The sequence below is a fragment of the Myotis lucifugus genome, unplaced genomic scaffold (genome assembly GCF_000147115.1).
Source record: "Myotis lucifugus unplaced genomic scaffold, Myoluc2.0 scaffold_81, whole genome shotgun sequence".
Classification (NCBI taxonomy): domain Eukaryota; kingdom Metazoa; phylum Chordata; class Mammalia; order Chiroptera; family Vespertilionidae; genus Myotis; species Myotis lucifugus.
In genome coordinates, this window is record NW_005871129.1 from 3,236,914 (window position 1) to 3,309,002 (window position 72,089).

Below are 72,089 nucleotides of genomic sequence, written 5' to 3' on the forward strand. Positions count from 1 at the left end.
CCCCTTACACAAAAGAAGAGTGAGAAGGTAGCAGTGAAAGTTTCCAGAGAAAAGAAGCATGAAAACTAAGACCTAAGCTGAGTCAGAGTTAAGTTTTCAGGCACGCAAAACAAAGAAACAAAAACACAGAAAAAAAAAAAAAATCCAGGAGGAGAAATAGAGCTTGGAGAGTTTTAAAAATTAAAGCAAAGCAAAACAAAACAAACAACAAGGTTAGATTATAGGGTTGTGTGTGGGAGAATGGGGCCTTTCTGTAGATGGATTTGAAAAACAACAGTTCAAAATGGGTCTTATATGTTTTGACATCTGTGATAGCTTAGATTTTTATTCTTCTATCTTTTATTTGTTTTCTATTTTTCTGGATTTTTTTTATGATGAAATTCTAGAAATAATCATAGTTGTTTCTTATTATTTAACTTAAAAATTTTAAGTTATTCTATTCTATCTTTTGGAAGATTTGGAGAAGTTTTGTCTCATTTTCTATTCCATAATAGTATCATGTTTTTATTTTCAAGAATCCTATTTTATTCCCCATATGTTTATTTTTTATTAAACTTGCTACAAATTTTTATATATCTTATTTTACTTTTATCAAGTAACATAAATATAGTTTTCTAAATAAACATAAACAAAAAATTTTTAAAAAAAACCTAGGGATCCTGTGATGACCTCTTTATACCATTCTTTAACCCCCACATTATCTGGAATATTGACTCAGAATTTTGGTTATTTCCCTGTTTCCATATATAAATGATATGCATGTACTCCTGTCTTTTGATTCATTAATTTTTTTAAAAATTATTCATTTGCTGTAATTATAGATGAGTGTTTAGATAATTGGCAGTGCTTTTCTTTTTCTTTTATTCCCTACTATCCAACAGTGATTATATTAAGTTAATATTGAATGCTTATGTTATTATGCCTTTGCAAATATTATTCATAGCTAAACATTTTAGTGTGATGTGATAATGATTTTTATAACTTTCTTATTGGTTTAGCTAATAATTGTGGTTTTTTATTTATTCTTTTTTTGTGTACTTAGTTAACATTTTACATAACTTCCAACAGCTTCTTAGTATAATTTTCCGACATGGTCTATTCCAATCATGTAGCTGATGGAGGCATTAGTTTCCTAGGATTGACATCCATAACAAATTATCACAAACTGCATGGTTTAACATGGCAGAAATGTGCTGCCTGGAGTCTAGAAGTTTGGTGTTTAGAAATCAAGGTGTCAGCAGGCCCTGGTCCCTCTGAAACCTACAGGGAGAATCTTCTTGCCTCTTCCCAGCTTCTGGCAGTTGGCAGCGATGCTGGATTCTCGCCTTGCAGTAGAAGCACTTCAATCTCTGCCTCTGTCCTCACATGACAGTCTCCTACTCAACTCCCCACCTCCTGTCTTTCTGTCTTCTCTTCTTAGAACGGCACGTGTCATATTGCATTAACCACCCATCCTACCTTGGTGTGACCACATTTTAACTGACTGCATCTGCAACCAGTCTTTCCAAATTAGGTCACATTCTGAGGTAGTGGGGGAGAGGACTTTAACATAATTTTTGTTTGGAGAGGGAGGTGTCACAATTCAACCCATAACAATGAATCCCTTTTCCTCCCTTGAAAACATTCCCTTTGGGAATCCCAATTTTCTTTTATCTGAATTATTTTGTTTTAGGTCTATAATACAGTTATTTTCCTGGGAATATTTTCTGCTGCCTTCCTGGGAGATTTTCCTTTTCCTGAGTTGAATTATCTGGAATTTTGTCCTTCTCCTAAATTAGATTATGGGGATGGCATGACTGTGTCCAGTGGCATCATCAGGTTTGTCTCATGATGTAATGAAATATATTGTCAAAGTGATGAATAAAACTAACTTTAAGTATATACCCACCATACCTTTCAAGTGTGAGGTCAAAATAAGAAAATTTTAGAGATTAAAATTATTGTAATATTTATATGTTAGAGACTTATTCTGAAAGCATTACTAGAGGAGAAGATAAATGCTAGTAAATAGTCATTGAAGTATTAAATATCAAAATGAATACAAGAGCAATAAGTGGAATCAAGTAACTAATAATAAAGTTATTAAATTCAATGAAATACAATGTATTGATTATAAAAATGTAATACTATTTTAAATATGGAGCCTAGATAATATCAGCATTAAAAGTAGAGAAAGAAAATAGCGCAAGGATAATTGAATGAATGTTAAAATTTTGTCTAGTTATGAACTCCAGTAATGTTAAAAATGTTAAGGACAACCAATAGGAGAACATAGATTAACTATAAAATATCCAAAATTTAAGAAAGAAAAGAAATAAAATATGTTATTCATGACAAATACAAGAAGGCACAAGAATATGAAAAGAAAAGAAAAAGCATTTTGAATAGAAAATAGTAAAATGGCAATGTGTATCCAAATATATCTTGATACACATAAATAGCTTTAACTCACCCATTAAATATAAACAACCCCCAGCAGTTTAATAAAATGCCAACAGACAACAAAAAAATAAAATGTAAGGGTCCTATAAAAATTAATCAAAATTGGATAGGTACATGTAAAAAAAATGAAACTAGACCACCAACTTACACCATACACAACAATAAACTCAAATTAGATAAAATATATAAATGTAAGTCCCCAAACCATAAAAACCCCAGAATAAACATAGGCAGTAAGATCTCAGACATCTCATAGAGCAATATTTTTGCTGATTTATCATCCTAGGATAAGGAAAACAAACTAAAAAACAAAAACAAACGAGACTACATCAAACTAAAAAGCTTCTGCACAACAAAAGAAACCATCAACAAAATAAAAAGAGAGCCCACTGTATGGGAGAACATATTTGCCATTGATAAATCTGATAAGGGGTTAATTTCCAAAATATATAAAAAACTTATACAACTCAACACCAGGGAGACAAACAATGCAATTAAGCAAAGGACCTGAATAGATTATTTTTTCAAAGAGGACATACAGACGGAATAGACATATTAAAAAAATGTTCAATGTCACTAATCATCAGACATCAGACAGATGCAAATTAAAACACCTGCCAGATTGGTTATAATCGATAAATCAACAAACAAGTGATGATGGTAAAGAGGTGGAGTAAAAGGAACCCTCATGTACTGTTGGTGGGAATGCAGCCACTGGTGCAGCCACTGTGGTAAATAGTATGGAGCCTCCTCAAAAAATTAAAAATGAAGCTGCCCTTTGACCCAGTAATCCCACTTCTGGAAATATTAGAAGCGCAGTGCGCACGAAATCGTGGGCAAATAGCTCCCTCCGCTTGCCTCAGCTGGCCGCCCCACCCATCGCTGCTTGTAGCTCACGCCCCGCCCCACCCGCCCCGAGAGCCACTGCTTGTTTGGTCATGATCCAGGCCTTTTATGATATAGAAGAAGATATCCTAAGAATTCCAAAATACAAATCAAAAAAGACATATGCATACTTATATCCATAACAGCATTATTTGAAAGAGAATTCATGGCAAAATACTAAATGGAGTGATAAGAGATAAAACAAACAAACAAACAAAGAAAAAACCCCAAACTTTTATGTACCTAACACAAAGTGATGGGAGATATAAGAGGAAAACTGTTTAAATTAGAAGGAAAATTAATTAAAAAACCAAGTAGAAGAATTTAATATATCTCCCTCAGAAATTGAGAGAACAAATGATAAAAAGGTAATTTGTGGAGAAAAGGAGTAACATTAATAAAATTGATCTGTCAGTAGATATGAAATTCTATGCCCCAAAACAGAGAATTCACATTTTTTAAAAGTCCCATAAAATATTTATAAAAAATGGTTATGTATTATATTAGATCACAAAGTTAACATCAATAAATACCAATATTACATAGGACATGTAATATTAGAATTAAAGTTTTAATATTTAACATCTATTGTTCTATTAGAAAATTTAAAAATTGCTAATTTAAATATTTGAGTATTTTTGTTGTCTGTAAATATTGTATTTGTTTTCAAAAAGTATATTTTGATCATATTTCAGTATCTATTAATGTATTTATTTTACTGTAATGTTTCAAAAATATGGCTCTATCATTTTTGTTTGCTATGCAATAGTCAATATTGTTTCATTGTTATTTTAATTCACATATTATATGGTTAGTTCCATTTATCATTCAAAAAGTTTCTTTGCCTGGCCAGCGTTGTTCAGTGGTTGAGCATCAACCCATGAAACAAGAGGTCTCTGGTTCGATTCCCCTTCAGGGTACATGCTCGGTTGCAGGATCAATTCCCCCAATTCCCAGTGGGGGGGGCATGCAGGAGGCAGTGTTCTCTCTCATTGATGTTTCTCTCTCTCTATCCCTCTCCTCTCCTTTCTCTCTAAAATAAGTAAATAAGTAAGCAAGTAAGTAAATAAAAAGCTTATTTTTCATTTTATCAATTGTCTTTGTTTTATATCACTTTACATAGATATTATTTAATATTCTTTTTTATTTAATATTCTTATCACATTTACTCAGTGTAACAAAGTATTTAATATATATTTTTATCCTAGTATATATTATTTTTGTGGTCAAAGTTATTATATTTTACCTTTCTAATTTATTTTATTCTTCCTAAGATTACAACTTACTCCTTCATATTTATTGACTTTTCAACCCAGTTTACCTCAATTTTTTTCTTGTGGCTTAATTTATTTTTATTTTATTTTTTAAATTAATTTTTAGTGTTGAGATTATTACAGGTATCCCTCTTTTTTCTTCCCATAGCTCCCCTCCACCTGATTCCCACCCCACCCCAGGTCCTCACCACCCTATTGTCTGTGTCTATTCATACTACATACATGCATATAGGATATTTGTCTAATATCTTCCTGCACCCCCCCACACACTCCCTTCCCTCTGAGACTTGTCAGTCTGTCCCATTTCCATGCCCCTGATTCTATTCCATTCACCAGTTTATTCTGTTCATTAGATTTTTTATTCATTTGATTTTTAGATTTACTTGTTGATAGATATGTATTTGTTGTTACTTTTATGTTCATATTTTTTTATCTTTACATTTTTCTTCTTCTTTCTCTTCTTAAAGAATACCCTTCAGCATTTCATATAATACTGGTTTGGTGGTGATGAACTCCTTTAGCTCTTCTTCAACTCTTCTAAGGTTTCCATTTGATCAATAGGGAATAAAATTGCATATCCTAAGTAGGTAAATAAAAAGAACATTCAAAAATTAAATTTCCACACACATTAATTTAATAGTTTCCTCCTTAGAAATCCTCATATATGCATTATTCTCCGTCTTCATTTTTCATATTCTTTATTTCATTAGCATTTGGCAGATTTGTATTTTATTTTATTATTTTATTTTATTTTTTTAAAATATATTTTATTGATTTTTTACAGAGAGGAAGGGAGAGAGATAGAGAGTTAGAAACATCGATGAGAGAGAAACATCGATCAGCTGCCTCCTGCACACCTCCTACTGGGGATGTGCCCGCAACCCAGGTACATGCCCTTGACCGGAATTGAACCTGGGACCTTTCAGTCCGCAGGCTGACGCTCTACCCACTGAGCCAAACCGGTTTCGGTGGCAGATTTGTATTTTATTTAAAGTTTGTTTGTTATTTACATATCCTATATAATAAAAGCCCAGTGACTGAATGGCGGAACGACCAGTCGACCAGTGGCTATGACATGCACTGACCACCAGGGTGCAGATGCTCAACACAGGAGCTGCCCTCTGGTGGTCAGTGTGCTACCACAGTGGGAGCACCACTCAGCTGACTGGGATGAGCGGCTGCTCCTGCTGCAAACCCCAGGCTGATGGGCAGGAACCCGGGCTGTGATCATCACCTCTTCGCCCTAGGCTCCTCCTCCTCACTCCCTGCTGCCTCCTCAGGATGCCTGCAGTCCGTGCAGCACTGCCGCTCGGCTCACAGAGCTGACCCCACAGGCTGGGAGGTGGGTTCATGGCTACCATGAGACTGAGGCCTACTCTTCTGCCTCTCAGAGCTATTGTCCCTGGGCCCGGCCCTGACCTGGTCCCCTGGAGAGACGAGTGCTCCGGCTCCACTGAAGATGCCGGACCAGGGTGCAGCCGCTCAGAGGGCGGGTCCACAGCTGCTCAGCTGACTGGGATGAGTGGCACTCTCACAGCGGGCAGATCCCCACAGGCCATGCCCCCCACCAGTGCACGAATCCCATGCACCAGGCCTCTAATATGGTTGCATTGATCATTTTTATTGCTTATTGCCAAAATATTATTTCTTTTGATTGATCAATTTTTGTACAGCAATTATAGACTCATTATTATTACAGATTTATGATTTTTTAGAATACTGAAGGATTTATGAGTCTTAGTGATTTAGGAAGGTAGATTGATTGAGTATAACCATATTTCTCCTTTCCTTTAGGTGTATTCACACATTAAAATGTATAACTTTGATTTTGAGTGAGAATTAATCTTATTATAAACAGAAGTCTTAGTACTCTTGAAACCTCATTTTACAATAGTTTTTTTAGCCAATATTTAGGAATGGAAATTCTTTCTTTTTTAATTTAAATTCTTTATTGTTGAAAGTATTACATATGTCTCCTTTTTCCCCCCATTGTCCTTCCCCAGCCGCTCCCAACCCCAGCACATGCCCTCCCCCTCCCCCCCTTACTGTCTGTATCCATTGGTTATGTACCAGGGCTGACCAGCAGACCCTGAGTGATGGATGAATGGATTACTCCGACACAACATTTGCTGTGAAAGAGAGAGCAAAGGGACTGCCTGGCTAAAGGAACCAGACAGCCTGATTGACTGCCTCGTTAGGCTTTTATTATAACAACAGTTTGAAATAAAGTTTATCTTTTAGATACAATAAGTAGGTTAAGTAATAGTGGGAGGACACATGTGTCTACAATGTCCTTTAAGCAAGGACACCACAGATTAAGTATAAGGATTCCAGTAAACACCTGGGGGTCTGCACTGCATAGACTTGTTTGGAAAGGTCAAGGAATAATTAGGGGTGCTGCCTTTGGCAGTCCCCTAAGTCAGAGTTCCAATAAACAGGATGGGCAGCCTTTCTTGGAATGTCCTCCTTACAAACTTTCCAACCAAGTCTCGTGTGCTCCCCAACAGTTATGCTTACATGCAGGCATACAAGTCCTTTGGTTGATCTCTTAACATCCTCCTCCCACCCCGCCTGCCTTCCCTCTGAGATTTGATATTCTGTTCGATGTTTCTATGTCTAAATCTATTTTTGTTCATCAGTTTACATTGTACATTATATCCCACAAATGAGTGAGATCATGTGATATTTATCCTTCTTTGATAGGCTTATTTTGCTTAGCATAATGCTCTCCAGGTCCATCCATGCTATGTTGAATGGTAAGATTACTTTCTTTTTTACAGTAGCATGGCATTACATTGTGTAGATGTACCACGTTTTTTAATCCACTCATCTGCTGATGGGCACTTAGGCTGTTTCCAAATCGTAGCTAATGTAAATTGTGCTGCTATGAACATAGGGCTGCATATATTTTTTCTGATGGGTGGTTGCAGGGTCCTGGGAAGTGTACAAGGCCAGTCTGAGTGGTAGTGAGGCTGGGCTCCTAGTGGAAGCTGCTCTCCCCTTCAAGATGGCGTGGGCTTCATGCTTGAGCCTTGCAGCCCAGGAAGAGCCCGCAGTGATGGCCTGGGCTTCCCATCCAGAAGAGCCTGGTCTGCTAGACCCCATTACTCTTGCAAGATCTAACTATCTCTCGCTCACACACCATACATGTCCACACACACCCTTTTTCACTCACTCACTCATACCCTCACCCTCAATGCTGTCCTGCCAGCCAACATCTTGATCTCGCCTCTTATATTCTATATATTCTTTTGATTGGTGTTTCTGATTTCTTGGGATATATTCCTAGAAGTGGAATTACTGGGTCAAATGGGAGTTGCATTTTTGATTTTTTGAGGATACTGCATACTGTTTTCCACAATGCTGCACTAGTCTGTATTCCCACCAGCAGTGCACAAGGGTTCCTTTTTCTCCACATCCTTGCCAGCACTTGTTGTTTATTGATTTATTGATAATAACCATTCTGACAGGTGTGAGATGGCACCTCATTGTTATTTTGATTTGCATGTGTCGGATGATTAGTGACTTTGAGCATGTTTTCATATGTCTCTTGGCCTTCTGTATGTCCACTTTTGAGAAGTGTTTACTTAGGTCTTTTGCCCATTTTTTTGATTGGATTGTTTATCTTACTTTTGCTAAGTTATGTGGTTTGAGTTCCCTATAAATTATAAGGATTAAACCCTTATAAGATATCACATTGGCAAATATGTTCTCCCATGCAGTGGGTTTTCTTATTTGTTGATGGTTTCTTTTGCTGTCAAGATATACCATGTTCATGGATTGGTATAATTAACATCATTAAAATGTCCATACTACCCAAAGCAATCAATAGATTCAATGCAATACCCATTAAAATACCAATGGCATATTTCACAGACCAAGAACACACTCTCCAAAAATTTATATTGAATAAAAAAAAACCCACGAAAACAAATAGCCACAGCAATCTTGAGAAAGAAGAGCAAAGTTGAAGGGGTCACAATACCAGATATCAAGCTATATTACAAAGCCACTGTTCACAAAATAGCCTGGTACTAGCACAAGAACAGACACTTAGACCAATGGAACAGAACAGTGACCCCATAAATCAACCCAAGCCATTATGCTCAATTAATATTTGACAAAGGAGGCAAGAGCAATCAATGGAGTCAAGACAGTCTCTTCAATAAATGGTGTTGGGGAAATGGGTCAGATACAGGCAAAAAATGAAACTAGACCACCAAGTTACACCATACACAAAAATAAACTCAAAATGGATAAAAGAACTAAATGTAAGACAGGAAACCATAAAAATCTTAGAAGACTCCATAGGCAGCAAAATATCAGACATATCTCAGAACAGTATGTTTACCGACACATCTCCTAGGACAATAGAAACTTAGGAGAAAAATAACAAATGGGACTACATCAGAATGGAAATTCTTAACTTTCAAATAATGTAGTTCAATATTTCACAAATTTTGTCACATAAGAATTTCAATTATAATCTCTTTATACTCAGCTTAACACTGCAAGTAATATTTGAAGATGACATTTGTATACTAGCCTAGATAGAATCTTTATTATGGGAATTAGAATGTCTTTTTAAAAACACGTTAAAAACTTTCTTGATTCCTTATCCTCATTCATTTAATATCAATTCCCCTTCCTTTAGAGCAAAAAAAAAATTTAGGGAGTTATGCATAAACACATTTTAAAGAACCTCTATCTCTATGATCATTTTTAACCTATTCTATTCTCTAGTAAAGCTTCTTTCTCCTTCACTGAGGAATACAAACTCAAAAAACTCCTATGTGACTAAATGCAATGGCTACTTTTTATAAGGATTTACTCAGTGATTAAGGAACATTTTACATATTTGTTCAGTCCTCCATGATTGAAATACTTTCTTCTAGTTTCTGGAACACTCCTCACTCCAATATTCCTTCTAGATTACCAACAGCAAAGATTCTGATATATGAATCAGCTTCAGTCTCATTTGTAGGCTCTCTTTTTCTAGGTGGGACCATCCACTCCAATGTCTTTAAGTGGCAATTATATGCTAAATTATTTCAGCAATGTTTTTAGCCTTGATGACTCCCTCAAATTGTACAATTGCCTGCTTAAACTCTCAGAAACATTTTAAACTCAATGTATCAGATTGAAACTCATGAGTCTCCTTTCCCTCACCGCCAAACATAAAATTTCCCCAATAATCCATAGCTCAATTAATGGAATCATCTGCTTGTAGTTATGAAATACAGAAACAAGGGTGATTCTTTACATACATTTAAAAATTCTAACAATTTTTTCAGTCCTCATTGACACCACCCAACTGCAAGTAACCATTATCTCTCACCAGGAATATTTTGTTTACTTGTATTCACTCTTCTCCTCCCCATCTCCCACTACTATTATTCTCCATTCATTTGTCTGAGTATATGAATAAGATTATGACATATGAATCATCTTAATCTCATTCAACTCTTTATTATTCAGAACAAATTCTAAACTCCCTGCCATGCCTTATACTGATTTACATAATCTGAAGATCCTGTACTTTTCTGACTGGATCAGTTACCATTATCCCATTTACGTTAAATATTTTGTTGATTCCCAGGAATGTATTAAACTCTTTAATATATTACTCCATTTGTCTCAATGATGGGTTTATTCTCATTTTCCAAATTTTGTTTAATATTTACTTCTGTGTAGAAACCTCAAATAACTACATATCCCTAGCATTCTAAGTGATGGCCTAATTAGGTCTTCAGTCATCAGCTCATCAATCTCTCTCTCTCTCCTCTTTATTCTCTCTCTCTCTCTCTCTCTCTCTCTTTCTCTCTCTCATCTCTCTATCTCTATCTATCTTATCTCTATCTATCATCTCTATATCTATCTCTATCATCTCTCTCTATCATCTCTCTCAATTCTATCTCTACTTATAACTATTTATATATTTATATCTTTAAAAATCTATGAACACACAAAATATCTCAAATATTATTCTCTTTTGAAAGCTTATTCCAACTATTTACCAATATGCTTTAAATATAGTTCAAACAGTAACATGCAATTTAGTACAGTATGTGCAATGAAAAACATTTGGTCCTTTAAAAATATATGAAACATCTCTTTAGCCTTAAATAATAATACATATTTTGGTATAGTTGGTCATTTTTTGCCTTTCTAATAATGTGAAATATAATTCGTTTTGGCTTTCATTTTACATTGGCTAATAAAATTCAGAACTGAAGCTGTTTTTATACATCTAGATTATGTATCTATATAATTACTTTACCTTGCTTCTTTAACACATCCTATGTAATTAAATAAAGTCTAGTGGGATGATAACATATAATTTTAATCTACATTGGTTTGCTAATATATATTTTGTATTTCAGCATAATATAACATTACATATATCTTTATTATTGCAGTGAAAAATTTTTCCTTTTGGCTTTTTATGATTTTTCCATGTAGTTATTATCATTAGCAATGTTTTATAAAATGAAAAGTCATATGTAGTTGAGCACTTATCTCTTCTTCAAAAGCACTTAGGCTATATTTTAATTGCTTATTTCCTTGAATTGACTTTTTACAATTATAATATATCCAAACATTATAATACTATCAATCTATACTTATTTACATGGAGGAATTTTTAAAAAATTAAATGTATTGGGGTGACATTGGTTAATAAAATTATATAGGTTTCAAGTGTACCATTTGTGATACATCATTTGTATATTGCATTGTTGCCCGACTCCCAAAGTAAAATCTTCTTCCTTCACCATATATTTGACCCCTTTACTTTTTATTACCTCCTCACCCTCTCCATTCCTCTGGTAACCATACAGACACACGACTAACGGAGCTCATTTCCTTTTTATGTATTTACTGCAACATTTGAAGAAAGAGGTTATATTGGTTTTGGCAAATGTTATGTCCCCAATATATATTAGCTGGTAGTTACTAAATGATCAATATTTATTTAATGAAAGGTCAATTGGTAAGGTTTTTTTGCTTTTGTTTTTACTTTAAAGCAATTATGGGACAAATATAAAACCAATAAAGCCTATTGTTACACATATACCTTAGATGCCATCCTTTGTTAAACTGCTGTCAAGATTTAAATCTTTAAACAGTTTTCACTTCAAAAAATATATGCTGAAAAGCTGAGGCAATGACAAAAGAAAAACAGTGCTTGAACACACCATAGCTAATGTCATATTTAATGCTGAGAGGGTGGGTGCCTTTCCTCAAAGATCAAGCACAAGGCCAACACATCCTATTTGATCACTCCTATTAAACACATTATTAGAAGTCTTAGCTAGTGCAGACAGATAAGAAAAATAATTAAAAGGTGTGCAGATTAGAAAGGGAGAAATTAAACTGCCTTTATGCATTGTCTGTCTAGAAATATCACAGTATGTACAAAAATCCTGGAATTAATAAGTATAGCAAGTTGAAGGGGATAAAGATAATAAACAAAAGTCAATTGTCTTCCTGTATAACAGCACTGATAAGTATAATTTGAAATTAAATTTTAAAATTACATTATTTATAATAACACTAAAAAATGAAATACTAAGGTGTAAATATAAAAAATGTACAAAACTTGAACATGAAAAACTAAAAAATACTGATAAAAAAATAAAAAAGACTTCCTTGAAAATTGGGGAAAGGAAAGTCTTTTCAACAGATGGTGCTAAACAACTGAACATCCATTTGCAAAAATTGAACCTAGAACCATAAAACTAACAGAAGGTGACCTTGAGTTTGATGATGATATTTTGGATACAATACCAAATACATGGTTCATGAAATAAAAAAATAAAAATGGCAGGTTGGACTTTATTAAAATTACAAACATGTGCCCTGAAAGACACTGCGAAGAGAACGATAAAACAAAACACGGACTTTGAGAAAACACCTGCAGAACACATATCTGATGAAGGACTTATGTCCAAAATATATGAAGAGCTCTTAAAACTCAAAAATAGGAAATCAATTAATCCAATTAAAAACAGGCAAAGAAGTTGTCTACCTCACCAAAGACATATACATGTAGCAAAGAAGCATAGGAAAGGATGCTTAACATAATCTGAAATTAGGGAAATGAAAATTAAAACAATGAGATCTCACTAAGCATCTACGAGAAAGAGTAACATCCCCCAAATTGACAAAATCATTCTTCCTAAGGATACAAAGCAATAGAAACTCTTATTCATTGCTGGTAGGAATGAATGCAAACTGGTACAGCCACTCTGGAAGACAGTGGCAGTTTCTTACAAAGCTAAATATAGTCGTATCACGCAATCCAGCCATCATGTTTCTAGCAGTTTTATCTAATGAATCGGAGAATGTATGTTCATCCAAAAACCTACATAGGATGGCAGGGATGGGGGGTGGGAAGAGATCAACTAATGAACTTATATGCATATATACGTAACTCGTGGATACAGACAATAGGATAGTGAGGGCCTGGTGGGGTCACGTGGTGGGGAGAACGGGAGCGTGCTGAAAGAGGTTTATGGGGGGAAAAGGAGGACCTATGTAATACTTTCAACAATAAAGATTAAAACAATATTTGTAGAGACTTTATTCATAATTACCAAAAATTAGACACAAACAATATATTCTTCAATGGATGGATAAACACAATTTTATACATCTGTACTGTAATACAAATTACATTATATATAATACAAATCTGTAGTATGTATTTACAGTACAAATATATAAATGTGTGTTACATAATAATGTAATATTATTTAATGGTTAATAAAAGAGTGAGCTAGCCCTGGCTGATGTGGCTCAATTGCTTGGGCATCATCCCATGCACCAAAAAGGTTGCTGGTTTGATTCTCAGTCAGGGCACATGACCAGGTTGTGGGCTTGATCCTTGGTAGGGGCTGTGCAGGAGGCAGCCAATTGATGTGCTGCTTTCACAGTGATGTTTCTCTTTCTCTCCCTTTCTTCCCCCCACTCTCTAAAATAATCAATTAAAAATATTTAAAAAAAGAAGAGTGAGCCATATTATGGCATGCAAAATCATGGATAAAATGAAATGCATATTTTAGTAAGAAGCCCATCTGAAAGAGCTAAATACTCAATAATTCCACTTCTGTGACATCCTGTAAGAGACATAATTATAGAGACATAAGAGATCTGATGTTGCCTGGGGTTTAGTGTGTGTGTGTGTGTGTGTGTGTGTGTGTGTGTTGGAGAAGAATGGGAGAAAAAGGTTAAATATGTGAGGCAGAGGGCAGTAACACCTTATAGTCAAGGGAAATATCAGAGATAGTAGATATTAAATTTCTTAGCATTCTGGAAATTCCAACTCTTTATAATTGGAAATTAATTTGACGTAAGAAGCAAATAAAATAACATAAAATTTGTGTTCATTTACTACACGTGTATATCCAAATGCCTAGTAGATATATGTATTTAGGAATGTCTCAAGAATACCCCTAACTCAACACTTTTTAAATTGAACTTATGACCTTTCTTCTAATTTTATTCTCTTCCAGCATTCCCCATTTAAGGTAATATTTCTACCACCCATCCAATTATTCAAGTCATAAGGATAGTAGTCTGTCTTGAGCACCTTCCAACACCACATATTTGCAAAGTTGGGTCAATTTTGTCTCATAAGTATATTTTGAATTGATCCTTTCTCTCCATTTCCATTAACCCCTTTCTATTAGTCCCAGGTCTGCCTAAATTAATTTTTAGAAAGCCAATTTGTATTTTATCAATTTTTATCTCTACACTATGGCCAATGTGATCTTTTCAAATTCAAATATGTTTATGTCACCTCCCTGCATAAAAATGCTCAATGATTTTCTATTAATATTAAGTCCTATACATAGTATATGAGTAAGGTGGTTATACATAGTAGGTTGTACAAGGCAGTCTCAGTTTCTATCTGTTATCTTTTTAGCATAATTGTCCATAGCATCCCTTTTCACTCACAGGTGCATAGTTGGAATGATAAATTATATACTGAGCCTAACTATAAGGCTTTTTATTATAGGGCTTTTATCTATGTCTTAAGCCTCATCCTGAAATTTGCCCCTTCTCACTGTCATAGCCCTAGCTTTCCTTTTTGTTGCTCTGTACTGCCACATGCTTTCCTACTGCAGGATATTTGCATCTGCTGTTTCCTATGTCTGGGAATCCATTTCTCTCACCCTCCTCTTTTTTGCCTTGTTATTTTCTACTTATTCTTTAGATCACAACCCAATTGCCAAATTCCCAAATTAAGAGGTCCCTGGCCTCCTAAAATATTCAAATCCACTTATTATATGATTTCATAGGAACATGCACCTTTCCTTTGTAGTACGTATCACAGAGTAATCCTACATCTTTTGTTTGATTATTTTTATTAATGTCTGCTTCTCCTATTGAAAACTTACTAGTTTATAAGCACCTGGCAGTGCCCAAATAAATAAAATTGTTAAACTTAATAATTGCTATAAAAGCTGAGCAAAAATAGAATTGTCCCCATCATTATGTACAATTTAGATTCCATGGGTCATCATTATAACCGCTTCCTTGCACAATCGTTGAAACTACTCATCCTTTTTTAATTTGGTATGTTTGCAGCAAACTTGCAACCTTTGAGGAAGCCAAATACTAATTATCCATGGACCTTTAGTGCCACCAGATAATATTAATACCATATTTTCTCATCCTTTTGGAAAACTTTCATATCTTCTCCTCTCTTTGCAAATCTTTCACAATTCTCCCCCATTGTTATTCACAGGTGATAATTTGTCTTCCTGTTTCAACAAGAAAGGAACTTGCAAAGTTCCCTCAATATACAGGTTGGAGACAAAGGAGGCTTAGAATTCTAAGTAGGTGAAACAGAATTGATTCTTATCTTATTATTTATTAATTATTGTATTCTTTTCCACACAAATAACTGTAAACCTACTTTTGCCCACCCTGTGTTAACGCATATCACACTCATACCTATGGTCATGCTCTTTTGCTCTGCCTTTCCTCTTGTTTATGTGGATGTTTCCATGTTTCCACCTAATAGCAATACTTCCACTAGTTCACTAGCCCACAGCTCCTTCTCATGTACTGAAAGGCAATTATTTCCTCTGGTCTGCACATCATTAATTTCCCTCCCTGTGAAAGCAGTTTTATTAGCGATTAAATATGGTTCAGTTTTTAAAGGAAAAAAAAAACCCTCTTAACCCCCCACATTTCCTTCAGCTATTGACCTATTTTATCTACCACTTTACAGCAAAAATGACTCCAAATTGTTACCTATACTTCCTTTCTCATAAATTATTTAAATCAGGCCTTTTTAACCACCACTCCTTGGAAAAAAAAAATTTTTTTTCAGAATCATGAATGACTTCCATGTTGTTAAATTCAATGGTGATTCTAATCTTTATCTTACTTGACCTATTAGGCAGACTTAAAAGAGGCGATCGCATTTTCCTATTTGAAATACATTCTTCTCTTGTATTCTGAGATTCCATGTTTTCCTGGTTTTCCTCTTACCTCACTGGCTGTCCCTTCTCAGTCTCCTTTGCAGGTTTCTCCTCATTCACCACTTTTAATATTTGCATGGCCTCAAGCTTAGTTCTCTGTCCTGTTATCACCTCTATCTATACCCATTTCCTCAGCAATTTCATTTTATCTTTTGGCTTTTAATATTGTCTGTACTCTAGTGACTATTCAACTTATATCTCCATATGAATGCTCTCACCTTCCTTTAGACCAGTGGTTCTCAACCTTCCTAATGCCGCCACCCTTTAATACAGTTCCTCATGTTGTGGTGACCCCCAAGTTCATTGTTATAAATTGAACATAATTAAAGCATAGTGATTAATCACAAAACAATATGTAATTATATATGTGTTTTCCAATGGTCTTAGGAGACCCCTGTGAAAGGGTCGTTCGACCCCCAAAGGGGTCGCGACCCACAGGTTGAGAACCGCTGCTTTAGACTTTCATATCCAAATGCACACACAGCATCTCTAATGAAGATGTAATAGTTGTCTCAAAATTAATATCCTATCTAATAATAGACAAACATGGTAATTGACCGTACCTTCGCTACGCCTCCCATTGGCTAGTCAGTGAGATATGCAAATTAACCTCCAACAAAGATGGTGGCTAATTTGCATACTGCAGGCAGGGCGGGAGAGCGCCATCCCACCTGCCCCGCTGCCATCCGGGCCTGCTATTTGCAATGCAGGTCAGCGGGTGTCCATGTGCGACCCGACCCAGGGCGGCCGGGCGGGGCAGCAATGATTGGCTGGCCCACCCAGGCGTCTTGTGTACGACCCGACCCGGGGCGGTGCTCCAACCCCCAGATTGGCCCTGCCATGTGCTTGACCCGGGGCAGGCACCGAGAGATCGGGCCTGCCATCTGCCACCTGGGGAGTGGGCCTAAGCCAGCAGGTGGTTATCTCCCGAGGGGTCCCAGACTGTGAGAGGGCACAAGTGGGACTGAGGGACACCCCCCCCATCCCTTCCCCGCCAGTGCACAAATTTTTGTGTACTGGGCCTCTAGTATTTAAAATAAAACTCTTTACCTTCTCTCCAAATCTGTTCCTCTTACAGTCTATTTTTTTTTGTTATTGTGAAATCCATTCTTCTAGTTTGTTCATGCCAATACATGTTTGATTGCTCTTTATTCTGTACTTAACATCTATCATAGTTATAAGTCCTATTGATCCAAATTTTGAAATTTATCCATGATCTAAATACTTGACCTCATTTCCACTACTGCCTCATGTTATAAACTACTATTATCTCTCTACAGAACTTTTGTAGGAGCATTTTTTTTCAGTGAATTATATTTTTATTTTCACCGACTATATGACTGGGACTAGAAATTGGGGGCTACTATGATTAGCTACTTCATTTTCAGTAAATTTATTGAGGTGACATCTACATATATATATAAACCCAACGACCATTACAGCGGAACAACCAGGATGACCAGAACAACCAGTGGCTATGACACCAGCCTGATCTGGCCAGGTCACCCCCAACACCCTGATCGGGTGGCCAACCACTTGGCTGGCAGAAATTTGGGGTCAGGGACCTTAGAGGTGCTCAGTCTCGGCAGCTGCGTGGGCAAAGCTCTCCTTTGGCAGAAGTGGACCCAGGATCAGGATGCCAGAGTCGGGGATGAGGTGGGGAGGCTTTCCTGGTGGCCACAGCAGTCCTCACAGGCTGCACACAGCACCCAGGCATCTGGCCCTGGTGAGAGCAGCGGCAGGAATAGGGGCCACAGGGCACAGGGGGTGGTGGCTCACAGGAGCCAGGAAGCGCGAGGCCCAACCTGGGCTCTTACCCTGCCTGCTGGGCCCAGTAGCACCAGCAGGTGAGCCATGGTGTGCAGCAAGGTGCTGGGCCGCCAACTGGAGGGGAAGTGAGCCAGGAGGGCAAGGTCCACTTTAGCCAGAGCCCAGAGCGGCGTGGGTGGGGCCAGAGCTGGAAACCTTTTCAGAGTGGGCGGGGCTGCAGCCCCATGCCTTTTGGCCTTGGCCTTGGAATTCTGCAGGCAACCAGTGTACTGGCTACCAGCGGGTCAGAGGTCAGCCCTGCTTCAAGAGAGAGGACGTGGTGGAAAGTGGCAAGGCCACAGGAGGGATGGGAAATGTTGTGGCCATCTTTGGGAAACACAGCTGCCATGGTCTTCAGTAACTATGAACAGATAATCTTTGGTCTCCCTTCTACAGAAGAGGAAGCTGAGACTCAAAGAAGGGAGCCTTCTGCAGCAACTCACCCACTTCTCATACCTGAGTCTGTGCAGCATTGTTTTCATTGAAAGTAGAGGATCCAAAATGTTTTTAGATCTTTGCTATTTAGGCAGGAAAGAATTTAGCACAGGGAATTGGTGCTTGGGAAATCATCGGAAAGCTGGAGGAGTGGGTCTTAGGCTGGGCCCCCAGGAAAGACGCCCTGGCCAGAGGGAGGAGCTGCTCCCTCAGCCACAACTGAATTCTAGGACACTCTGGCACAGCTGTGACCCGGGGATCAGGAAACTGCTGTCCCCGCAAGTGCCCTCCAGCTCCCACAAAACAGGGCACTGGGCACTGCCTCTGCCACAACTGCCTGTGCACAGCCTGGATTCTGCTGCAGAAAATCTCCACATCTCTGCAAACATGATCACCAGCCCAAACTGCGGGAAGAGGCCTCTGCCCCACTTCTGCCTTCAAAATATTGTGCAAGCACATCCAATCGGCAGAAACGAATTCATATTCAGAATCCTAGCCGCAAAGGAGTTTGGGCAATTTCAGACTTTCGTCTAGGAGTAAGAGCTTGCCAATATACCTCATGTGCTTGGTATTTATAAAAATGGGGCCCGGCTGGTGGGGCTCAGTGGTTGAGCATCGATCTATGAACCAGGAGGTCACGATATGATTCCTGGTCAGGTTTCAGGCTCAATCCTCAGCAGGGGGTGCAGGAGGCAGCTGATCAATGATTCTCATCATTGAAGTTTCTATCTCCCTTCCTCTGAAATCAATACATATTTTTTTAAAAAAATGGGGTCATGCTGTATATATGCATTATAAGGAGTTTTTCACTTCATAGATCACTAATGTCTTTCCTGTTAAAACCATACTTATAGAACATTATTTAGTTATCATTCATTTTAATTGATCTCAGTGAGAAGAAGGGAGAGAGAAACACTGTTCCATTGTTTCCCTAACTCACTGGACAGGGTATTGAATCTGCAACCTGGGCATGTGCCCTGACTGGCAATCGATCCACCATTTTCTGATGTATGGGACAATGCTATGCTGGTACCCTGACCCCAAATTCCAGCCTCCAGAACTGTGAGAAAATACATTTCTGTTGTTTAAGCCACACAAATTATGATATTTTGTTATGGCTGTCTGAGCTGACTAATCCTATATAATAAAAGCCCAGAAACCAAATGGCAGAATGACCAAAACAACCAGAACAACTGTGGCCCCTCGCCCCAGCTGGCCCTGCGCCCAATCAGCCCCCATTGAGGTGGGCCAACTAGGCCTCTAGTTTGTTAATAAAATTATATAGGTTTCAAGTACACAAATCTATAATACATCATCTGTGTATTTCAATGTTTGCCCATCACCCAAAGTCAAATTTTATTTGGTCACTTGAGTCTGGTGCCTTATATCACATGGCCATCCGGACACCTTAAAGAGCACCTTAGCTGGTCTTGTTGGTTCCGGTCTTATCTTTCTGCAGGCTCTTCTCTATATAGAGTCTACAGTGATACTTAAAATTATATATATATATATCCTATTGAAAGTATTCTGTTTAAAATCCCCATAGCTTCCAATCTTACTAAAAAGAAAGGCCAGTGTCCCTATAATGCCCTACACTGCTCTGCATAATCTTTCCTCCCTTGTTTGCCTCTGCTGATGCCTTTTATTAGTTTCCCCCTTGCTCAATCTGCTCTAAACTTGCTAGTTGCAATGATATTCCTGAACACTTTAAAATGGTCATAGCCTGTGTTTTGCTGACCAGTATCTGTTCTCCCACTTAATAACATCTCTTGTCCCCTTCATTCTTCACCCACTATTTAAGAGTAGTCACTCCTTATCCCCTTTCTTGTTATTGCTTCTACAAATCAATCACTAAAATGTTCATCCTGTATGTTCAATTTATGTATTAATTTTCTGTTTCTTTCCAACATAAAATTGGGAATTTTTTTTAACTCTCTGTATTTTCATTTTCATTGCTCTATTCCTCAGATTTAGAAAAGTGTTTGGCACATAGATAATATAACCCAACATCAGGCATGTGTATTAAGTCAGGCAATTGGAGGGGCAGGTGACCTGATTGCTAAAAGTATAGGAATAGGCTTGTGCCATTTAAATATTATAGCTCTTCTCCCTAGGGGACTGGTGAGAACTTGTGTACATTTGGAGGCAAAGACAAAAGGGAAATAGTGTTGGATGGTGCTGCATAGTTAACAAAAGATACATGTGTAAACTCATTTTCTAACTGACAAATTTCTTACTTGGCATTGTAGACATAGAAAGGAATGTTATTTTGTGGTATTGTTAGAGAGGCTTTCCTAGATCTCGGTGTGGGATTTAGAACCTGCTATTTTCTGAAAATGATGTGGGATTTCAGGAACAGGTTGACACAGATAAAGTTATGTGCCTGGATCCATGGGAAAAGAGGGGGTGGTTGGGTTGATAAACACCAGATTTAATTTACTTAAAACTCTGGCCTGAAGCTGTGGACAGAATTTGGGGCAGGGGAGTCTTTAAGTCCTTTACATTCACATTCAATATAAAACAGCTTATTGCAAAAGCACAGGTATGAAAGTACAGTTACTTTTTTATTGCATGTGAATGCAATAAATCTATTAAAGTGGTGTTTGGCTTTATAAATAAAGCATTTACTGTGAATGGAGTGCAAACTATGCACAGAACTTAAACTCAGTATGTAGCTATATATCACAATACCACTTAGGTAGTTGTTCAAAGGTTTATTATCAGTGTGTATATATTTAAGAGATTGCCTAAGTATCTCAGCCTATAAGCCAGAGTGGAAGCAACATGAAAAATCACATTGCAGTGCATGAAAGCCTGCATACCATAAACATATTAATTACAACCACATCTTACAATGTGCAGTTAATGCTTAGGTATACATTTTGAAAAAAAATCTCTTTGTTCTATAGAAAGAAAGTAGTGGATTCAGGGAGATCAATTAGAAGCTTATTGCAATTGTTGACATGAAAAATGAGGGGTGATTATATGAAGGCTGAATAGATAGATATGGATATAAGTAGATAGCTTTTAAAGATACTAAAAACTAGAACTGATTAGAATTCATACAGTTTGCCTTAGGCTGGTATAAAGAGAGGGAGGTGTTATGGATGCAGGTTTCTGATTTAAGTATTTAATCAATGGTGGTGCTGTTTACTAAGGGAAAGAACTGCAGGTTTGTGAGTGTAAGATTTTAAATTCAGGTTTGTGAGTGTAAGATTTTAAATTCAGTTTGGAACCTCAGTTTATGATATACTAGTAGGCCTTCCTTCCCCCAGCTAAGAGTAGGCCTTCCTTCCCCTAGCTGCCAGCACCGGCTTCCCTCCCAGATGGAGGCCCCGCCCACCTGTTGCAGCCTGCCCATTGGTTGCCTGGGCCTCCCTCTGCAGTGCGATCATGGGGCAATGCTGGGCCCTTGACCAATCACATCGCCCCTTGGCTGGCTTGGCACCAGTGGGTATTACAGCGTGTTCCCGGATGGTCATCTGGATGGTCATTCCGCTCTTTGGTTGTTCGGTTGATTTGCATATTGCGCTTTTATTATATAGGGTGGGAGACATTCTATTAGAACTATATGCAGCGATATAAAGTTCTGAAAGCCTGAATATATACATTTGAAAGTCATTCTGTTCAAAGGTAAAAACGGAAAGCAGGGGAGACAGTGTGATCTCTCACAAAAAATAATAACTAGAAAAATATAAGAAAAATTACTTAAGATCCATAGTTAGGTAGTTAGGATTGGGGTCAACAATTTTTTTCTGTGAAGGTATATATACACAAGGTGACCCTTAAAAATGTATACACTTTGAATGATGATAAAGTCAGTGTTGATTAACATACAGGTTTTTTTCAAAATTTAAAAGAAGTCATAGAAATTAGTGTGTATACATTTGTAGGCTATGTGGTTTCTCTCACAACTACACATTTTGCCATTATTGTGTATAATTGGCCATAGACAATATATAAGTGAATGAACATGCCATATTCTGATAAGACTTTCTTTATAAAATCTGGAAGCAAGCTGATATTTGACTCACAGCCATCATTTGCTGACACATGTACTAGGATCCTGAATCTAAATATCAGGTAAATTAAATTGATAAATCAGAAAAAATAAATGGAGGGAGGAAGGGAAATAATCAATTGAGGATTGTGTCAGAAAAACAGACAGAAGAGAGAATTCTAAAACAAAATTATGACTTTAAAAAAAATTCCATTGCATTTAACCACATGTTAGTCATTGATCACCTTGTTAAAATTTATTTTAAAGGTATAGTTGAGCAAAAAATTGCAATGCATTGAAGAAAGATTGGAAAAGGAGAGAAATAGGCATTATAAATAGATATCTATTTTAAGAGTTTTCTAAAAGTGAATGTAAAATAGACAACCAGGCATCTCATTTTATATCAAGATTGTATAACAGTCACATATTTGTACTCTCTAGTTCAAGCTCACTTCTTCATTTTGTGCTGACTAGTTTAAGGCAGAGGCTTCTGCACTTGGTGGTGCTGCCTGCAGATTACAATGTCAAGGTTGGACACAGCTCTTTTTCAAACCTTACTCATCATCAGGAAGTGGAGGCCAATTTAAAAATACAGTTCTTTAGAGAATGCGTGAGTTGGGAAATCTTTCTTTCAGTGATCATATACTCTACTAGTGACAATGCTGTAGTATATATATTCTACAAGAGGTGTAGAGGATCTACCTAATACATAAACACAAACCCAAACAGAGAGCCAAAATGAGGAGACAAATAAGAGAATTCTCCAGAAGAGATAAATGAAGTAGAGATAAGACATTTATCTGAAACAGAGTTGAGAGTAATGATGGTAAAGATGCTCAACATCATAAAAAAAGATATAGTAACTATGAAAAAAGAAAAGTCAGAAATAAAGAGTGACATAACACAAATAAAGAACACATTGGAAGGAACACACAGTAGATTAGGGGAAGCTGAGGATTGAATCACTGAAATAGAAGACAGGGTTGAAAAAATCAGTCAATCAGAGAACAAAAAAAAAAATTAAAAAGCAGGAGGATAGCTTAAGGGAACTGAAACATAACAATATTGGAATAGCAGGTGTGCCAGAAGAGGCAAAAAGGGAGAAAGGGATAGAGAACACATTTGAAGAAATAATGGCAGAAATCTCCTTAACCTGGTAAAGAAAAAATTAATACAAGTTCAGGAGGCACAGAGAATTCCAACAAGAAGAAACCAAACAGGCCCATGCCCAGACACATCATAATTAAAATGCCAAAAGTTAAAGACAAAGAGATAATGTTAAAGGCAGCAAGAGAAAAGAACACTGTTATCTACCAAGGAGCTCCAATAAGGCTGACACGTGATTTCTCATCAGAAACTCTACAGGCCAGAAGAGAACGGCATGAAGTACTCAAGGTAATGGGAAGCAAGGATCTGAGACCAAGATTACTATATCCAGCAAGGCTATCATTCAAAATAGATAGTCAAATAAAGAACTTCCCAGACCAAAAAAAAAAAAAAGGCTAAAGGAATTCATCACTACCAAACCATCATTACAAGAAATGCTAAAGGGACTGGTGTAATGAGAAGAAGCAGAGAGAGAAACCTAAGCATACAGAATTAAAATGGCAATAAATAAGTACCTATCAATAATAACCCTAAATGTAAATGGATTAAATGCTCCAATCAAAAGGCATAAGGTAGCTGAATGGATACAAAAACATGACCCAACCAAATGCTGTCTATGAGACCCACCTCAGAACAAAAAACACACACACAGAATGAGAGTGAAGGGCTGGAAAAAAAATTTTTATGCAAAGGAGAAAGAAAAAAAAGCTGGAATAGCAATACTCATATCCAACAAAATAGAGTTTAAAATGAAGGCCATTATAAGAGAAAACAAAGATCACTACATAATACTAAAGAAATTGATTGAAAAAGTGGATATAATCCTGGTAAACTAATATGAACCCAATATAGGAGCACCTAAATATATAAAAAAACTTCTAGAGGACTTTACTGGAAAGATTGACAACAATACAGTCATTGTAGGTGACTTTAACTACTTCTGACTTCACTGGATAGATCTTCCAGACAAAAACTTAACAAGGAAACAGTGACTCTAAAGGACACACTGGATCAGATGAATTTAATTGACATTTATAGAATATTTCATGCCAAAGCAGCAGAATATACATTCTTCTGAAGTTCACATGGATGATTCACAAAGATAGACCACATGTTAGGACACTAAAGAAGTCTACAAGTTCAAGAAGATTGAAATTATATCAAGCATCTTCTCAGATCACAGTGGAATGAAATTAGAAATCAATTACAGTAATGCCCCCCCCCCCAAAAAAAAACCAAAACAACATTCAAACACAGGGAGGCTAAATAGCATGTTATTAAACAATGAATTGGTTACTAAGAGATCAAGAAAGAAATTAAAAACTTCCTGAAACAAATGAAAATGAACACACAAGGACCCCAAATCTCTGAGACACAGAAAAGTAGTCCTGAGAGGGAAGTTCATAGCACTAGAGGCATAATGCAAAAAAACAAGAAAAATCAGCAATAAACTCTTTAACCCTAAGACCTAGAAAGAGAACAACAAGAAAAGCCCAGAGTAAATAGAAGGAAAAAAAATAATAAAGATTAGAGCAGAAATAAATAACATAGAGACTAAAAAAAAAATACCAAAAGCTCAATTAAACCAAGAGTTGGTTCTCTCACAGGATAAACAAAATGGATAAACCATTAGCCAGACTCATCAAGAAACAAAGAGAGAGGACCAAAATAAATAAAATCAGAAATGAAAGTGGAAAAGTAACCACTGACACCACAGAAATACAAAGTATTGTAAGAAAATACTATAAACAACTATATGCCAACAAACTGGACAATGTGGAAGAAATGGACAAAATCCTAGAAAAATACAATCTCCCAAAACTCAATCAGGAAGAATCAGAAAACTTGAATAGGCCAAGAACAACTGATGAAATAGAAGTAGTAATAAAAAAAAAAACTCCCAGCAAACAAAAGCCCAGGTTCGGACAGTTTTGCAGGAGAGTTCTAACAAACATTCAAAGAAGAAATGAGCCCTAACTGGTTTGCCTCAGTGGATAGAGCATCGGCCTGCGGACTGAAAAGTCCCAGGTTCGATTCTGGTCAAGGGCATGTACCTTGGTTGCAGGCACATCCCCAGTGGGAGGTGTGCAGGAGGCAGCTGATCAATGTTTCTCTCTCATCGATGTTTCTAACTCTCTATCGCTCTCCCTTCCTCTCTGTAAAAAAATCAATAAAATATATATTTTTTTAAAAAAGAAATAACACCTATCCTCCTCAAACTATTTCAGAAAATCCCAGGGGAAGGAGGAATCACAGTACCAGATTACAAGTTATACTACAAAGCCACCATAATCAAAATAGCCTGGTTCTGGCACAAAAACAAGTATATAGATCAGTGGTTCCCAAACTTATTTGGCCTACCGCCCCCTTTCCAGAAAAAATATTACTCAGCGCCCCCTGGAAATTAATTTTTTTTAAATTTTAATAGCAATTAAACAGAAAGATATATGTATTAATGTTTCTACCTTTTTCGTAAAATATAGTAAAGAAAGGTGTAAATTAGAAACATTGAAATTTGAAATTATGAAACTATTTATTGAACTCAGAATAGAAAGGTAATACAAAAAAAGTTAAAACAAATGCACCTGTGGCCATCACTGCCCCCCCTGGATCGCTGCAGCGCCCACCAGGGGGCGGTAGCGCCCACTTTGGGAATCACTGATATAGATCAATCAAACAGAACCAAGAACCCAGAAATCGACCCAAGCCATTACACTCAATTAATATTTGACAAAGGAGGCAAGAGCATACATTGGAATCAAGACAGTTTCTTTAATAAATGGTGTTGGGAAAATTGGACAGATACATTCCAAAAAATGAAACTAGATCACCAACTTACACCATACACAAGTATAAACTCAAATGGCTAAAATAATTAAATGTAAGTTGTGAAACCATAAAAATCCTAGAAGAAATCATACACAGCAAAATCTCAGACATCTCTTGTAGCAATATGATTACAGATGCATCTCCTAAGGTAATGGAAACTAAGGAGAAAATAAACAAATGGCACTACCTCAAAATGAAAAGCTTCTGCACAGCAAAGGAAACCATCAACAAAATGAAAAGAGAGCCCACTCTTTGGGAGAACATATTTTCTAATGATACAACTGATAAAGGGTTAATATCCAAAATATATAAAGAAGTCATACAACTTAACAAAAGGAAGACTAACAATCCAATTAAAAAATGGGCAAATGACCTAAATAGACACTTCTCCAAAGCGGACATAGAGATGGCCAAGAGACATATGAAAAAATGCTCAAAGTCACTAATCATCTGACAGATGCAAATCAAAACAACAATGAGGTACCATCTCACACCTGTCAAAATGGCTATCATCAACAAATCAACAAATGACCAGTGCTGGCGAAAATTCGGAGAAAAGGGAACCCTAGTACACTACTGGTGGGAATGCAGACTGGTGCAACCATTATGGAAAACAGTACGAAGTTTCCTCAAAAAATTAAGTATGGAACTGCCATTTGGCCTAGTGATCCCACTTCTAGGAATATATCCCAAGAAACCTGAATCACCAGTCAGAAAGAATGTATGCATCCCTATGTTCATAGCAGCACAATGTACAATAGCTAAGATTTGGAAACAGCCCAAGTGCCCGTAGGTAGATGAGTAGAAAAAAGAAGCTGTGGTACACTTATACCATAGAATACTATGAAGACAGCATGGAGGGACCTGGAGAGAATCATGCTAAGTGAAATAAGTCAGAGAAAGACAAGTATCACGTGATGCACTCATATGGTCAATCTGAGTAACAAAATAAACTGATGAAAGGAGAGGATCCAAAGACATGGAAGCATGGAACAGAGTGCTGAATCTCAGAGGGAAGGTGGGGGAGGGTGGGTGGACACAGACAGTAGGGTGCTGAAGGCCCGGGTCAGGAGGTTAAGGGTGGGGGAGCTCGAGGGGGTCAATGGGGGGAAAAGGTGACATATGCAATACTTTCAACAATAAAGAATTATTTTTCATTTATTTGTTTGTTATTATTATTTTGTTATTAAAGGTGAAACATTTTATTATTATTTTTTTTTAATTTAAATTCTTCATTGTTTAAAGTATTACATAAGTTTCCTTTTTCCCCCATTGACCTCTCCCCAGCTACCCCCACCCCCTAGCACATGCCCTCAACCCCCCTCCTCATCTGTGTCCATTCGTTTTGCTCATATACATGCATTCAAGTCCTTTTGTTGATCTCTTAACCCTCACCCCCCACCTTCTCTCATAGGTTGGACAGTCTGTTCGATGCTTCTATGACTCTGGTTCTATTTTTGTTCATCAGTTTATGTTGTTCATTATATTCCACAAATGAGTGAGATCATGTGATATTTATCTTTCTCTGACTGGCTTATTTCGCTTAGCATAATGCTCTCCAGTTTCATCCATGCAGTGGCAAATGGTAAGAATTCCTTCTATTTTACAGCAGGGTAGTATTCCATTGTGTGGATGTGCCACAATTTTCTAATCCATTCATCTGCTGATGGGCACTTAGGCTGTTTCCAAGTCTTAGCTATTGTAAATTGTGCTGCTATGAACATAGGGGTGCATATGTCCTTTCTGTTTAGTGTTTCTGTTTCTTTGGGATATATTCCCAGAAGTGGGATTACTGGATCAAATGGAAGTTCCATTTTTAATTTTTTGAGGAAACACCATACTGTTCTCCACAGTGGCTGCACCAGTCTGCATTCCCACCAGCAGTGCAAGAGGGTTCCATTTTCTCCGCATCCTGGCCAGCACTTGTTTGTTGATTTGTTGATGATAGCCATTCTGACAGGTGTGAGATGGTAGCTCATTGTTGTTTTGATTTGCATCTATCAGATTATTACTGACTGAGCATGTTTTCATATGTCTCTTGGCCTTCTGTATGTCTTCTTTCAAAAAGTGTCCATTTAGGTCTTTTGCCCATTTTTTTGTTTATCTTCCTTTTGTTAAGTTGTATGAGTTCCCCATAAATTTTGGAGATTAAACCCTTATTGGAGATAATATTGGCAAATATGCTCTCCCATGCAGTGAGCTTTCTTGTTGTTTTGTTAATGGTTTCGTTCGCTGTGCAGAAGCTTTTTATTTTGATGTAGTCCCATTTGTTTATTTTTTCCTTAGTTTCCATTGCCCTAGGAGCTGTATTGGTAAATATATTGTTAGGGCAAATGTCTGCTATTTTGCTGCCTATAGCTTCTTTTAGGATTTTTATGGTTTCCTGTCTTACATTTAAGTCCTTTATTCATTTTGAGTTTATTTTTGTGTATGGTGTAAATTGGTGGTCTAGTTTCTTTTCTTTTTGTTCTTTTTCTTTTGCATGTATCTGTCCAATTTCCCCAAAACCACTTATTTAAGAGACTGTCTTGACTCCACTGTATGCTCTTGCCTCCTTTGTCAAATATTAATTGAGCATAATGGCTTGGGTTGATCTCTGGGTTCTCTGTACTGTACCATTGGTCTATATGTCTGTTCTTGTGTCATACCAAGCAGTTTTGAGAACAGTATCATTGTAGTATAGCTTGATATCTTGTATTGTGATCCCTCCAACTTTGTTCTTCTTTCTCAAGATTGCTGCAGCTATTTGGGGTCTCTTTGTATTCCAGATGAATTTTTGGAAAGTTTGCTCTAGGTCTTTGAAGTATGCCGTTGGTATTTTAATGGGGATTGCATTCAATCTATAGTAAATGAATTTCACGAAATCTAAATGTTTTTTGTTTTGTTTTGTTACTTTGTGAGGCCTAGCCATAGTTTCTGGAAAATTGCCTAGAGTTAACATGTCCTATGTTGTCTTCTGTCACTACCGTGCTTTCTTCCAGCCTGTGGGAAATCAGCTGCTTCACTGTTTTCCATAGATGTCTTGCACCAAGAATTTTATGATTGTATTACTTTTCTAAAAATAATGACCCTTTTCTACCACTTTTTATTCAATCTACTCTCCTTTTCTCTTCATAGACTCCCTGACTCTTTGGTGGTAAAAGCCTACTTTTTCAATTGACTTGAGACAAGACTAGAATTTTTTGAAATATCTCCCACAACTGTGCATTTCATCAAGAGAGGAGAATGTGCAAACTACTAAGAGTATAACAACTTCTCTATCTTGTTACATTTGTGTGCATTCTTCTCTAGAAAAGATTGGGCATAGAATTTATGACAAGTGCCTTTCTTGCAGCCAGATGTTGACCTTATTTAAAATGCAGTCCAGATTTCTACTTAAATTTGTCTCTTTCAATTAAATATGTACATTAAATACTTAGGTTCAAACTCACAAGCCTGCCTAAATTTTCTTCTTTCTTTTACAACTTAAATTATTTAAAGAATTAATGAAGTAATTTCAAGTTCCTTCAACAGTTCCAAGTTGTAGATTGAGGTATGTATTGTCCTTCATATGGTTTGCATTGAAGTTTAATATTACCTAATGACAATGGGAAACAAAAATGTACCCAGTTGTTTGGTTTGTAGACTATAACTTTATTCTAGCTTTAGAGACGGATGGCTATTAGAGTACTAATTTATTTTTAAAAGGTAAATCCCAATATTTTAGACAAATTCATACTGATGAGCCCAAACTCAAATAGCATATTTCTTCATATGTGACCTAAAGTAATTTTATATCCCATTCATAATGCATTCAAGACTTTAGTTGTATTATATTAGTTTAGATTTCCATTTTTTTCAGAAGATACTGTATTTATCTCTAATCCTTTGTATAGTATGGTTACAAATTGGTTATGTTACGTAAGTTAGGACTAAATAGAAATAGATTTCATTCCCAGAATCAGAATTAAGAAAGTAAATTGTTATTAGTGAAGCCATCAATACAGAAAAGCAAATTATATTATCTGTTTTATTTTTCAACTGCCTTCGGAAAAAGAAGGGACTCAAAGATCCTTTGAATGGCAATATTTAAAAAAACATTAGGCTTCTAATGAGTAAAGATAAAAGAATAGAAGACTTTTTTAATGATCTTTTTTTCCCCTTAATACTGAGCCAACCAGCTATGTCAAAACCATGAAATCCTCCAGTCAGTTTTACAGTGTACTGAGAGGTTATATGTTCTATCAGTAGTTTTAGGATAAGAATGACAGTAAATGGAGGTGAGACATAGGGGATGCCCAAGAGCCTGGGAAAACAGATTTATAGCAACCAGTGTTCTGACCAGAATTTTATATAAAATCAAAGTTTTAGAGCATATTAAACTAACTGAGGGAGCTTAAAAAAGTCTTGATATCCATATTGCACCTAGATCAATTAAATCAGAATTTCTGGGAATGAGAACCAAGTGTGACTATATATCTGTATATGTGTGTGTGTGGGGGTAACATTCATTAATAAAATCATATAGGTTTCAGGTGTACAATTCTATAGCACATCATCTGTATATTATATTGTGTTCATCACCCCAAGTCAAGTCTCCTTCCATTACCATTACCATTTATCCCCCATAACCTCTTCTAACCCCCCACCCCGCCCCATTCCTCTCTGGTAATCACCATGCTATTGTCTGTGTCTATAAGGTTTCTTTTTTTTTTCTTGTTGTTGTTGCTTAATCCCTTCATCTTTTTCATCCAGCCCTGCAATTCCCCTCCTCTCTGACACTGTAGGTCTGTTCTCTATCTAAATCTGTTTCTATTTTGTTTGTTAGTTTATTTTGTTCATTAAATTCCACATATGAGTGAATACATATATATATTCACCTGAAGATATTTTTCCATTGATTTTTAGCGAGAGTAGAAGAGAAGGGAAGAGAGAGAGAGAGAGAGAGAGAGAGAGAGAGAGAGAGAGAGAGAGAGAAACATCAATGTGAGAGAGACATATGGATTGTTTGCCTCCCATATGCTCCTTGACCTGGGCTGGGGATCAAGCCTGCAACCACAATTAAGGCACGTGCCCTTGACCAGAATCAAACCTACGACCCTTCAGTTGGCAGGCTGGCGCTCTATCCACTGAGCCAAACCAGCTAGGGCAAGTGGGATATATTCTTAAATTTCCCAGATAATTCTAATATGGGGTTCAGGTTATGAATCATGGATTTAGGTAATGAGGTAAAGAAATGTTATAATAGGCATTAGTAAGAGACGAATTTGATACCAAGCCTATTATTTGCTTACTTGAGCAGCTTTTGTCTTTTATTTATTAGATTGACTCAGTCCTTAAAGAATAATGACCCAATGTTTACAGGTAAGATCAGTGAGATTTATTAGAATTATTTTATTATAGCAAGAAAAAGCTGATATGTCATAATGACTAGCCAAATTAAAAATTGGGCAGGAGGAGATACTTTAGGAATAAGCAGAATTAGTCAATATATAAACGTTAGAGGCCACTGCACCTCCTTGTAGCTAGGTATTTATTTTCCTTTAAATTTTGCTCTCATTTTGAATATAAAATAATTCTAAAAATTAATGTTTTTGCATAGTTATTTAAATATAAAATAAATAATTTAATTGAAAATGATGCAAATACCAGTTTTTCTAAATTAGCATAATCTCTTCAAGACTTGTTCTTTTAATTAAAAGGTTATAATCAAGAGTTTGAGCCAGATTTGCTTATTTCAGCATTTCTTTTTTTAATTTAAAAAATATATTTTTTTTACTGATTTCAGAGAGGAAGAGGGAGGGAGAAAGAGATAGAAACATCAATGATGAGAAAGAATCATTGATAAGCTGCCTCCTGCATGTTACATACTGAAGATTGAGCAACCCAGGCGTGTACCCTGACTGGGAATCAAACCACGACCTCCTGGTTCATAGATTGACACATCCACTGAACCATGTCAGCTGAGCAATTTCAGCATTTCTTGAATTGTGTTTATAGTTCACATGAATCAGAATAACATTGTCTATTAGAAGTGAACATTCATGATTCCTGCCTCACATATACAGAATAATTTTCTCTGAGTGAGAGCTTTTGGAGCATATATTTTATTCACAAGCTTCTCGGGAGATTTGGGAGCACATTAAATTTTTAAAATCATTGTTTTACTTCCCTCTGATGTAAAACTCAAGATTTATAAATGTTTATATGCCATAGTAGACCAGCAGAGGGCAGCAGAAAGCTGGGAGGAAATTAAAGACTTGAGGGACCTGGGAAGTCGTCTACAATTTGGGACAACATACATACAGGTGGATTGTGGGGGAGCACAGGAGACTTGGTTGGAAAGTTTGTAAGGAGGAAATTCCGACCTAGGGGAGTTGACTGAAGGCAGAAACCCCTGTTTATCAGAACCCCTGAGGGGAGTTGGCTGAAGGCAACTGCCCCTAATTGTTCCTTGACCTTTCCAAACTGGTCTGTGTATGTGCAGACCATTGGGTATTTACTGGAATCTTTATGTTTAATCTTTAGACACCCTTGCTTAAAGGACACTGCGGACGCATGTGTCCTCCCAAGAATGCTTACCCTACTGATTGTATCTAAAAGTGCTATTATAATAAAAGCCTAAAGAGGCAGGCGAACAAGGCTGTTTGGTTTCTCTAGCCAGGCAGTCTCTCAGCCCTCTCTTTCACAGAAATCCTGTGTCAGAGTAATCATTCAACTGTGGCTCAGGGTCTGCTGGTCAGCCCCAGCAGTGGATGAGAATTTTTAATTCCCACTAAGAAGTAAATCTATTGGTCTATTTTTTAGACGCCTTAAAAAACCTTGAGGACGTTGGAGGAGTCAAGTCAAAATGGAGAGGAAGTTATATATATACACACATCATAAGCAGAACAAACTGTTTATCTGTTTAAAAAAATAAAAGTTTTAATTTTTACTTTCTCTTACTCCTTTTTTTTTATCCTCTTCCTTTCTTTGTGTAGACCTGAGTTTTTGACTCATATTGTTTTCCTTCTTCCTAAAGAATTAACATTTCTTGCAAGGCAGGTTCACTGGCCACAAATTTCCTCAATTTTTCTTTGTCTGAGAAAATCTTTATTTTTCCTTTAGTTTCGAAGGATAATTTCCAAGGGTACAGGATTCTAGGCTGATGGTGTTTTTGTTGTTGCTTTTCTCAACATTTTAAATATATTACTCTACTCTCTTTTGCTTGTGTGGTTTCTGAGAATAAGTCAGCTGTAACTTTTATCTTTGCTCCTTTATCAGTAAGCTATAACTTCACTCTGACTTCTTTCAGAAATTTTTTTCTTTGTCTTTGAGTTTATGTAATTTAAAACTGATATGACTAGGTATAATGTTCTTCACATTTATCTGACTTGGTATTATTTGAGCTTTCTAGATCTATGGTTTAATGTCTGACATTAACTTGAGAAAGTCTCAGTCATTATTTTTCAAATATGTTTTCTGCTCCTTTCTCTTTTGCATCTTCTGGTATTATCTTTATACTAACGTTAGATCTTTGTAGCTTTTCCACAGTCCTTGAATATTCTGTTCTATTTTTTTTTGGTGGGGGGGGGTGGGGGGGAGGCCTTTCTCTTTGCTTTTAAGTTTTGAAGATTTCTATTAATATATTTTCAAGCTCAGAAATTCTATCCTTAGCTAGGTCCAGTCTACTAGAAGGTCCATTAAAGGCATTCTTCTTTTCTATTGCTTTTTTTTTATCTTCCACATTTTTTATTTATTTTTTCTTAAAATTTCTTTCCCTTTGCTTACATTGCACATTGTTGCATGCTGTATACTTTATCCAATAGAAACCTTAGCATATTAATTACTAGAGGCCCAATGCACGAATTTGTGCACCAGTGGGGTCCCTTGGCCTGGCCTGTGGGATCAGGCTGAAACTGGCTCTCTGACATCCCCCGAGGGTTCCTGGATTGTGAGAGGGTGCAGGCCAGGCTGAGGGACCCCACCAGTGCATGATTGGGGCCGGGGAGGGATGCAGGAGCTTGACAGCCAGGGAGGGACCATGGAAGGGCTCCAAGGCGTATCCGTCCCATCTAGCTCAGTCCTAATCAGCCAGACCCTAGCAGCAAGCTCAACTACTGGTTGGAGCATCTTCCTCCTGGTGGTCAGTGCATATCATACCAAGTGATTGAGCGGCCTTAGCATATCATTAGCATAATACATTTTGATTGGTTGAACAGACTACCGGACGACCAGACACTTAGCATATTAGGCTTTTATTATATAGGACTAGGGACCCAGTGCACGAATTCGTGCACCTTGAAAGGAACTGTGGGCCGCCAGGCTGCGATAGGCACAGGTGTGGGTGTTGGCCCATCCTCTGCACCAGCTCCTCCCGCCTCAGCCACCAGTCACTTGTCTGCTGGCAGTCCCGCTCCTGCCACCACCACTCCCACACACTGACAGTGCCAGCCCCACTCACACCCGTTGAAAACGCGAAGCTACTGGGGCTGGTGCCAGCACCGGGTGCAAGTGGGACTGGTGCTGTCAGTGGGTGCGAGCGGCAGCTGCTGCCCAGATTGCCCCTCAGGAGAAGGGGGAGGTGGAGAAGCCCTCAGGAGTGATCAGGGTCAGCAGTTGCTGCTCACACCTGCTGATGGCAACTAGTGATTGGAACCAGCACTGGGCACTGGCAGCGGGTGTGAGCAGTGGCTCCAGCGCCAGCTACAGGTGCAAGTGCCAGGCAGGACCGTGGTGTGCAGGAGCAAAGAATTTTCAGTAACTACCAGAGGCTCACCCTGATGACAGTGACAGGCACCCTTCCTTGGTCTGGCACCCCCGCTCACCTGCTCCACCATCCTACCACAGCCAATGCCCGCCATGTTCCGTGCAAGCCTCCTGGTGGTCAACACATGTCATAGCAACTGGTTGTTTGGTTGTTCGGTTGATCCAGTTGCTTGCCGTTCGGTCTATTTGCATATTAGCCTTTTATTATATAGAACTAGAGGCCCGGTGCACAAAAATTTGTGCACTCTGGGGGGGGTGTCCCTCAGCCTGGCCTGTGCCCTCTTGCAGTCTGGGGCCTCTTGGGGGATGACCACCTGCTGGCTTAGGCCCGCTCCCCAGGGGATTGGGCCTAAGCTGGCAATCAGACATCCCTCTGGCAGCCCGGGACCACTCGGGGGATGTCCACTTGCCAGCAGGGAGCAGGCTTAAGCTGCAGTCCAACATCCTTAGCGCTGCTGAGGAGGCGGGAGAGGCTCCCACCACCACCGCTGTACTGGCAGCCATCAGCCTGGCTTGTGGCTGAGCAAAGCTCCCCTTGTGGGAGCGCACTGACCACCAGGGGGCAGCTCCTGCATTGAGCGTCTGCCCCCTGGTGGTCAGTGTGTGTCTTAGTGATCAGTCATTCCCAGTCGTTCTGCTGTTAGGGTCAGTTTGCATATTACCCTTTTATTATATAGGATAGAGGCCTGGTGCATGGGTGGGGGCTGGCTGGTTTGCCCTGAAGGGTGTCCTGGATCAGGGTGAGGGTCCCTGCTGGGGTGCCTGGCCAGCCTGGGTGAGGGGCTGATGGCTGTTTGCAGCTGGTCACACCCCCTTCAGGGTGGGGGGTCCCCACTGGGGTGCCTGGCCAGCCTGGGTGAGGGGCTGATGGCTGTTTGCAGGCTGGTCAAGCCTCCCGCCCCCCAGTGGGGACCCTCACCCGATGGAGGTTTGGCCAGCCTGGGTGAGGGGCTGATGGCTGCTTTCAGGCTGGCCACACCCCCTTTAGGGTGGGTGGTCCCCACTGGGGTGCCTGGCCAGTCTGGGTGAGGGGCTGAGGGCCATTTTCAGGCTGGCCAAGCCCCCCGGAGATGGAAGCTCCCAGCCTCTCCTTTTTTTTATTTTATTTTATTTTTTTTATTCTGGGATTTATTGACCTTCTCTAATTGAAACTTTGTTGCCTTCAGTGGAGCTCAGAGCTGGCTGCAGCAGGTGGGAAGCTTGGCTTCCTCCATCACTGTAGCAACCAAGCCTCTTGCTTGCTCCAGCTCCGTGGCCACGGCCGGCTGAAAGCAGGTATCTGGGGTTTATTTATCTTCTATAATTGAAACTTTGTTGGTTTGAGTGGAGCTCAGAGCTGGCTGCGGCAGGCGGGAAGCTTGGCTTCCTCCATCACTGGGGCAACCAAGCCTCCTGCTCACTCCAGCTACGTGGCTGCCGGCCGCCATCTTGGTTGGGTTAATTTGCATATAGTCGCTCTGATTGGCTGGCGGGCATGGCTTAAGGTGTAGCGAAGGTACGGCCAATTTGCATGTTTGTCTTTTATTAGATTAGATAGTTGTGCTAAATTCTTTGTCTGACTATTCCAACATCCTTCTCATGTCTGGTTCAGATTCTTGCTTGTCTTCAGATTGTTTTTTGCCTTTTAAAATTCCTTGTAAGTTTTTCTTGATAGCTGGACATGGTGTACTGAGTAAAAGGAACCACTGTAAATAGGTCTTTAGTTTTATGGTGGTGAGGTGTGGGAGTCCTATGATCAGTACTTCTGAACTGTGAACTTCACAATTGTTTCTCAGGTTTGGTGGCTATATTTATTTTCTTAGGCTAGTCTTTTCAGAATTAGATTTACTGGGTAAAATAAATAAATGGTTTTAAGTTTCTTCATTCATATTGCCAAATGCTTTACCCTCAAATTGTTCAAATTCACTACCATAATCTGCATATAATACACATTTAAACACAATTTATATTCTTCTATTATAATGTAAAAATCTTTAATATCTACATTTCATTTTTATATTATATGCTTAAAATTAAGATTGAGAAATTTTCTTTTTGAACCAGTTTTTATTTCATTTTTTGTGTAATGTTTCTTTATGTCCTTTTCTCATGTTTATTAAGAAATTAACATTTCTTAATGATTTATGGGAGAGTTTTATTCATGAATAATTTCTGTTCATTTTCACTCTTTGTCTTTGATAATTTCTATAGCTACTACCCTGTTGTTGTTTTTTAATTCACAATTGGAAAACTTTTGCATGTATACTTATTGTGCCCTATTTTGTTTGTTTTGAGTATTAGGTACTCTTAATCTTTTTTTAATGGTTTTATTGGGAATGTTAGACATTTTAATGTTAAAATTAACCTAGGTTTTAATAAGAGGGAAAAGTACAATAATATGTTATGAAAATATCCTGCGATTTTGAATTTTATAAAAAAGATTGCTTTAGCTGTTCTTTAGGTTGTGTTACTTTAATATTTTCTGTAATGCTGTTGTCTTCTCACAATGTTTCCAATGAGAAATATGTTGTCATCTATATCTTTATTCCTTTGTAAATGTGTCATCTCCTACTGCTTTACAGATTTTCTCTTTGTTGCTGGTTTTGAACAATTTGACTCTGATATATCTCTCTTCATATATCCTGTGATTTTTTTTGGTTTATATTTTTCTCAAATTTGAACATTTTTCAGCCTTTATTTCTTCGAATACTTTTGCTTCCACTTCACAACTCCTGTTGCACAACTCACAAAAGCATATTTCACTTTTAACTCTCTCAGTGTTTATTTTTTCCTAGTTTGTATTGTTGTTTTATAAGTTACTAATCTTTTATTCATCATTTCTAGTTGTAACAAACTCCACTCAATTCATTTTTATTCTAGACACTATAATTTTAAACTGTAGAAATTTGACTCGACTCTTCTATTTATATCCTTACCTTACTTTTGAATATATGGAATTTAGTTCTAATAAATTTTTAAATGTCCTTGTTTGCTAAATTTAATATTTCTGTCAATTTTCATCAAATGGAAGCTCTGAATTAAGCAAACAACTTTAGAAAAATCTATTTTACATATATAGTTAGACAATGAATATGCAATAGGAGAAAATGTGTTATTTAATACAATAGCCACCCCTTCCCTCTTAGCTGTAGTTCAATTTTCACGGTTTTAGTTAACATGGTCAACTGTGGTCTGAAAATATTATATGGATAATTCCAGAAATAGATAATTAATAAGATTTAAAATGGGTGCCATTCTGAGTAGCATGTTGAAATCTTGTGCCATCCTGCTCTATCCTGCCCAGGATGTGAATCATCACTTTGTTTAACACCACTCCGTGTAGCCTACCTGCCCGTTAGTCACTTAGCAGGCTTCTTGGTTATCAGATTGACTGTCCTTGGTATCACAGTGTTCGTGTTCAAGTAATAGTTATAGTAGCCTAACACTACTAGTATGTCACAATACCTATGTCATTTACCTAACTTCATTGTAAAGGCATTGTATTATCTCACATTATCATAAGAAGAAAGGTGAGTACAGTACAATGAGATATTTTGAGAGAGACATAAGTTTTAGTACAGTATATTGTTAAAATTGTTCTACTTTATTATTATTGTTGTTAATCTCTTACTGTGTCTAATTTATATATTAAACTTTATCATAGTTTTCTTAGAAATATAAAGAAGACCAAAATAAGTGGAGAGATATACCATGTTTATGAGAGATCAGGATGAAGGCACTGGAGTGGCAGCAGAAGGAGACAAATGGTTACGATGGAGAGTTATAGGCATCACAGCCCCTGAGCAGAAGATCTGGCGGGGTTGAAGAGAGACCAGAAAAATATTTCACTGAGAAGTTGTCTTGTAACCTGCCCGGCCTGTCTGCCACCACACGGGCCTCGCCGGAGAGGGAGTGGGGGCACCTCCATCTCCACCTAAACCAAGGTGTCCATTAGGGAGATGAAGGACTCGCTAGCAGAAGCGGAAGAGAAGTATAAGAAGGTGATGGTTGCCAGCTCCCAGCTGGACAATGAGAAGATGAGCTACCCATACCAGGTCTATACCCGAAGGACACACTGCTGGAGCTGGAAGAACAGCTGGCGGAGTCTAGGCGGCAGTATGAGGAGAAAAGCAAAGAATTCGAGCGGGAGAAGCACACCCACAGCCCGCTGCAGTTCCAGCTCGCCCAAGTGAAATGCCCTGCAGCAGAGAGAGGAGAGGCTTGAGAAACATGGAATAATCCTAAATTCAGAACCAGCTACCAATGGAGAGACTTCAGACACCCCATATAGTGTTGGATACCCAGGTCCCACCAAGATGACTAAAGAAGAGTTGAATGCCCTCAAGGCAACAGGGGACGGGACCCTAGGAAAAGCCCCTGCAGTGGAGGTGAAAAGTGAAATTGTGGAGAATGTGGGAAAAGAGAAATCTTGCAAAATACTGAGCAGGAACAGCACAAAGAGGACCCCATAGAGGATTGTGTGGACACGGAGGTCTTGACTTCTGGTGAGAGTGCCCCCTCCCTAGGAACATTAGCTACAGATGAGGGACAGGTTCAATGCCCAGTTCTAGAGAGCACGTCCTTCCTTGAACATGCAGAGCAGGTTGAGTCCAGGGAGCTCACAAGCACCCCGGATGCTAGGACTGGGGCTCCCCTTGAGCAGTCTAAGAGTTTGAGAGAACCAGATGGTGAAACCCCGGGTCCTACGACTGGGCAGGGCAGCTGGAATGCCTTGGATATAAAAAACCAAAGTGAAGAAGCTGCAGAAAAACAGGAAAAAGAAGAGCAAGATTTTCAAATCAGTTTGGGAGAGGTTAGCACAAAACCACATCAGGAATCTGCTCCTGTGCAAATACCTGAAGTTGGAAAGGTGAGCAGCTCCTAGGGTGCGGTGGAGGCAGGGCTAGCTGGATTGGAGGAGCAGGCACAGTGGCCTCATATCCTCCAAGGTATAGTGATGACACAGCAAGTCATGACACATGTGCGGTAGATGTCCCCACAGAGTTGGGCCCAAGTTTAGAGAAAGCTCACCAACCAGGAAGGGGCTGAACCAAGGAAGGTCCCAGTTCCGAGCACAGGAGCGGGGGCGAACAGTGAGGAAGAGGATGAGGGAATGGGGTTCCTGGAAGAGAAACCATCCAGACAGAAACACCGGCCAGTCCCTCTTCTCCAGCAGCCGGTGCTCAGGAGGCAGCAGGTGGACAACGGTAAAGGCCAAGAGAGAACCCAGTGAAGAAAAGAAAGGCCCTCAGGGAGAGGGATTGGATTCATCCCAAAAGAAGATGAAAAACAAGAAAAAAAGAAAAACAAGAAGAAAACGTCACCGGCACCTGTAGAAACCCCTAAGGATGTTAAGAAAGTGTTAACATTTCAGAACCCAGATCTAAGTGAAGTTAAGGAAGAAAAGCAGGCAAAATCTCCTGATGAAAAATCAGGCGTGGAAATCCAAAACAGAGCACTGTGGCCGGAAGCAGTGACAACCTGGGCTTTCCAGAAGACCCTCAGATGGAGTTGGCTGGAAAACTGAACCACGAAGATGGTGATGTAAACTCGGAGGCGGGGAAAGGAAGAGCTGGTGGAGAACTGTTTGAAGGTGATACCATGCAGGCTTCAGGTTGCAGAGCCTGTGCTGAAAGCTGCCGCCTAAGAAGCCAGTGCTGCTCCCAGCCATCACCTGGGGAATGAAGAGGTGCCTAGCAGCGCCCGGCTCGGACATGAACGTCTCTCCGAGGACATTAGCGCTGCCTCGCAAACAGAAGGTACAGGGGGCTGTGTGATGTCCGAGTTTCCAAGCCAGGGAGTCAGAAAGGTTTTAGGTAGCGCTAGTCTAGAAAACGATGACTTGGGACCAGCAAGAGAGTCAGGGGACTCCCATTCAGGCACAAAGAAGATACGAGGGGCAGGAGCAAGAAGGACAAAAGCAAAGAAGACTGCGTTGTCATAGGTTGAGGCTTGCTTATCGGGCGGAATCAGAGGGGCCAGGACGGCACAGTGAATTCAAGCAACAGACTCTTGTCCGTTACCTCCGTTGGTGAGATCCATGAAATGTTCTGGAGGTAGACATGTATGACAATTTGCCACCACGTTATCTACTACTCTGAATTATAGACTGTTACTTGTAGATTTATATTTTATTAGGGTTATCACCCAGGTTAGAAAGAAAGACCCATTTGTTATCATGTAAGTTTTAATTGAGAGCATTCCGATAGTATCAAACAATAACATATACTGTTTATATTTCTGCTTATAATCAAACTAGAGGCCTGGTGCACAAAAATTTGTGCAAGGGGGTCCCTCAGCCCGGCCTGTGCCCTCTCGCAGTCTGGGAGCCCTCGGGGGATGACCACCTGCTGGCTTAGGCCCACTCCCCAGGGGATTGAGCCTAAGCTGGCAGTCAGACATCCCTCTGGCAGCATGGGAGCCCTCAGGGGATGTCCACTTGCCAGCGGGGAGCAGGCCTAAGCTACAGTCGGACATACTTAGTGCTGCTGAGGAGGCGGGAGAGGCTCCCACCACCACCGCTGTACTGGCAGCCATCAGCCTGGCTTGTGGCTGAGCAGAGCTCCCCCTGTGGGAGCCCATTGACCACCAGGGGGCAGCTCCTGCATTGAGAGTCTACCCCCTGGTGGTCAGTGTGTGTCATAGTGACCAGTCATTCCCAGTTGTTCTGCTGTTAGGGTCAGTTTGCATATTACCCTTTTATTATATAGGATAGAGGCCTGGTGCATGGGTGGGGGCTGGCTGGTTTGCCCTGAAGGGTGTCCCGGATCAGGTTGAGGGTCCCTGCTGGGGTGCCTGGCCAGCCTGGGTGAGGGGCTGATGGGTGTTTGCAGGCTGGTCACACCCTCTTCATGGTGGGGGTCCCCACTGGGGTGCCTAGCCAGCCTGGGTGAGGGGCTGATGGCTGTTTTCAGGCTGGTCACACCCCTTTTTAAGGGTGGGTGTCTCCCACTGGGGTGCCTGGCCAGCATGGGTGAGAGGGTTAATGGCTGTTTTCAGGCTGGTCAAGCCCCCCCCCCCAGTGGGGACCCTCACCCCATGGAGGTTTGGCCAGCATGGGTGAGGGACTGATGGCTGTTTTCAGGCTGGCCACACCCCCTTTAGGGTGGGGGGTCCCCACTGGGGTGCCTGGCCAGTCTGGGTGAGGGGCTGAGGGCCGTTTTCAGGCTGGCCAAGACCCCCGGCGACGGAAGCTCCCAGCCTCTCCCTTTTTTTTTTTAATTCTGGGATTTATTTACCTTCTATAATTGAAACTTTGTAGCCTTGAGAGGAGCTCAGAGCCGGCCAGGGTGGGTGGGAGGGAAGCTTGGCTTCCTCCATCGCCAGGGGCAACCCAAGCCTCCTGTTCACTCCAGCTCCATGGCCATGGCCATCTGAAAGCAGGTATCTGAGGTTTATTTACCTTCTATAATTGAAACTTTGTTGGTTTGAGTGGAGCTCAGAGCTGGCCGCGGCAGGCGGGAAGCTTGGTTTCCTCCATCATTGGGGCACCAAGCATCCTGCTTGCTCCAGCTCTGTGGCTGCCGGCCGCCATCTTGGTTGGGTTAATTTGCATATAGTCGCTCTAATTGGCTAGTGGGCATGACTTAAGCAAAGCAATGGTATGGTCAATTTGCATGTTTGTCTTTTATTAGTGTATATTAAACATACGGTAGTTCACGCCTGCCTTAGGCTGATATGAATGTGGATATTCTTGACCAAATATATCAGCATCTAATTGAATTGACCAGATAGCATTCTAGGATTCCTACATCATGAGTAAATTAATTTGTCTCATTCAAATATATGTGCTTTCATTTTTGATATGTACATGATAACCTGCATGGTATTTTATTGAAAAAGGAGATAAACGGCCAAAAATCATGTAGATCATTGAGTGATAAGGTTTGCACCTTAGGATAATAGTTCATCATTTTAGTGATAATGAACATCTTAAACTCCTGGGAGCTCTTACTTGCCTTTACCTCATATAAGGATTTTATCTCAGCTAATGCTTTGGACTCGTTGTTCATGATACCTGAGTTTATTTTATAGATTTTTTTTTCTCTTTTTATTTTTTAAAAAAATTAATAAAATTTAATTAAAGAAATTAAGTGGGAGGGGGGGATGGGGCAGAGAGAGAGAGAGACAAATATCGATGTGAAAGAGACACATGATTGGTTGCCTCCCGCACACACCCCAACCAGGGCGGGGGATCAAACTTGCAACCCAGTAATTGAACCTACACCATTTGGTGTGATGGCTGACATTCTAACCACCAAGAAACACTGGCCAGGTCTTATTTTATAGATTTTGACTTCACTGCATGCCAATTATGTATCCAACTCATTTTGCACAAAGATTTTTAAAATTATTTTCTGGAAGAGACGTATGTTGAAATTGCATTTTCTATATAATACTAGAGTCCTGGTGCAAGAAATTCGTGCACTGAATGGGTGTCCCTCAGCCCAGCCTGCACCCTCTCCAATCTGGGACCCCTTGTGGGCTGTCCAACTGCCGGTTTAGGCCCTATCACACAGGGATCCGGTTTAGGAGTTGGACATCCCTCTCACAATCCGGGACTGCTGGCTCCTCCCTCTCACAATCCGGGACTGCTGGCTCCTATCCACTTGCCTGCCTGCCTACCTGATTGCCCCTAACCGCTTCTGCCTGCCGGCCTGATTGACACCTAACTGCTCCGCTGCCGGCCCGATCGCTCTCAACTGCCCTCTCTTGCCAGCCATCTTGTGACAACATGGGGGTGGCCATCTTGTGACGACGTAGGGTGGCCATCTTGTGATGTGAGGGCATGAGGGTCAATTTGCATATTACCTCTTTATTATGTAGGATTAGGGTGGGGAGAATCATTTCTAAAATTTATTTTTTAACCTTAAAGTTACTTCTCTTTGTCTAATCATTATTCAGAAGACCAATAAGAAAGAGTACTATTCTTTAGCAAACTGCTAATTAGACTATGGCAGGATATTTTCAATAGCTGAATCACTTTTGGTATTTTGGTATAAATGTTTGCATTTGTTGTGTCTCCGTATAGTCTTATTGGAAAATTCTTGTTCTGGTCTTCCTGAACAAAATATATATTTTTTATATAAAAGAGAATTTTAAAAAATAATTGAAAAATAATTGTAAAATATTAAAATCATAAGGGAATCAACATTATGAATGCTGTTAACACTTTATGAGAGTATATGTCTTCATGTTCTGTTGCAAGATATAATTGAGTGCAAAAAAGACCAAAGCCTCAATAAAATTTGAGGCAAACTTGTTATCATGTATTTGAAATAAAGACATTTTTCTAGTTTAAAAAATAAAATCATATTTAAAAATACAAGAATATACAGATGATTGCAACATTTGTTCTTTTCTATAGGGTCTTTTTCATATCTTGGTGACTGCCATTTGAAGCAATGTGGTGGGAACTAAATTGGGCTAGTCACTATAACACTTTATGCAGGATTAGATAGACAAATAAAGTGTGGAAAAATCTGTTCTTAAATGTTTTTTATTAATGATAATAGCATTAGTTTTTAATTTATTAAAATCACTTGCAGTTAGCATTTTACATCTCCCATCACATTTGGACATTTCAATTTGCATAGATTTGAATGATTAATTTTAAGAAATTAAGCCACTGCTTTTTTTAAAAATGTATTTTATTATTTTATTTTTATTGATTAAGGTATTACATATGAGTCCTATTTCCCTCATTGCCCTCCCCGCCACTCATGCCCTCACCTCCCTGGTGTCTGTGTCCATTGGCTAGGCTTATATGCATGCATACAAGTCCTTTGGTTGATGTCTCCCCCTTACTCCCATCCTCCCCTACCTTCCCTCTGAGGTTTGCTTTTAACTTTCAACTTATATAAAGTATATTTCTGGCTAAATGTTGAAATAGACAAATCTAACAAATGCTTAGAGAAAAGGCAGAAGTATCTTGAAGTTTTTTCTTCTAAGTTGCTGTTTGAGAAAATATCAAATACGGAGGCAGGCATTTTAAAAATAAAGAAATCACTGCTTCAGTTCTTTTTAAAATACATACATAAATATGGTGTCCCCAAAAATATACACACACTTTAATAGCAGATAGCTCAATTTTGAAAATAAAATGTATTTTAACAAACATCACCTTTAAAATTACTCAAAGTGTGTGCATACATTTTTGGGGACACCCTATGTATAATAATATTTTTTAATACTCACATTTTTAAAAGGTGTCTACATATTTCAAATTGTTAGCTAAAATTAAGTAAATTAATAACATTATAAAGGGATGTTAAAAGAATAGCAATAATGTTAGCTACAATTTATTAAATATTTATTTAATATATAATGACAAGATCTGTGCTCGGCATTTGATATGGATTATTCCTAATACTAATAGGAATTGTGCAAGATAGATGGATTTAGCTTCATTTAAATTGTGGTAATTTAAACTTGGAATTTAAGTAATTTACCCAAGGAACACAGGAAAGGTGACTTCAAACTCAAGTCAGCATCTTCAAAAACCCATGTTTACCACTGTGTAATCTCAGAAGATGACATTAAATCATAATTAAACAGAACAGTCACTCTTTATCTTCCTTCTCCCATATTCTCCCATTCACATTAATTTAGGAAAATGATTGTAAGACTAAGATGAATCGAATGTTTTCCAACATGAGTACTTTGAGTTTTATTCAGAAATATGGGCAGAGTTCTCAGGGCAACATTTAATATCTTGTATGACCCAAAGGTATTCTAAACTCCCTAAGTTATACTGATGTGTGACTTCAGTCCTTGCCAAGATCTCTTTCTATGGACACCCAAGTTACAGAGGTGATGAGTAGAAGGTGATGAGTAGAAGGTGATGGTGATGGTAGTAATGTGGCTTCCAGGATGATCTACCAAGACTTACAGAGTAGCTCTCATATGAAAATCTAAATATTGGTTGCTATTTTAATTCAACCAAAAACCAAGGTAAAAAACTAGATTATTTAACTCATTACATTATTTGATAGCTTTAGGAAGCAAACCATGATTTTAAGGGTTGCAAGATGCTATGATAAAGAGCAAAAGGAAATTACAGATAGGTCTTAATTGTTTCTTATTTTTCAGAATAAGTGAGTAGCTATCTTTTTCCTCAGTAAGTTTTAAATGCAGTCCTAATTCAAAACAAGGTATAGATTACAACTCCTTCAGTATTATTCTCAAAATTTCTTACTGTGTCTTTCTTTTATCTTTTGATGAATAGAATATGATTAATAAAACATGAAAAGGTGAGTAGATGTTGTGTAGAATTATAAGAATTTGAAAATACAGAAGATCCTTTAATTTTTCTCTATCAAGTTATTTATTTAATTATTATTTAGATTCTGGTGAAGTTTTAGAGATGTAAAATGTGGTGAATATGTATTTTGTATATTGAGTTTAATACATTGGATTATATTCTGATTAAGCCTGTACAAATTAGGATCTCATTTTTTTTATCAGCAGAACTAGAAGTCTGGTGCATGAAATTTGTGCATGGGTAGGGTCCCTAGGTCTGGCCGGCGATCAGGGCCAACTTGTGGGGTGACTGGTGGGATGATTGGGGGGGCCACTGCTGACACCCGCCTTGGCCGGCTTGACACTGCCTGCTTGCCGGCCAGCCCCGACCCCACTGCTGCCACTGGTTGCCACACTCTGCAGGGCTACTGGTGGGTTGATTAGGGGGGGCCCCCACTGGCACCTGACTTGGTTGTCCTGGGACCTACGGGCTGGGGGCAGCTCCTGTGTTGAGCATCTGCCCCCTGGTAATTTGTGTGCATCATAGTGATCAGTCGTTCCACTGGTCATTCCACCGTTCAGTCGATTTGCATATTAGGCTTTTATTATATAGGATGATATCTTTAGAGAATATAAACCAGTATTAAAATGCTCACCAGCAAATCTGACACTGTTTTGCAGAATGAATTGCAAATGGACCCTAATCAACATAAACACCTATTTCTTGCTATGAATAAGATAGAAAATCAGTCTAGGAATATATTAGTCACAAACACTATTCTTTTAATTCAAACATGTCTTGTCTTTGTTTTTAACTGACAGCCTTCCTATCCTTTTTCCCTCACTAATTTTACAACCAGGCAGTTGAAAGGATCAATGCAGATCCCTGAGAATTTCCCAGTTGTATTTCTCAATAAAACTTTAGAGCTAAAAGCTTATGGAACCCCATGAGGGAAAATAAGGAAGCCCAAGGTTGCGGCACTGCACATGTGAAAAAAATTTTTTCTAAAATTATTCCTGTGGCTTCCTCAAATTCTCAGCTCCTCACTCATTGTAGGTGTTTGAAAGTCCCAGTTATCTGGTGACTTTCATGATTTATTGAAAAGCACTGTGGGGAGTATTGTGGTGTCCTCATAGTGTTATTTGGTACATAATGAATTAATGAACAGAGTAGCAAAGAGAATGGTTTTAATTTATAAAGAATGAATATAAATGGCTCAGAAATATCTAGTCATTAATATGAAAGCCATTTTTTTTTGCTTTACAGTAAACAGAAAAGACTAATCCAGAGATTTGATGACATTTTAAAAAATCAAAATGTTCACTTCAGTCTAGCTTTGGACTCTATATGAGGTATTACTTCTCTTCCCATATGAAATGCCTTCCCTACCCACTAGATCTCTTTTCTTGTAGGAGCTAGGAGATGGTAAGGCTGCTAGAAACTCTCACAAATGTTTCTTATGGTTTCTTTGGACTCAAACATATCTACAGAACTGCTACTAAGTAAACATAGATAAATAGATCATAGATAAAACCTCTTCATATGGGGTGAAAAAACAATCAATCTGTTTAAAAACTGCCATATCATATTTTGAAAGTATTGCCACTCTTTAATAGAAAAGTCTCTGTATAAAAATTGAGAACTCAATGAAAATGTATTAAATGGAATTCCATTCCAAATATTTCTTAATATAAAGCTAAATATAAGAATAGTATTCCTGATGCTACATTTCTCTTCCCCATAACAGAAAGAGTTGTTTCTCCTCTTCAACTAATTGTAATGGTTTTAAAAATAAGGGAGTAGGTGGATTCATTGGTTGCCATATGCATTTGCATAAACCTGACTAGGGACTCTATAAGTACATACTCCCATATACACACATGTAGAGGGAATATAAAACTTTTTGGAGGGAGCTAGGGGGTAAAATAAGCCTCGAGAGAACTTTCAAATGAGTAGAAAACATGAAGTAAAGCAAAATTATTAAAAATATGAAATTGAAATGAGGAGGTGTACTAGATGGACTATAAAACTAGAAGGCAAATTAAGACCATGTGAAGGAAGTAGGGCACCAAGACAGTGTCTGCTATGCCAATGTCATTGTTCTTGTCATACAGAAATTTGTTAAGTGCTGCAAAGTAAGGTTGACTAGCATGAAACGTTTTAATAATAAATCTAAGCACATATAAATAACTAATCAACAATGACATGCTCATCTAAATATTGTATGGTTGATATGAATTTTCAATGTTTTCTTTATAGATAAGCCCTCCCCCCATATTTCTTCAATATACTGCTGTAAAAATGTCCATGTTCTAGAGCAGCGGTTCTCAACCTGTGGGTCGCGACCCCTTTGGCGGTGGAATGACCCTTTCACAGGGGTCTCCTAAGACCATCCTGTATATCAGATATTTACATTACGATTCATAACAGTAGCAATATTACAGTTATGAAGTAGCAACGAAAATAATTTTATGGTTGGGTCACCACATGAGGAACTGTATTTAAAGGGCCAGAAGTTGAGAACCACTGTGAGGAAGCGAGACCAAGCTATTGGCTCTGACATGTATTCACTTTGTGACCTTCAGTCATACTCTATGAGTCTACTGCTAATCTAAAATGCATGGGTAAAAAATTCCAATATCATTAGGACTTTGTTAGTGAGAACTATATGAAGTATATAAAATGGTCACCAAGTATACCACCTGATACAAAAGGAGCACACTGTAATGTTAGCTAATATTTATTTTATGATACCTTAAACATTTCTTATAAGGTCACATGATTTTAAATTTGTAATATTTCCCTAGCACTTGTTTAAAGTTTATAAACTATTATATTTTTTATTCTTGTTAAAATGTATTTAAAATGTTTTTACTCTTGTTTTGATTTAATTCTTAATATTTAGTCCATGTTTTAAAATTTATCTTTATTGTTAAAAGTATTGCAGATGTACCCTCCCCCCCATCAACCCCTTTTACTTGCATCCACCACTCCTAGGTCTTTACCACACTAGGGTCTGTGTCCATGGCCTATGCATATATGCAGGTATGTTCCCTGGTTAATCTCGCCCTAACCCCCAACCCCTGCCTTCCTTCTGAGATTCATCAGTTTATTCTATGCTTCTATATCTCTGCATCTATTTTATTCATGAGTTTATTTTGTTCATTAGATTCCACATATGAGTGAGATCATGTGATACTATGTTTCTCTGACTGGCTTATTTCATTTAGCATAATATTCTCCAGGTCCCTCCATGCTGTCTCAAATGGTAAGGATCCTTCTTTTTTACAGCTGCCCAGTATTTCATGGTGTAAATGTATCACCGTTTTTATTCACTCATCTACTGATGGGCACTTCGGCTGTTTCCAGATCTCAGCTATTGTAAATTGTGCTGCTATGAACATAAGGGTGCATAGCAGTGTACTAGGATTTCCTTTTTTCTGTATCCTTGCCATTACTTGCCCTTTGTTGATTAGTTGATGACAGCCATTCTGACAGGTGTGAAGTGATACCTCATTGTTGTTTGAATTTGCATCTCTCTGATAGTTAGTGACTTTGAACATTTTTTCATATATCTCTTAGCCATCCTTTGCCCATTTTTAATTGGATTGTTTGTCTTCCTGTTGTTAAGTTGTATGTGTTCCTTATATATTTTGAAAATTAACCCATTATTAGATTTCTGATTGGCAAATATGTTCTCTCATGCAGTGGACTTCCTCTTCATTTTGTTAATGGTTTTTTTTTGCTGTGCAGAAGCTTTTTATTTTGATGTAGTCCTCTTTGTTTATTTTCTCCTTAGTTTGCCTTGCCCTAGGAGATTTGTCAGCAAACATATTGCTACCAGAGATGTCTGATATTTTGCTGCCTATGGTTTCTTCTAAGATTATTATACTTTCACAACTTACATTTAAGTATTTTATCCATTTTGAGTTTATTTTTGTGTATGGTGTAAGTTGTTGGTCTAATTTCATTTGTTGGTTTTTTTTGCATATAGCTCTCCAATTTTCCCCACACAATTTATTGAAGAGACTGTCTTGACTCTATTGTATGTTCTTGCCTCCTTTGCAAAATATTAATTGAGTGTAATGACTTGGGTCAATTTCTGGGTTCTCTATTCTATTCCATTGATCTTGTGCCAGTACCAGGCTGTTTTGATTATAAAGGCTTTGTAGTGTAACCTGATATCTGGTATTGTGATCCCTCCTATTTTGTTCTTCTGTTTCAAGATTGCTACAGCTACTCAGTGTCTTTTTTGGTACAATATAAATTTTTGGAATGTTTGTTCTAGATACGTGAAATATACTGGTGATATTTTAATAGGGATTGCATTGAATCTATAGATTGTTTTGGGTAGTATGGATATTTTGATGATGTTGATTCTACTGACCCATGAACATGGTATATTCTTCCATTTATTTATATCTTCCTCTATCTTTTTTTTTTCAACATCCTGTAGTTTTTTGAGTACAGGTCTTTTACCTTTTTGGTTAAGTTTATTCCTAAGTATCTTAATTATCTTTGCAACAGTAAATAGGAATTTTTTTCTTTTTTTTAAGTTTCTCTTTCTGAGAGTTAATTATTAGTGTATAAAAATGTCATCGATTTCTGGGTATTGATTTTGTATTCTGCTACATTGCCTAATTCATTTATTAAATCTAGTAGTTTTTTTGTTGGGTCTTTAGGGTTTTCAATATACATATTATGTCATCTGCAAATAATGACAGTTTACTTCTTCCTTTCCTATTAGGATGCCTTTTACTTTTTTTTTTTCCTATCTGATAGCTGTGGTTAGAATTTCCAGTACTAGTTTTAATAAGAGTGGTGAAAGTGGACATGCCTGTCTTGTTGCTGTTCTCAGGGGAAATGGTTTTAGGTTTTGCCCATTGAGTAGGATGTTGGCTGTAGGTTTGTAACATATGGCCTTTATCATGTTGAGGTGTGATCCCTCTATGCCTACTTTGCTGAGAGTTTTTTCAAAAAAGAGTGTTGAATTTCATTGAATGCTTTCTCTGTATCAATTGATATGATCACATGATTTTTATCTTCTAATTTTTTAATGTGATGTATCAAATTTATTTATTTGTGAATATTATACTGACCTTGCATCCTGTAATAAATCCCACTTGGTCATGGGGTATGATCTTTTTAATGTATTGCTGGATCCAATTTGCTAAAGTTTTGCTGAGGATTTTAGTGTCTGTGTTCATCAGGGATATTGGCCTGTAATTCTCTTTCTTTGTAGTGCCTTTTTCTGGTTTTGTAAGTAGACTAATACTAGCCTTGTAAAAAGAGCTTGGAAGTATTCTTTCCCCTTGGATTTTTTTGAATAGTTTGAGGAGGATAGGTGTTAGTTCTTCTTTAAATGTTTGGTAAATCTCTCCTGTGAATCCATCTGGACCGGAGCTTTTGTTTACTGGGAGTTTTTTGATTACTGCTTCAATTTCATCAGTTGTTATTGGCCTATTCAGGTTTTTTGATTCTTCCTGATTAATTCAGTTTTGGAAGATTGTATTTTTATAGGAATACTAGAGGCAAAGTGCACAAATTTGTGCACAGGTGGGGTCTCTCGGCCTGGCCAGCGATCAGGGCCCTTCAGGACTATCTCACCCAGTCCTGATCGGGACTGATCAGGGCCAGCCGGCCAGAAGGAGGGACCATGGGAGGTTGGCTGGCTGCAGAAGGTTGACTGTGGGAGCACACTGACCACCAGGGGGCAGCTCCTGCATTGAGAATCTGCCCCCTGGTGGTCAGTGTTCCCCATAGCTATCAGCCAGTCGTCTGGTCCTAACAGTTCCTTAGGCTTTTATATATATAGATGTCCATTTCATCCAGGTTTTTCAGCTTTTAGAATATAGTTATTCATAATATTTTTTATGATCCTTTGTATTTCTGGGGTCAGTTATTACTTTACTTCTTTTGTTTCTGATATTGTTTATTTGGGTCCTCTCTCTTTGTTTCTTGTTCATCAATCTTGTTTATCTTTTCAAATAATCAGTTTTTGGTTTCATTCATATTTTGTACTGCTTTTTTAGTCTCTATGTCATTTATTTCTGCTCTGATATTTATCATTTCCTTCCTTCTACTCATTCTAGGCTTTTCTTGTTCTCTTTCTAATTTTTTAAGTTGTATGGTTAGATAGTTCATTAGAAGCTTTTCTTGTTTTTTTAAGGTTGGCTTCCAATGTTATAAACTTTCTTCTCAGGACTGCTTTCACTGTATCCAATAGATTCTGGGTTGTTTTGTGTTTATTTTCATTTATATCCAGAATTATTTTTTATCTCTTCCTCGATCTATTTGTAACCCATTCATTGTTTAATAGCATGCTATTTAGCCTCCACATGTTTGAATGTTTTTGAGTGTTTTTATTGTAGTTAATTTCTAATTTCATGCCATTGTGATCCAAGAAGATTCTTGATATGATTTCAATTTTCGTGAACTTATAGAGTCTTATTTTGTGTCCTAACATGTGGTCTATCATTGAGAATGATCCATATACACTTGAAAAGAAAGTATATTCTGTAGCTTTGTGGTGAACTACTCGGTAAATATCCATTAAATCCATCTTTCTGGTGTGTAATTTATGATTTCTGTTTCCTTATTCATTTTTTTTTGTCTAGAAGATTTACCCAGTGACATCAGTGGGGTATTAAACTCCCTACTATGATTGTATTGCTGTCCCTCTATCCCTTAAACTCCTCCAGGACTTTTTAAAATATATTTTGGTGCTCTTGTATTGGATGTATATATGTTTACCAGAGTTATATCCTCCTGTTATATCAATCCCTTTAGTATTATGAAGTGGCCTTCTTTGTTTTTTGTTATGGTCTTCATTTTGAAGTCCATTTGATCAGATCCTAGTATTGTTACTCTTTTTTTTTTTCATTTCTATTTGCCTGAATTTTTTTCCATCCCTGCACTTTCATTCTGTGTGAGTCTTCTGTTCTGACAGCAATTATATGGGTCAAGTTTTTTTGTCTTTTCAGCTACCCTATGTTTTTTGATTGGAGAATTTAAGCCATTTACATTTAAGGTTATTCTTTATGCCACTGTTCTTCTCTTTATTTCTTCTTTTTTAAAAAATTTTGTTTTATTGCTTAAAGTATTACAAAGAGTTTTACATATATCTCATTTTTTTTCCTCCTTGACCTTCCCCAGGCCTCCCCTATCCCCTAGTGTCTCGTGTCCATTGGTGATGCTTATATGCATGCATACAAGTCCTTCAGTTGATCTCTTACCACCGCCCCCCCGCTTTCCGCTGTAGTTTGACAGTCTGTTCAATGCTGCTCTGCCTCTGTATCTATTTTTGTTCATCAATTTATAATGGTCTTTATTATCCATAAATGAATGAGATCATGTGGTATTTTTCTTTCATTGACTGGCTTATTTCACTTAGCATAATGCTCTCCAGTTCCATCCATGCTATTGCAAATGGTAAGAGTTCTTTCTTTTTTACAGAAGCATAGTATTCCATTGTGTACCACAGTTTTCTAATCCATTCATCTGCTGATGGGCACTTAGGCTGTTTCCAAATCTTAGCTATTGTAACTTGTGCTGCTAAAACATAGGAGTGCATATATCCTTTCTGATTGGTGTTTCTGGTTTCTTGGGATATATTCCTAGAAGTAGGATCACTGGGTCAAATGGGAGTTCCATTTTTAACTTTTTGAGGAAACTCCATACTGTCTTCCACAGTAGCTACATCAGCCTGCATTCCCACTAGCAGTGCAAGAGGGTTCCATTTTCTCCTCATCCTCTCCAGCACTTGTCGTTTGTTGATTTGTTGAAGATAGCCATTCTGACAGGTGTGAGGTGGTATCTCATTGTTGTTTTGATTTGCATTTCTCAGATGATTAGTGACTTTGAGCATGTTTTCATGTCTCTTGGCTTCCTGAATGTCCTCTTTTGAAAAGTTTCTATTTAGGTCCTTTGCCCATTTATTGATTGGATTGTTTATCTTCCTTTTGTTAAGTTGTATGAGTTCCCTATAAATGTTGGAGATTAAACCCTTATCGGTGATAACATTGGCAAATATGTTCTCCCATGCAGTGGGCTTTCTTGTTGTTTTGTTGATGGTTTCTTTTGCTGTGCAGAAGCTTTTTATTTTGATGTAGTCCCATTTGTTTATTTTCTCTTTAGTTTCCAATGCCCTAGGAGCTTTATCAGTGAAGAAATTGCTTCGGCATATGTCTGATATTTTGTTGCCTTTGGATTCCTCTAGTATTTTTATGGTTTCCCGTCTTACATTTAAGTCCTTCATCCATTTTGAGTTTATTTTTGTGTATGATGTAAATTGGTAGTCTAGTTTCATTTTTTTTATGTATCTGTCCAATTTTTCCAACACCATTTGTTGACGAGACTGTCTTGACTCCATTGTATGCTCTTGCCTCCTTTGTCAAATATTAATTGAGCACAGTGATTTGGGTCAATTTCTGGGTACTCTATTCTATCCCATTGGTCTGTATGTTGATTTCCAGTTTTTTGTTGATTTTGATTCTACTGGCTTTGAAGAGACTTTGCCTGTGACCCAATATATGGTCTATCTTTGAAAATGACCCATGTGCACTTGAGAAGAATGTATATTCTGTGACTTTGGGGTAAAATGTTCTGAAGATGTCAATTAATTCCATCTGATCTAGTGAGTCATTTCGGATTGATGTTTCTTTGCTGATTTTTTGTTTAGAGCATTTGTCCAATGGTGATAGTGGGGTATTAAAGTCCCCTAGTATGATTGTATTGCTATCAATCTCTCCGTTGATATCCTCCAGAAGTTTTTTTTATGTGTTTGGGTGCTCCTGTATTGGGTGCGTATATGTTTACCAGAATTATTTCTTCTTGTTGGATTGCTCCCTTTAGTATTATGAAGTGGCCTTCATTATCTCTTTCTATGTCCTTCACTTTGAGATCTAATTTGTCAGATATAAGTATTGCTACCCCAGCTTTTTTTTTCATTTCCATTCGCCTGAAAAACCTTTCTCCATCCCTTCATCATCAGTCTGTGTGCGTCTTTTTTTCTGAGGTGGGTTTCCTGTAGACAGCAGATATATGGGTCATGTTTTCTTATCCACTCAGTTACCCTATGTCTTTTGATTGGGGCATTTAATCCATTTACACTTAAAGTTAGTATTGATAGATACTTGTTTGTCGCCATTTTTATTCTTTACCCCTGTGTTCCTTCCTCGTTTTCTATTTTTTCTTTTTATAGCAGACCCTTTAGCATTTCTTGCATTGCTGGTTTGGTGGTAATAAACTCTGTGTGTGGTCCTGAATATTACTCTGCCCCTGGCTGCGCAGATATCCTCACATGCAGTCCATTAAGATCAGCTGGAAACCTGAAATTTCCATCAGCTCTCCTGTGTGGGGGAACCTCTAGTCATGTTCCTTAGATAGTGGGGCAGACAGCCCCTCCCCCAATCCAGTCACTGATGCTTCCTAAGGTTGTTCAAAGGCTTGGCTCTGCTGTTCTTTCCTCTGCAAAAGTCAAAAGGCAGGGCTTGGTAGGCAGGGCTCCTGAGGGTAGGGCTGTCTGTATCAGCTAGGGTGGGGTATTTTTCTTTTTTCTGAGCTGTGGCTTTTGGGAGCAGCTATCCCCTCTTAGGAATAATAGCCTTTTCAGTTTGGGGCATACGCCGGAATGCAGGTCTCCTGGCTACTGCTTTCCCATGTCTCTTCATAATGCTTCCCACACTAGCCTCTCTTTTTAGGCACCTTAAATCCCCACAACCCTTCCTGCACCAAAGCCTCGGGTGAGTAGCTACAAATAAAACTCCTGTGTTCTGGGTTTAAAAAACAGACATCCTCTCCCCCGACCCAGAAACTAAGGCTTTCTCTCCAACCAGCTCCAGTCTACTGACTCCAGACTCCCCGGTGGCCAACAGCCCTGCTGCCTTTCATGGCTGGATGTTAAGTGGGCCTCTGGTCTCGGCTCTGGGTCTCAGGGCTATGGGTCCCAGCCTGGGTCCAGGCCTCTATCTTCTGAGGGAACAGAGCCTCCCATATCCCAGAGCTCCCTCCTCCCTCTTAGCCCCTATCACAGCCTCATCCTTCCTACCAGTTCCAGGTGTTTTCTGTCCTCCATTGATATATGTCTCCTTTTCAGTTGGACCTTGGTAATTCCTGGTGTATGTTCCCCACTTTAATTTTATTTCCAGTCTGGCTCTGGGAAGAGGTTGAAGAAAGGTCTGCCTATTTGGCTACCATTTTTTTTCCTCCCAAATGCTATAGTCCATTTGTCTTATTTTTTCATTCTGTAACATCATCATTTCATTTCTTCCATTTCCTTAAAAAAAAAACAAAACACAACAACAACAACAAAAACCCTTCATAACTGTTTTGGAGGTACTGTTGTATTTCTTTAAACTTGTTAGATTTTAATTTTTGTGCACTGATTTTATTTTTGTTAGTATTTTATTTTGCAGTGTTTATTTTTTACTGTAAAGATTTGTTTGTTTGTTAATTCTCACCCAAGGATATTTTTCCATTGAGTTTTAGAAAGAGTGGGAGGCGGAGAGACAGAGAGAAATACTGATGTGAGAGAGACACATTGATTGGTTTCCTCCTGCACATGCCCTGACCTGGACCGAAGATCCAAGTATGCAACCCAGGTATGTGCCCTTGACCAGAATTGAACCTGTGACCAATGCTCTAGCCCAGTGGTCGGCAAACTGAGGCTCGCAAGCCACATATGGCTCTTTGGTCCCTTGAGTGTGGCTCTTCCACAAAATATTGACTTCTGTGCATGGGCCAGGAAGTTTCAATCACACTGTACATGGGCGCCCGCACGTGGTATTTTGTGGAAGAGCCACACTCAAGAGGCCAAAGAACCGCATGTGGCTCGCGAGCTGCAGTTTGCCGACCACTGCTCTAGCCAAAACAGCTAGGGCTATAAATACTTTTGAACTTACTGTTTATTATCAAAATTTACGCAAATTCTCTCAGTAGAGATATAGGAGTAAAAGATTTAGGGATGATGAATTTTAAAGACCTAATTCCCCCATCCCATCTAATCCCTGAAACTCTATGTTTATTTCTCAGTTATATATACCTTGTGCAAGCCAGCAAAGAAAACAAAATAGGATATCTGATAGAAAATTTTCTAGTTACTTCAAGATCTGTTCTGAAGATTCATGATATGTTCAGTCCATATAGGCCACATAAATGGCTATAGTGTTGTGTTTATTTTTTAATATGTTTTTATTGATTTCAGAGAGAGGAAGGGAGAGGGAAAGATAACATCAATGATGAGAGAGAACTATTGATTGGCTGCCTCCCCCACACCCCCTACCAGGGATTGAGCCCTCAACCCAGGCATGTGCCCTGACTGGGAATCAAACCGGTGATCTCCTGGTTTATGGGTTGACACTAAACCACTGAACCTCACTAGCCAGGTAGTGTTGTATTTTATCATTATTCACCATCCAATATCTTTATTGGTATCTCTGTGCTTCGAAATCTATCTGATAGTTGCTAGAAGGGAGGGCAGTTGGAAGTCTGGATAAAAAAGTGAAGGGATTAAGAAGTACAAATTGGTAGTTATAAAATAGTCACAGGGATGTTGGGTGCAGCAGAGAAACTATAGTCAATAGTATTGTTATGGCTACGTGTGGTGCCAGGTGGGTAGTTGAGATACTGGGTGTGGGGGGATCACTTTGTAAATTATATGGTTGCTAGCCACTATGCTGTATACCTGAAACTAGTATAAAATAATACTGAATGTAAACTCTAATTGAAAAATAAAACTAAAAAAAAAATCTATCTGATATAGAAAGACCATAGATTTTGAGTATCTTCCCTTATTAAACAGCACTTTGAGAATCTGTATATAAGTGGAAGAACTGCTTTTCCAGAAGATTCCCATGATTGCTGGGCTCATTAGTTCCACAATTAATGGAGAAGGGGTCTCAACTTCACTGCTGACCATAGGCCCATACTATGAAGAGCTCTGAAAATATGGGTAATAGAAATCAGGATTCTTCTCTTTCTCCATGAGGAAACTGGGAAATATCTGTCCTATTATTTCATAAATAATTTAATTAAACTTTCTTTCTAGCACTTATTTGTGAAATTTCCCAAAGCTGAGCTCTGCTGAAGGTCTGGCTCTTCAGATATTTTCTAATTGATTCTTCTTACCATTTTTCACTTTGATCTTTGGTAACCTGAGAGAGAGCAATGATAAATTGTCTTGCATATACATGAGTTTAATTCAGTTCCCTTTTATGCTGAATGTAACATTTTGTCTTAGTATCTATGAAGTGTATTTTGTAATATTATATAACTTTTAGTTTGTATGATTAACTTTATTTAAAATAAAAATGTCTCCCAAACTCCCAAATAATTTGTTCTTTGTCTCTTGCTAAGTATTTATTTTCAGTTTGGAAGCACTTGATATATAATTTAAATCATTTATTTTTCTCTCTTTTAAAATATATATAATTAGAATTAAAGTAGAAAAATGAGCAATTTAAGAGTTTTAAAATCTCTGCAATGACGTAGACAAAATAGCAAATGTAGATAAGAAAAATAATTAAAATGCACACACCAAACACTACATATACAGATTGTAAATAATTGGTGTATATCATTGGAGTTTATTTTTATGCAATGTAAAATATTACTTTAAATACATTAGTAAAATAATATAAAGTTTCATATACACTGTAGGTTTTATGTATTATATAGATAGTTAAATTTCTTATATTGGAATATTTTATTTTGAGTCTTCTGCTGATCATGTTGCTCTGATTATTTTTAATATAAGTGCTTAAATTTTTACTATAGGATGTTTGAATTCTCTAAAGAAATGTCTAGCTACTATTTATTCTACTAAAAAAACATTTTCCCAATACATCTACCATGTATACAATCAGTATTTCAGTTTATAACTCCTATTACATAGTTTATAATGAAAAAAATCAGATGTGACTATAAGCATTATGATTTACTTCAAGTTTATTTCTGTTATATAAACCTTTGATGTGTTTGTGGAAATTTGTGGGGTTTTGAAAAAAAAACCTGTCCATATTTTACACTTTTTGGTGCCCTCAAAACACTGCTCTGGTATAAGGATCACAATTGTCAGACTTGGTCTCCTCAGTTTTTTCTAGGAGACATTTAATCCACTTCCAAAATTTAAAAAATTGGGAGATTTCTCAGAAATATGGATTTCTATTTTTCTCACAAAATTTAGAATTCTCACAATACAAGCAACATTTGACCATGAGTTGTAACTGCTACATAAATGAAGGCATGAGCTCCACAGTTCACTACATTCTCTACTACTCCTTATTGTAAACCCAAAACAACCTGCTTTGGCCTTTTATGATTGATAACTGTGTGGACATTGTATGCATTTAAATTGGAAATCCAGCTTTATTGCTTTTTCTTGTCTTTCACCATCAGCATCCATCTTGTGAAGCAATCATCTTATTCCCTCAGGTTTACCATATTTTGTCACACCTGGTTAAACAGGTGTTTAACTGTAACATGCTCACTGTATCAGGGTTGCAAATGCACTTATAACTCATCTGATTTTTTTTATAAAGATGCATGAGTGTCCTTTATTTTCTAATTAGAAGCATCTAATGAAGTATGATTATGATTATCATGGTAAGTGTACCTGAAATATATCAGCTTATTGGTTGTATTAAATTATACTCCTCATGTGATTTGAAAGTAAGATATAGTGAATGCCTAGCTTTGGTTCATGCTCATAAATGTACCATCAAATGTATACTGCTTTACCTTATGGCTGGTTTACTGATAAATAGCAGGGTGTAATGATAGATGGCAGCTTTCCACTTGCATGAGGATCACCCTGGCCATTAGATTCCAACAATGCCTAAAATAAAGCTAAGCAGTAAAAAGGGTTGAACTGGTTTCAGAAAAATTCTGGGGAATTAATAACTCTGGAAAAGCTATTATGAAACAAATATCATACATGGAAAACAGCATTTTTATAAAAAAATAGTAGATAAAATATTAAATAGTGGAAGTAATGAGTTTGGAGCAAGAATATGTGGGATTTAATTCCTTACACTAGTGATATTTAGCTGTTTAATATGTTCATATTAACCTAGATAAATTAGTTAACCTCTTTGAGAACTATGCTTAAAATATATTTGAGATGCACATACATGTATTTGTGTATGTGTGTGTGTATATTTATACATACATATACTAGTCATAAAATAAACAGTATCATTACACATTACACATTCTTCTCAAGTACGCATAGAGCTAGAATAGATCACATATTAGGCCACAAAATGTCTCAAATAAATTTAAGAAGGCTGAAATCATAATAAGCTTCCTTTCTGAATACAATGATATGAACCTAAAAGTCAATTATAAGAAGAAAACTGGGACAAACACAAACATGTGGAGATTAAACAAACCAAAAGTGGAACAAAGAAATAAAAGAAGAAAAAAATATCTTAAGACAAATGAAAATTAAAACACAAAATTTCAAAATCTATAGGGCATAGGTAGGCCTATAAGAGGGAAGTTTATAATTCTACAGGCCTACCTCAAGAAACAAGAACATTTTCAAATTGAAAAATAAGTAAACCTTACACCTAAAGGTACTAGAAAAATAAGAACAAACTGCTAAATTAGTAGAAGGAAGGGAATAATAAAGCACACACAGGAAATAGAGAATAAAAAGACAACAGAAATGATTAATGAGACTAAAAGTTGTTTGTAAGTTTTTTTGTGTTTTTTTTTAAGATGAAGAAAATTGGTGCTCCTAGAGCAATGTAAATTAAAGAGAAAATAAACAAATGAGACTACATCAAAATATAAAGCTTTTGCACAGCAAAAGAAACCATCAACAAAACAAGAAGAAAGTCCACTGCAAGGGAGAACATATTTGTCAATGTTATCACCGATAAGGGTTTAATCTCCAACATTTACAGGGAACTCATACACTTAACAAAAGGAAGATAAACAACCCAATCAAAAAATGGGCAATGGGCCTAAATAGATACTTTCCGAAAGAAGACTGAAGGAAGGCCAAGAGACATATGAAAACATGATCAAAGTCACTAATCATCTGAGAGATGCAAATCAAAATGACAATGCAGTACCATCTCACACCTGTCAGAATGGCTATCATCAACAAGTCAACAAACAGCAAGCACTGGTGAGGATGTGGAGAAAAAGGAACCCTAGTGCACTGCTGGTGGGAATGCAGACTGGTGCAGCCACTGTGGAAAACAGTATGGAGTTTCCTCAAAAAACTAAAAATGGAACTCCCATTTGACCCTGTGATCCCACTTCTAGGAATGTATCCCAAGAAACACCAATCAGAAAGGATATATGCACCCCTATGTTCATAGCAGCACAATTCACCATAGCTAAGATTTGGAAACAGCCTAAGTGCCCATCAGCAGATGAGTGGATTAAAAAACGGTGGTACATATACACAATGGAATACTATGCTTCGGCAAAAAAGAAGGAATTCTTACCATTTGCAACAGCATGGATGGAACTGGAGAGCATTATGCTAAGCGAAATAAGCCAGTCAGAGAAAGATAAATATCACATGATCTCACTCATTTATAGAATAAAATGAACAACATAAACTGATGAACAAAAACAGATCCAGAGACAGAGAAGCATCAATCAGACCGTCAAACCTCAGAGGGAAGGCAGGGGAGGGTGGGGGTAAGGGGGAGAGATCAATCAAAGGACTTGTGTGCATGCATATAAGCCTAACCGATGGACACAGACAACAGGGGGATAAGGACACATATGTAATACTTTAATCAATAAAGAAAAAATAATTTAAACAAAAGAAAAAAAAGAAAGAAAATTGATAATCCTTTAGCTAGATTTATCAAGACAAAAAGAGCGAGAGCCCAAGTTAATAAAGTCAGAAATGAAAGAGGGGAAGTGACACCTGGTACCATAGAAATACCAAGGATTATCAGAGAATATTTTGAACATTTGTACCTCAACAAATTAGACAACCTAGAAAAAATGGATACATTCCTTGAAACATACAAGATTAAATCAGAAGAAACAGAAAATCTGAACATACTCATTACCAGTAACAAAATTGAATCAGTAATAAAAAATTCCCAACAAATAAAAGTCCAGGATCAAATGTCTTTGTAGCTCAGTTTTACTAAACATTTAAAAAGAATTTATATCTATCCTTCTTAAATTATTACAAAAAATGGAAAAGAAAGGAATTCTTCCAAACTCATTCAATGAGCATTACATTTATAACAACACTAGAAAAAGACACTCCAAAAAATTTAAAACTACAGACCAATATTTCTGATAAACATCAATGCAAAAATTCTCAATAAAATATTAGCAAACTCAATTCAAAAAACATTAAAAAGATTATATACCATGATCAAGTGGAATTTATTCCAGAGATACAAGCATGGTTTGATAGCCACAAATCAATCAATGTAATATACCACATTAACAAAACAAAGAATAAAAATCATATCAGCATAACACATGCAGAACATGGCAAAATTCAGTTTCATTTATGATAAAACCCTCACCAAAGTGAGTATAGAGGGAATATAACTTAAATTTGAAAGTATACCTACCATTTGACCCAATAATTCCATCCTTGGACGTTTGTCTGAAGAAAATGGGAACACTAATCAAAAAGATATATTCACCCCATGTTCATTGTAGCATTATTTACACTATCCAAGACATGGCAGCAACCGAGGTAGCTATGAATGTGTGAATGGATAAAGAAGATGTGGTATATCTATATCTCTACCTATCTATCTATCTATCTATCTATCTATCTATCTATCTATCTATAAAAGCCTAAGAAACCAAATGACCAAAAGACCAGTCAACTGGTTGCTATGATGCACACTGACCACCAGAGGGCAGACGCTCAACACAGCAGCTGCCCCCTGGTGGTCAGTATGCTCCCACAGCCAACCTCCCATGGCCCCTCCCCCCAGCCAACCTCCCACGACCCTGATGGCCGGCCAGGCCGAAGGACCCCACTTGTGCATGAATTCATGCACCGGGCCTCTAGTATATTATAATACATATGGAACATTATATATGGACTATTAATGCACCATAAAAAAGAATTAAATATTGTCACTTGAGACAACATGAATAGACCTAAATGGTATTATGATAAGTGAAATAAGTCAGACAAATACTGTATAATTTTACTTACATTTGGATTCTGAAAAACTAACCAAACAAACACACAGAAGAAGTCTCATAGAGACAGAGAACAAAAGCTGGAGAAAGGCCAAAAAGGTAAAGGGGATTGAGAGGTACAAACTTCTTATAAAGTAAAGAAGTCGTGGGGATGTAATGTACAGCATATGGAATACAGGCAATAATATCAAATGACTTTGTATGGTGACAGATAATTACTAGATTTATCATGATGATCATGTCTTAAGGTGTATATAATGTTAAATCACTATATTGTTACAATTGAAACTAATAAAATAATGCATGATAACTATATTTAATTTATAAGTCAATAACATTTTGGAAAGAATACATTGGGGAGGCTTCTAAATTACACAATTTTGTTTTATAATTTTTACTCTATCACTACTTAACAAGAATTCTTGGTATGTCATAGATTTATTAAATAGCAAGTTCTATATCTTTAAAATAAAGTGGGTTGGAGGTTATGGGGAAGTGCAAGGAAAATATAAGTTTCTGTGATAAGAGACTAAGCAGCAGATAATAGCACCAGTTCCTCTTTAAAAACTAGAAATTTATCCAAAAGTCATAAGAAACTGGAAATATTTTCAAATTGATGTTATTAGTAATGTAATTTAACAGTTACTGGCTAGACTGTCAAAGATACTTTAGATTGCACTTAAAAACAAAATACTTTGCAGAAGGCAAAGCAAGAAGCCGACTAAGTAAGTAGTAGTTGAAACAAAGTGGCAAATGGTGAAAATGTGAGTACTATTAAAAGATTTAAACTACTGGACTTGATTAAATGTAGGAGGACAAGGCATGGGAGAAATAAGATCAGATTCACAGGTTTTTCTTTTGTTTATTTCTGTGTTGTTTTTTTGAGGGTTGAATGGTTTTATGATTCACTGAGATGAAAAATATAAGAGGAGGAAGAACATGATTTAGAAACACATAACATTTTTCTTAATTACCTCAACAAACTAGTAATTCCAGTTTGATATCTTAGTTACATTTTCTTCTTAAATGATGTTCTGATATTTGTTACACTGGTCCAATAGAGCCAATCAATTTAGATCTCTAAGGGACCAGTGATATTATATTTATGATTTACAAAAATCTTCATGAATGAAGACGAGAGCCTCTTAGGAACTGAGTGGTTTAAACTAAATACACTAATTTCACAGCTGATGACTTGAATAATCTAACCAAGCTCTTTATGACAGCCTCTTGTTCAACATTTCAAGGGGATTCTATAACTAAAATAGATTTTCCAGAGGCAAGTCATCAGTCTTTCAGTTATGCATGGCTCTAATCTGGGGAGGGAATCTGATAAACAGAACATGAGATTGAAAATGATACATGAAATAGAGTGTTCAAAATGGACTGAAAAGTGAAAGGGATGATGAGATCGATTGTTCATCCTGGTTACTGATTTATTTCCCTGCCTGAAGAACCACATTCTGATAGAGGTCTTTTAATTTTTCTTTCAGTATAGTTCTACTGGCCACCTTAGTCTACACTCATCCACACCCAATACAAAAGCAATTTTGTTTGTTCTAATTCTACTTGTGAGAAAAAAACAGTTCATCTTATCTAATTTCTAATTTTCTTTCTGCCTCCTGCTCCATGTGTTCCACGCATACCTGAAGATAAGGGGCCCCTAGTGCAGTAAATGACTGCAAAGAAAGTGTGAGGTTAATAGAGGGAGGCAATGTGTCACAATGCAAAGTGTGGAACTCAGCATCAGTCCTAGCTGAGTTCCAATATAGGGTCTAGATCAGTAATATTCAATTGCTGTGCCAGAAGAATTTTTAAAACATGCACTATCTGACCACTTAGGGCCACTGACCTCTTTTTCCTTATATTGTCAAATAAAATAATGACAACAAGCAAACACAATAGCCATCTGTGTGCATGAATCAAAATTATACCTATTTTTTTTCTGATCATTAAAAATATATATTTTGGTGTACCACAGCATTTTAGTAATTAGTTTATGTGTGCCATGAGATGGAAAAGTTTGAAAGTCATTGTTCTAGATCTTAGTGGCTGTGTGAAGGTAATCATTAACATTGGTGTTCTCGTGAGTAAAGTTAAATTAAACTATTTATATAAAGGCTAATATACTAAGTGTCCGACCTTCCAACTGTCTGACCAGTTGCTATGACATGCACTGACCACCAGGAGGCAGATGCTCAACACTGGAGCTGTCATGACGTGCACAGAGAAGCGGCACCGCGGACCTGGCCCCACAAAGCAACACTTGGCTTCCCCCAGTGGGACACAGGCCCCACCACCACCCTGGAGCAACAGTCCACCAAATCGCAGCTGATGCTGCTAAGACCCCATGGCACAAAATGTGGCCCACAGCCCAGCCCAGCCCAGCCAGGAAACCGTGGCTGTGAGTGCTGGGTAATGACATTACCTAACAATGCCCGCTTTCTCTGCCTAGCAATGACTAGCCTCCTTGCAGTTTCTTCAGCCCAGGAACACAACTTACTTTATAGCCAGGTGCAAACATTTCACACTTTAACCAAATGTCTGTGAAGCATTTTCCCCTGCCTCATCTCATTTGATCCTCACAGAAGTCCTGGAGTAGGTAGATAGGAGACTCAATGGAATCCTATTTTCTTTTAATTAGCCAGAAAACAGAGATTTAGAAAGCTTATAAACTTGACCCAACTTAAAAGAAGTAAGAAATGGTGTACCTTGAAAATGACTTCAGGTTTTTTCACTGCACAGATTATAGTCAAACACTGCTGCAGTTAAATATTTTACCTTTTGTTCTCCCTGCATGATCTACAATAATAACCTGCTTCATGTTGATATTACTGCTGTGTTGCTGACAATTACCTAAAAGAGAAGTTGCGGTGCTTCACTGGGCTGGAAAAAGTTTAGCTACATCTGAAGGCAGGTCTAATTAAGCAAGTTTATCTATATATATATAAAAGGCTAAATTGACTCGTGCATGCGCAATACATATAAAGCTCTTGCTGGCGCCAGTCGCATGTGTGTGTATCAATCTGTCATTGTCGATTGTGAATTTGGTTGACACTTCTATTATAGAGAAAGGGCAAATAGCAATATTAAAATATTTCTTCTAATTAATTTCCTTTCATTGTGCACAAATTTGTGCACCAGGTCTCGAGTATTAAATAAATCTTAAAATTAGTAGGTTGGTGAAATTAAATGAATATCTTACATTTAATTATATTAAAGTGAAAAATAATCTAATTGGAACATTTATAACATAATTGTTGGGCTAACAAAATTCTAAGTCAATGTTTTGAAAAATTTATTGTTTATCACAATATTAATATCATTGTGTTTTTACTTAATTTTCACTTTTTTATATAAAGTATGACTGACTTAGTTTAGAACCTTACTTTTAAATGCCATTTTTGAAGAAGAACATTCTGATAGAGGCCTTTTAATCTTTCTTAACAATACAGGGAAATTGTTAAAGGGTGTATTAATAAAGATCATTGATGCCCTAGCTGGTTTGGCTCAGTGGATAGAGCATCGGCCTGTGGACTGAAGGGTCCCAGATTCAATTCCAGTCAAGGACATATGCCTGAGTTGCGGGCTCAATCCCCAGTGGGGGGCATGTAGGAGGCAGCTGACCAGTGATTCTCGCTCATCATTAATGTTTCTATCTCTCTCTTCCTCTCCCTTCCTCCCTGAAATCAATAAAAATATATAAGAAAAAAATAAAGATCATTGATGATCAAAATTACTCAAGATCTAAAAAGTTTAACAATTAATGTTATTTTTAACTCTAATTTTAAGAATAATTTTCTAGGTTTAATACATAAGTGAGCTTTGATATGTACTTTGTTTAAAAATACTGAATAAGATGTAGAAAATTACTTAAAAATTGAAGAGTTGTTACATTAATTATATTCAAATTTATTTTTCTAATTTCTATCAAATATATTATGTCTACTATACACTTTCTATAAAAACTATGTTGAATTTGTGTATATTTCTTTGTGTGGGCTCATATCTATCATATCTATATGTGGGGGAAGAAATTCCCTTTTTTACCAAAATATGTGTGCACTTTCTATTTCTGCTAGTATAATTCAAAAACTTGAAAACATACTAGTAATATGCTTTAAGTTTGAAGTGCTTCATGTAAGAAATATGCCTCTGATTTATCATCATAGATACAGCATGTGGCCAGGCAGCAGCTGAATTTCCCCAGAGCAAATAGGCAGTGGGGGTGGAAAGAGAGAATGAGAGCTGTACACGTGGCTGATAGCACATGTCCTAGACAAAGGGAGGTGGAGGCAACTAGAGAAGGACCCAGCCCCAACATTTTTTTTAATAACCCAAGGGGAGACAGCAGACCTAGGCGACCTATTAGGAAACAGGTGATCAAATCGTACTCAGCCAATGAGGAACTAGAGGAGGGTCTTACAAAATAGGCTATGATCCTTGCCCCATGTGTGTTCCTGTAAAATGGGTGCCTGTTCTCGAGAGTGTTATTAAAAGTCTCATTTTTGCCATGCTTCTGTTTCCTAGTCCATCATTTGAAATCTGGACAAGTGAGCTATTTTTTACATTCATGATGCTATAATGAGTTATGTTTTGGAAGTTATTATTTTTATATTCTCATCATCTGTTTCTCAGTAGTGCTTCCTAAGAAATGGCTATTAAAGAAAGAAAACACACACAGGAGAAAAGATTAGTTAAAAAGTAACACCCTGGCCAGGTTGCTCAGTTGGCTGGAGCATCATCCCAAAATGCCAAGGTCGGGGGTTCAATCCCCCATCAGGGACATATGCAAGGAATCAACCAATAAATGCATAAGTAAGTGGAATAACAAGTCAATGCTTCTCTCTCTCCCTTTCTCTCTTTCAAATTAAATTTTTAAAAAGTAACAAAAATCACAAAAAAATTCTTCAAACTGGATGTAAATAAATCCCCAGAACCAGATAGAATTTCCCCCAAGAGATTTGAAAGAACTCATGGGTGAAATTGTGAAACTGTTAGCTAAAGTGCATTACCTGTTGGAGCAAAAACTGCAGTGTTGATGAATAAAAAGCCTCGAATGTGACTGATATCTAGAAGACACCACATACACAATTGTTGAGATTTGATTCTTGTTCAAGCTGATGGAATAAATGATGGGTTTTTATGTTTTGCAGAACCAATTTGAATTCTATAATCAAAGATATACCTTACTCAACCTTTTAATTTTAAATTAATTTATGTAGAATTTCAAAAGTCTTTTGACATGCTCTTCTGCCAAAGATTATGAAATATTTCTATTAGGGGCATTTTTATCATTTGTATTCCTTAGAGACAGGATTTACAAAAGAGTTCATACATCTAGATGACAAAATGTCAACCATGAGGCTTCACTGTAAATCATGTTTTCTTGTGTTATCTCTATTTTTAAACATTAATAAAAAAATAGGTTACAAATAGTAAAGCTCCCAGGTATAAAATAACTTAAAAAGTTTTGGAGATTAGATGACAGATTTAATGTTATAAAAGTCATTGTCAAATGTGTTTACACACATGCATGTGCATACACACACACACACACACACACACACAGAAGAACTAAAATCTCACACTGAAATAAGTGCTATTGAAGGCTAAAAATATAGACTCAAAAACAATAAAATTATTCCTGAATTAGTTTTTAAACAAAGTTGGGGATGCTTGAAAATTCTTAAACCTTGTAAACCTTGTAATTTCCCTGGGCGAGATGAATAATTGATGAGAAACAGGACACCATTAAGAAATTTATTTATATGGTCATCCACATATATATAAAAGTCTAACTGACCCTTACTGCGGAAACCACCAAACGACCAGAATCACTGGTCGCTATGAAGCACACTGACCACCCAGATCTCCTGATCGGGGCCTTCTGGCCAACCTCCTGGTCCTTCCCCCTGGCCATCAGGTGCTGATCTCGCGATGGGAAATGGGGACTCAGGGGTGGGTGGCAGCAGACGTGGGCAGCGCCAGGCCAAGGCAGGTGCGGACGGGGGTGGGGCCAGCAGCCAGCAGCCAGCAGCCAGGGGAAGGAAGGCCCTGGCCGCCAACCTCCTGGTCCCTGAAGGCTTTTGAAAAACCTCTTTCTGGGGAGGCTTTTCTTTTCCCCCCAGCAGCGCGCAAGTCAAAGGTGAGAGCCACCCAATCTCTCCCCCACCCAGTAGGATTGAGTCTGGAGCTGGGGCAGAACATCCCCAGCCGTTGCCCGAAAGCGGGAGTGGGGCGTGGACACAGGGGCCTTGAAGCTGGACCACCGGCCCCCAGCGTGCTCTCCGCCTGGAGGTGTCCCCTGTAGACCTCTGACCCCATTAACTGGATCATTGGTGGGGTGGAAAGCAACCTGGGAGGGTGAGGACATGAAACTTGGGGCGAGCACCATGGGTGCAGTCCCTGTGACCTTCTCCTCCCAGGATAATGCTGCGCTCCCTAACCTCCCATGAGCCAAGAGATAAATGTGGATTCGCAAAGAGGCAGGCCCCTGAGGAACTTCAGCTGGGAGGACAAGATGAGTTACTCACTTCTGACACCCCCACCCTTTGCTTTAAGGCTGCATTCTTCTTCCCTAATACATGTTGCTTGAAGTTCACGATGGTTTGTATTTAGACACGCGATAAACATGGGGAAAGCAAAGTGTTGTGCTTTAGAACAAAAGAGTCTGGAGTCTTTGGGGGTGTGTCTCTCTGTCTCTCTGTTTCTGTCTCTGTCTCTCTCACACACACACACACACACACACACACACACACACACACACACACACACACACTCCTTCCTCCCCTCTTCCCTGGCCTGGCAAATCTTCACGCAGAAAGTTAACCCTATCTCCTCAGAACCCACCCTCTCTGGAGTGGCCTCTGTTTTGTTTTGTTTTGTTGTTTTTTCTCTCACCAGGTTTCTTTTCTAACCTCTAAACCAGCAGTTGGACATCCCCTGAGGGGTCCCGGATTGCGAGATGGTGCAGGCTGGGCAGAGGGACCCCCCCCCCCCCCGCCTCAAACGAATATTGTGCACCCGGCCTGTAGAACAGATATATTTGTCTAATAGCTAATTTTATCACCTCATCATAAATACATGGAAAGGGAAGTAAATCTTAAAGGTTGGGAGAACAATGAGTATTTAAACAATAGTGTATTTAAATAATCTCCATTTGGTGTGTTAGTTACTGAAGACAGACAACAAATAAAAAACAGCTCTGGTTCTCAAAGGTCAAACAATTAGACATTAAATGAGGCAAATACCCAGGTATATATTACATCGCTCCCTTTTTCTTTTTTATGGCTTCAACCATGACCAGGTGAAGACTAAATGTAAAAGCCCAAAATTGCCTTTTATCTAGTGTTGGGAAAGAATGCTCTGAGGCGCTAGCAATCTGGCTCCACTCTAGGGAAAGTCCTGGGGCTGCTTCTAAGACACATCCAATTTTTGATCCTATACCTTGTTTTCTCTTTAATCTCCAGGGGAAAATCCCAGAAAGAGGAGAGAAATGAATTTTCTTGATACAAGTGACAAGAGAATGGCAGGTAAGAGCTGTCCTTTCTTCTGCACAGAATTTTCTAATAGACTCAAGTGAGGAAACACCTTTCAGGGACAGGGACACTGCACATACACAATCATTTCTGAGTGAATTGGAGATGGGTACCTACATGAAATGTAGTCAGACTGATAAAAACAGCTTTGCCAGTATATAAGATGGAAAGTGATAAGGAAAGAAAAATGGAAAATTTAGCTGATTAATTTCTCTGAATTTTCGTGATAGAAGCTAAATTTCAACAAACTGTTTTGTTTTCAAAATATCTGCCTGATTTTGTTCTCCTGTGATTCTCACAATAGTTTTGATAATTAGCACTGCTTCTGGGTTTGCATCTAAGGAACTGATTATTTGTCACAGTGGGAGTAGTAGGTATATTTGATTTTTCCTGACTGTGGAGGAAAAAAAAGTGCTGCTTTATGACAGTACAAAAGGGGTCAAAGAGTTCCAGATATTAACGAGAATCATTTCCAAACACATAGGGCTTGCTGTTTACTAAATAGCAGGGTTGATATTAATTTTAATGCTATTTAAATTCATCTAGATTCTACCACATTGGTCTACATGCATGTATTCATGAGAAAGCTGACATTTTGTGCATAATGCATAAAATTTTGAGCTAATCGGATTCCTTTTTTACATAGTCATTAAATATCAAAAATATGTTTTCATTAATCAGCTGGCATTTAATTAATGTAAAATATCCATCAGATTAAATCTCAATTCGATGTCTATTCAAAACAGTGACATTTCATGTGTTATTAGACAACCTTACTGCCCACACAGATGGCATGCAATAATAACACCAGCCAAATATTTTACCATGTCTGGTTGAAAAAACTAAAGCACATCCATCTTGATAAAATACATTATAGACCAAGCCTCTGCAGTACAGCCAACAATGAAATTACTACCATAACAGATTGGTGTTCACCCTAACATATGCTACCAATAGGACATATTTTGCTTTGTGTGTGTAAACAAGCAGATGCAGATGTGTAATATTCTGTCTTTGATCTTGAGTACATTTTACTTAGTGCTAAGTAATAAACACCAAAGCAGATGGGTTATGGAGTTATGAATTTTAGTATATCTGATGACCACTTGGGATGCACAGCAGAGATATGCTATTAGAATTATCAATCACAACACGGATATTTGTTAACAG

At 37.9% G+C, this 72,089-nt stretch overlaps 1 pseudogene; it reads left to right on the plus strand.

Moving 5' to 3' along the window:
- The first annotated feature begins 1,310 nt into the window (after nt 1–1,310).
- LOC102432104 lies at nt 1,311–40,667 on the plus strand (annotated as a pseudogene).
- The last annotated feature ends 31,422 nt before the right edge of the window (nt 40,668–72,089 follow it).